The sequence below is a fragment of the Dromaius novaehollandiae genome, chromosome 4 (genome assembly GCF_036370855.1).
Source record: "Dromaius novaehollandiae isolate bDroNov1 chromosome 4, bDroNov1.hap1, whole genome shotgun sequence".
Lineage (NCBI taxonomy): Eukaryota > Metazoa > Chordata > Aves > Casuariiformes > Dromaiidae > Dromaius > Dromaius novaehollandiae.
Window position 1 is genome coordinate 84,766,700 of NC_088101.1, and position 54,215 is coordinate 84,820,914.

Sequence of the window (54,215 nt, forward strand, 5' to 3'; positions counted from 1 at the left end):
GAAACCCCTCGTTCAAACACCACCCAGCTGGCAGCATCCGATGCCCAAACCTCTCCGGAGGAACGGAGAGCGGCAGAGCGATCGGAAGCAGCACGTGGCTACCAAGGGGCTCCAAAAAGCCACTGCGGGCACCCAGCTGCTGCCCCTCCGCTCCTGTCCCCCTGGGCATGAGGAGTGCACCCCAGCAGGACGTCACCCTGGAAGGGGGGACCTGCATCGACATTTCGGTGCCGTTTCGGTGCTGGGAACCAAAACCATGCTGGTGAACCCAGGCTATGCCGCTTTTCCCCCTCCAGCCCGTCGTGCAAAGCCTAGCGAGGCATTAGGGACGGCGTAAATCCGTGCAGCTCCACGCTGACTCTATCGACCAGCTCAAGAATAACTATTTATTAATTGGGGCCAAACTGTCTCTTCCTTGTATATGAATAATAGAGGCTGCAGTGCAAACAGAGGAATCACATCACTGCTTTTATGCATTAGCACTGCCGTGTCCTAAAACTACCCCAGCAACTCACTCGAGCTAGCACATACAGATGTTTCCAGGCCGGGGAGAGCTTTGTGGGTCATAAAAGAGGGAGGACGTTTCTTCCAGGATGTGCCAAGGACAAATACTCCATGTGTGGCCAGCGACGTTCCTCTCCATCGGCCACAGCTCCGGGCTTCACCGAAGGCTGCCGAGGGCCGGCCGGCGTGGGAGGAACGGCAAAACCTGCTCTCCGAGCACGTTTGCCTCCCAAACGCAGCGTGTCAGCTCGCAGCGGTAGGTCCCTGCAGGGCCACGGGTTGACAGGCTCTCAGTCGACACAAGCCGTCCCAGCTTAAGGCCGCTCCAGCGTGTTCGGGCAAATCCCTCCCCTGCGAAGCGGGGATTCCCACAGTGGTAGAAAGGCTTCATTCAGTGAAAACATGCTCGCTGTCTCATAACTCAGGCATCCCGAGGTTAGGGCCAACAGCACCGTCCGGGATGCTGCGAGTCCTCCGGCTGCACCTTACCTCGGCTGCGCGAGCGGCATCCTGCACCGGCACCGCCGCCTTCCTCCGCTGCGGGGGGAACGAGGTTGCAGCTATCACTATTTTATGTTCTTATGGAGGAGAAGAGGAGGCAGCTGCTTAATCACCCTACTTACATGCAGCGTGCCTAGCTCGGGAGGCAAGGCCAAGAGATGGGAACAACTTAATGACAAGGAACAATGTTCCCAAGTTTCTAGCTCCAGGCTTGCAGCTAGTAACAGCTCTGCCTCCCAGCCCCGACTCGCCCGCCGTCAGATCTGGCTCACATCGCTCTGCTTCGCTCTCCCGCCTGGGGAAGGGGACGGAAGATAAGACTTTCCTTGCCCACTAATAATATCCTGCTGAAGAGCCTGAGTGCCTTGAGCCTCGCAGGGAGCTCTGATAAGGTTAAGATGAGTCACTGATGTACCTGAGATCCTGAGTGTAATAAATCACTGCTGCTCCTGCCACCTTTTAAGATCTGCAATATGCACATCGCAACCACGCAGGACATTATTCAGCTCCTGTCGTGTTCAGATTTGGCTGCGACAGGGCATTCATTGCGTATATATGAGCAGAGTTATGAAGCAAAACCAGCTCTGCTCAGTTTGGGCTCCTTGCAAGACCTCAGCATTTTCCAGAGAAGCCCTGGGAGAAATTGCCAGCTTGAGGGTGTGCGTGCCGCGCGGCGAGCAGCCCGGCCGAGCCGCTGAGTCAGGCGGGTGTCTCTGATACCCCTGCGAGGAGGCAGGACACAGTCGGGGAGGAACTGGACCTGACGTGCGAGCCTGAAAGCCAAGCAGGGCTGGAGTTTCAGGTTATGCAACAACCTCCTTGATCTCTCCCAGGAAAGGAAATTAATTTGTCCGGGAGATGAGATCACATAAATCTAGCTGGGGGAGGATCCAAGTTTCTCCAGCAGCCTGCAAGCCTGTTTGGGCGCTCGGATGCCAGGAGTCCCTTCTGCGTCCTACCAGCCGCTCGCATGCTGCCCCGACATAAAAGGCCTGGTGGGTTCAACTCCTTCTGCAACACATTCACCTCCAACCATGCCCCTTGTGCCAGCTCCTCCAGAGAGCCCGTATTTCTGAGCGTTAAACACAGCTGCCAAATTTCTTGCTTGTGTTTTCTCCTCCGGTCACCAGGGATTTTTTCATAAATCAAAGTTCAGACTCCTCGCCGTAACGCGTTACTTAGCAGCATTTAACACAGAAGGATCGAGAAACAAATCGCTGGCATGACCAATTTATTAAAGACCAAATACTTGTTTGATGGCTACAGAAGGACATTTCAGTTACCCTCTACATGTAAACCTCAGCCCACGTGACACCCTTGGGTTTAACCAGGATACGATCCAAACATCCCAGGCTCTCCAGGAAGGCAGATCTCCCCTCTCTGCCCAGTTAATCATTGAAGGAGGAAAGAGAAAAGAAGTTTTCCCAAGCCCTAAGAAACGTGTTGTCCTCAGGACAACGAGAGCATGTTGTGGAGTGATGTCATTTCTCTGGCAAGCAAAGTTGAGTCCATGGAGAACCAGGATTTCCTCTCCCATTGGGGTTCAGAGCAAAACTGTTGTTTAAAATCCGTGATTCCCTTCTAATGTTTGTGCACCGCTCCCTCTGGGCTCCCCACAATAGTTGCAAATAGTGGGAATGACTGGGGGGGGCCTATGTTATTTTTTGCAAAAAGAAAGGGCATCTGCAGTGTCCTTTGGGAATTATGCCCTCCTCGGCATGTGCTTTCTGCTTCCCAGCCGGGACGAGAGAGTCTATAACTGGGATGTGGAAGCAAACTGCATTTTTCATGTGCAAACGAGGCAGGCAATCCTACCTGCATCCTTGCAAACACCCAGCTGCTTTGAAAACCCTGCGTTTGAAGGAGGAAGTAACCAGCGGGTGTGAGGCTGGAGGCTGACTCCTCTCTGAAGAAGCCCAGGAATGTTTAAGCACCTTTCAGGAAAGTCTCCTGACAGATTTCTAGGAGGAGGCGGCGCGAGAGAAGGCAGGCAGAAAAACATGCTGAGCAGAACCATTGCGCCGGTCGCAGCCGAAGGAGCCATGCTTGCAAAGAAACTAGCTGAAACAGCATTTAAAGCTGGCAGTACCCTCCTAAAGAGGCTTCTGAATTCACTTAGAAGGAGTATCTTATAGAAAGTCCTCTTTGTTTGCAGGGCAGCAGACCGCTGTGGTGGGACAGAGCTGAGAAAAGGGTGTTAGCAGCAAAAATCATTCACAACCTTTCTTGGTAGAGATGAAGGGGAAGGCCAGGAGGGCCAGACCATGCCCTGACCCAGTGCACTTCAGCCTGACTGACCCCTTCCAAGCGCTTCGCCCCAGGGGTGAATGAACCTGGGCCATTGCTTTCTCCTCCTGGAAAAGCTGATTTAACCCCTGGGGATCCACGGTGGTGATCAGACCCACAGCAAAGTCATTTTGGAGCACCAAACTGCAAGGTAGCACTGGGTCCTGCCAACACCACTGCGTCACGGGCCCTGGGGACACTTTCCTCGTGTCCACACGCTCCCATGGAGGTAACAGGAGAGCCGTGGGCCTCTCTGACACCGTGAGATGACGGCAATGAACCAGGGCTCCCCGGTTCTCCAGCTGCTTTGGTCTTCCTCTCTAGAGGGGAGGTGTTGGTATAAAGGTGGGTACAAACTTGTCTTTTGCACCTTTTCCTGCCTCTGTGACCCCGTTACTTGCTTCTAAACTGGGACTAACCCCTCCTGCATAGCTGTGCAGATGTAGCAACAGGATTAACCCCTGAAATAAATCCTGCAGCCAAATATCAACGGTGTCGATGCGATACTGCTAAAGGAGCTGATCCAGAGCAAGGTTTGCTGCCCAGCCTGGATACCTCCCCGGGGTTTTCCATCCTGCAGGGACTCTCCCTGGCACCGTTAGAGATGCAGGCGGTGTCCTTGGGTGCCCTTCGCTTCCTGCGAAAGCCCGGGCTGCCAGCCCACGTCGCCTCACAGCAGGACGGGCCAAAGCAGCCGAAGGGCCAACCCGCGGGCAGGGGCTCAGAAAAGGAGGCAAAAGGTACCTAGACCTTGAGAAATGGAGAAATGCAGCTCACAGGTGAAGATGTCTAAACTTGGGTGTCTGCAGGAAGGTGTCCCTGTGCACACCAGACTTCATGGTACGTAAGGACTGAGGCAGCGATTCAGCTGGTCACCACCACTATTTCCTTCCTAGAGGGTATCCTCCTGCTTTCCACCTCCTTCCTTCCTCGTGCTCCCTCGGGAGTCCGGGCTGCACAGGTACCGACGGACTCGCTCCACTCTTTGCAGAGCGGGTGACAAATCTCTGAATCTAAGGGGACACGGGACAGTCACAAGCGAGGAACAGGGCCTGGAAAACGTGACCGTGATGCCACCAAGCATCTCAGTGCACATGATCGCCACGGCCCCGAGGACCGTGCCCCGAGCTGCCGCAGCGCAGCACACTGTCCTCCCCTGCCACCGCCTGTCCCCACGGCCACCCCCGTCCTTCTCTGCAGGCCCTGTCTGCTCCGGCAAGCCCTTTTCCCCCGTCCCTACTGCCTTGTCCCCACTGCCACCTCGTCACTATGTGCCCACTATATCGTCCCCCACCCCCATGGCCACCTCCTGTCCCCACTGCCACCCTCATCTGCATCCCCACTGCCATGCTGTCCCCATTGCCACCCTGTCCCCACAGCCATCTCCTGTCCCCACTGCCACCCTCATCTGCATCCTCACTGCCATGCTGTCCCCATTGCCACCCTGTCCCCACAGCCATCTCCTGTCCCCACGGCCACCCTGTCCCCCTGTCCCCACTACCATACTGTCCCCCTGTCCCCATTGCCACCCCGTCCCCATGGCCACCTCCTGTCCCCACGGCCACCCCATCCCCACTACACACTGTCCCCCTGCCCCCAGCGTCCCCTCACCCCACGGTCCCCCCTCCCCCGCCCCCCGCCGCTGTCGCCGTCCCCCCGCCCCCGCCCTGCAATGGCGGCTCGGCCCCCCCCCCCCAGCCCCGCGGGCTCGGCCGTGACGTCACCTCGCCACACCCCGCCCGGCGTGGGAGGGGGGAGCGCGCAGGCGCACTGCGGGCAGCGAAGCCGCGCCGCCCTGCCCGGAGCCGGGCGGGGGCGGGGCCTGGGGCGGGGCCTGGGGCGGGGCCTGGGGCGGGGCCGGCTCCATCCGGGTCCCTCCCCGCGGGCAGTGCGGGGTGGCGCGAGCCTCGGCGGGGACAGCGGCGGGTGAGTGTCGGGCCGGGGCCCGGGGGGGCCGGGGCCGGGAACCGCTCGGGGGCCTGTGGGGCGCGGACCCCCCTCCGGGCACCGCTGTGGGGCTGGGCCCCCCTTCCCCGTGCACTGCGCTATGGGGCAGCGACCTCCTGCAGGCACCGCTATGGGGCTGGGCCCCTGTCCCCGTGCAATCCCCGTGGGGCAGGGACCTCCTGCAGGCACCGCTGTGGGGTGGGCCCCCCGTCCCCGTGCAGTCCCCGTGGGGCAGGGACCTCCTGCAGGCACCGCTATGGGGCCGGGCCCCCTTCCCCTTGCAGTCCCCTATGGGGCTGGGCCCCCTTACCTGTGCAATCCCCTATGGGGCAGGGGCCCCCCTGCAGGCACTGCTGTGGGGCCGGGCCCCCCCTTCCCTATGCACTCCCCTATGGGGCAGGGACCCTGCTGTGGGCACCGCTATGGGGCTGGGCCCCACTTCCCCATGCAGTCTCTATGGGGTCAGGCCCCCTTCCCCATGCACTCCCCTGTGGGGCAGGCCCCCCCTCCCAGCCACCGCTATGGGGATGGCCCCCTTCCCTGTGCAGTCCCCTACGGGGCAGGGACCCCCCCGGCACCTTTATGGGGCCAGGCCCACTTCCGTGTGCATTACCCTCTAGGGCAGAGACTCCCTTGTGGGCACTGCTATGGGGCTGAACTCCCCTTCCCCTTGCAGTCCCCTGTGGGGCAGAGACCCTCCTGCACGCACCGCTATGGGGTGGGCCCCCGTCTCCGTGCAATCCCCATGGGGCAGGGACCCCCTCCAGGCACCCCTATGGGGCCAGGCCCCCATCCCCACGCAGTGCCCTGTGGGGCAGGTACCCCCCTGGGCCACGTCCTCTCGCTTTTCCGGGGCCAAAGCAAAACGCGGTGGGTTCCTCAAGCTTTAAAAAACCCCCAGAAATTAAAGCGCTGCTGGTGGGATTGGAGCTGCTCCGTGGCGCGGGCCGCTCTGGCCGCGCAGGCACGTACGGAGACAGCCTGGGCGTCCAAGAGTTTGCTGGTTTTGGCAGGGGATGCACGCAGATCCCGCAGGATTGAAAACTGGAGGATAAAAACACACCTCCTGGGTGGGTGGTGTTTTTTTTTTTTTTTGCTGTTTTCCCTCGACTTCCCCAGCCTCGCTTTGTTTCAGCACAGCGGAGCGTCGCCGGGAGCGTCCTATATTCCCGGCGAGAGCCCTTCGCAAGGGCAGGCGTTTTGCTGTAGTCGCTGCCTCTGGATTAGGGCTGCCCGGGTACCCAGGACCTGCGGGTCGAGCTGAGTCCTTGCAAACCATGCACACATAACAAAGCCCTGCCAAATCCTTCCTATGTGCATTCACAAACGTGTGTGTATATTGGATATATTTTTTTTTTCTCCTCCTACCTTTGGCAGGAGGTTTTGATTACGTATTGCTCTGGCACGCTCCTTTTCTTTGATCTCGAGTTTCCTGTCGCGTCTAACGTGTTCGGCAACACGCAGACCCGGCTCGGCGGCTCCTCTCGCGGGGCTGCCGGGCAGGGAGACGCAGGCGCGTGTCTCGTTGTCCTGGTTTTGCGCCGAGGGGAGAACCGCCCGGGTCCTCGGTTCCTGCTGAAATCGCGTCTCGCTGGCTCTTCTTTGTCTCGGTCTGCCGTGGCGCGGGCCCGTTTCCAGGAGGAAGGGCTCTAATTTGCAGTCTGCGGATGAAGACTCTAAGCAGAAGACAGACAGACCACGTTGCTGTGTTATTGTTCCAGCAGATCGTTCCTTTGTTTCTCGCTGTTTGCGAGCGCACCATCCTTGGCTGTTTTTTCCACGCGTATACCGAAACGGATAAACTGACCGCTTAAATCTCCTTTTTATTAGTTATCCTGGATCACATAGTTTGCAGGAAACGTATCCCAGCTGCAGACTGTGTCGGAGAGAGATAGCAGCTTCCTACAGAACAGATGAATTAGTCATAAGCGTAATTGGAGCATCTCTTGCGTGGTAGGTGTTGGCTGTCCTCTCGTGTTCGGGTGCTCAGGTGAGGAAACGCTTTGCAACGAAGAGATGGGAAAGGTGGAGAACTACTAAAGCACGGGGCGTCTGTGGATGGGGAGGGTACCGTACTCTTAGTTCAGGTTCGTAAAAACCAAATTTCAGGTGCATAAAAGCCCTTCAATATGTGCTTGCTAACAGGCAGAGAAGTTGTTCAACCAAAGCTAGCATGACCCACTCACGAGCTTTAAATGAAACAGGCCAGGGCCTGCTTTGTGCACTGAGACTTTGGTGGGAGGGAAAAAGGGTGAAGGTGAATGAAACCCAGGCCCTGGCTCGGATTATTGCCTTGATGGGTTTGATTTACTTTTTAAGGACAGCTCTGGTTTGAAAAGTGACCTTGCACCGCTGGCGCTTTGGAGGTCGGCTCTGCCGCCTGCTTTGCAGCTCCGATCTGCTCGCGTTAGTGGGAAGGAGACGGGGGAAGCAGTGGTACCTGCTCCTGGGCGAGCAGAAGCATGGTGAGAGTGAGCAGGGTCAGTCTTCATCAACAGAACTGGTAGCTCCTGCTCTCCATATGACTTCTGGCTTCTCTTACACCTTCCCTAAGGTCCTTCTCTGGTAGCTGTGCAGCAGCAAGAGGGAAGAATGGGGTGGCACCTACAACTGGAGGTAAAATAGCCTCAGCAAAATCTTCACTTTGGTGAAGAGTCGCCACTGCAGCTCTCCGAGCCTTGCCCAGAGGGCTGGGAGACGGGGAAAATACCTTTCCTGCAAACACCATACGCTTGGTGCGAAATCAGCCCCACCTTACCAGTCCTGCAGAGTCACTCCTCAGAGTCCGAGCTGTGCTAAAACCTTTCATATCCTGTTTTTTGGCTTCGTTACGTACTGTTTAAAACCACATCACCAGGGTAAAACTTGCTCCTTAAACCAGGTAGCTGGTGTGTCACCTCTCGCAGTGCCCATGTTTGTTGTTACATCAAGGACGTTATTGAAGTGAAGTGAAGCAGTTACTTACCTAGGCCCTTGCTGCTCGGCGTGAGAGATGCAACCTCGAAATGCTGCTGACCGGGCAGGCAGGGATTGCATCGTAGCTTAGTCGGTCCCGCTGAGCTCAAAAAATCGTCTCGATGACTGAAATGAGGCTTTCTCGAGGGTAGTTAATGTCTGGCTTGCAATAAAGCAAAATACAAGTTTTAGTAGTTCTTACTTTCCTGTTTGCTTAACTTCCCACGAACGTTCGGTTTATTAGTAAGCACGTGGCCTGAATTCGTATTAACGCTTTTGTTATGGTAGGTGTAAACAGAACTACCTTAAACATGTTGAACGAAAGAGCCCTGAGTAAATCAAGTTATTTGCTCTATTACTTCAGTCATAAAGGGTAGATACTCCAGTTGATGTATCTAGAGTGCTGTGCCATCTGTGGCAAAAATTAAATACAAATTTGGCCCAGAGCCCGGAAAAATAATAAGCCCTTGCCTCAGATAACTCAGGGTGGAATAACATAGCCCCTGACAGAAGAAATGCTTGAGGGTAGTATGGAAGAGACTCAAATGTACTAATTGATGTATTTAAAAAAATCTTAAAAATCCTTACAGTGTGTGCCAAAAGCAGCCGGGAGAGATGGCCTGATCCCGTTAGCAAGTCACGGGGCTGACCCCCGCGGGTGACAGTTCCAGTCCTGACGGCGCTCAGCCTGCGTCATGTCTGTCTTAGCCGCGTTGAGCAACTATCAAAGACACCAGGAGCTTTCAAACTCGAAACAAGGAAAATCCAACTCTTCCAGTTGCTTTTGGAAGGAGAAAGAAAACCCTCGTCCTCCTATAAATCCCTTGAGCTAATGGGAAACAGCGCCAATCGCGCTGCTGTCTCACAGAGCAAGCAAGCTCTTCTGCCTTCTCTCGCTGAAGGTGAGGATGATGAAGAGCTCCCTGGGCCTCATACTCTTGGGTGTTATTACACCCAGTCACAGCCAAAAAATCTCCTCTATAACCTCCGTAGGCTCCATCTTACAACTGGTTCAGGTGGGATTTTCTCATTTTGCTCGTTGTTTAGCTGAGGAAAAGTTTGTGCCAACGCTTCTCTGCTGGCTAGGACCCTCCTCCTCTCCGAAACCTGTTTTTGATCGTTTTAGAGCCGCGTGTTGGTTACTAGTGTTGTTCTTCAGTCTGGAGGCTGTTTGAGATTTGGGAAGGCAGGGGAGCTCTCGTGTGTGCAGCCCGGGCTCCGGTCTGCTCCGCTGGAGATACCTGCGGCAGGCCAGCGATGAAAGATGCATAGATGAAAATATTCCGGATATCAAGTGGCATCTGCGTGACTTTCCAATGACCGAGAGCGTATGTGCCGAATGGGGAGTGGGAAGATAACCGCTGCTCGCTGCCACCTTTTCTGGCAGGAGGGTGGTCCTGCCCGTGCCCCGGGGTGGTGGCATGAACCAGATTGGAGGCCGCGTTGCGAGAAAGCGGCAGGACTGTGTTTTGGGGATTTAGTCAAGCGGGATTGACGTTTCAAGCTGATCCTCCCAGATGCCTGAACGATGTACTAGACAGTACAGCAATACGCAACTTTTGCAGGGGGCTTTTGTGCTTGTGAGCCACGTTTCTGCACGTACGTCTTCAGCCGTCCCTCTTAACAACCGGTCCTTGTTGGCCGTATCAGCCGGAGAAGACATATTGCGAGTGATTAGCTCATAGTCATAAAACACCATCTGGATGATGAGAAGATGGAGCGAAACGTGGCTGGGTGCACTCGTCTCTCCCCGCTCCGATACGCCGCGATCCCTCTGCAGAGCTGCTTGGGGTCCCTTCGGCTGGGGCGGGAAGTGCAGATGCTGCTGAGGATAGAGCAAGCGCTTTGCAAAGTCTCTGGTCTGCAACGATCCCAAAGCGTTTTTGCAGGCTGCATTTACGTGGGGATGATTCATTTGCTGCTGGAGTGGGGAGCTGCTGTTTAAAGTGGCCTGTACGTGGGGGACAGGTTTGGGCCCTGTTTCACCGCTTTGTGGCACGTATAAAACCGTAGGTGTAAGAGCTGGGAGGGAGGTTTGTCTGGGGTTGGAGGTTTCCGCTAGTGTTCAAGTGTGTCCGTCTGTTATGGTTGGCGAGTAACTGAACTCCGCGGCGTCTCTGAACGGAGCTGGCTTTCTGTTTATTTTTATTTCCTACAATCATTCATAATAAACCCGGGTTTTGTTGACATAAGATAGCTTATATCTCGTATAGACTCCTTTCCCTCTATGCCTTTATAGCAACGTTGCCACGAAGGCTGTAGCTGACTCAGACTTTGTATTGGGAGCAGCTGTCCTGTGCGTGTCGCGGCCCTGGCTGCTTATTTACAGCGCTTTCAAACAACTTTAGAAATGATGCACGAGGTGCGGCAGCGTTCAGAGGTCTGGTGCGACGTGGGCTTGTCTGCGGGTGAGCTCCACCAGCACCTGACACGGCTTGGTGCCCCTTGGTTGTTTCAGTCCTCCCGAGAGTGAGAAATTCGGTGCTGGAGGTGACCTGTTCGGAAAAGCATGCATTTGTCATTCGAGGGAAGGAAATAAAACCACCGCGTACGTGGAAGTTGCTGGCTGTTTATCTGGTGGTATCAGCTGCTGAGCTGACAAATGCACTAGCTGATCTGATAGTCATCAGCAGAACTAATTTACTTTTAGCCTGAGAAAGATGAAGCCTCATCATCTTCTCAGGGCCACGACCGGTGGGCTAGGAAGGCCCTCGGTTCCCCCCCGTCCCCTTTGCCCCTCGGATGCACCCGAGATCTCGCCTGGGGTCAGAGCTGCGTCGTTCAGCCGCTCGCAGAATTGCACTTCCCTCCCCGACGTGTTGGCGAGGGAATGACACGGACGGTCAAACGTGTCACTTTTCTGCGCATATGGAACATTTCACGCCTGCAAACACATCAAGTGCCAACTGCGTGGACTCGCTTGTTCTTAAGCTCTTATTAATTAATTGATTTCTCCTAAGTGTGCTGCCAGAGATGCATCAACGGGAGGATATAACAGCCATCCCAGGCAACTCAAAAGCGTGCTCCGTGCCATGGAGGGTAACGAGGAAGGCGTTGGAAGAGTCAGGTAACGAGGTGGAAGCAGGGCCATGAAATTTGAGATGCCCGAGGTTGGTTTATTGAAGCAGGCGAGCCAGGGGCACATTTCAGAGGCTGTGAAGTACATCAGGCACTGGGGGAAGAAGATGGTCCCAGGGACCGTGTTTTGCACGGCCACGTTACGGGGCAGTGAGAGGAAGACTGCATGAGTTAAAGGCGGAGACAAGGAGGCCTGGGTGTGAATATTGCTTTTCCAGGTGAGCAAAAAGATGAGAATTTAAATGAGATGCGGAGGAAGGAGCGATGTGCTCGGCTCTTGCTGGAAGCCCGAGGAAGGTGTGGAGGCAACGCAGGTACGGGGTGAAGCAATGGGCAGGCGAGAGGATGTCAGAAACAGCATCCGTGTTAGGGTGGAACGGGTGTGACACCTCTAAGGTAGGGTTGAGTGGCAGTAGGACAGGAGCCGTGGGTGGAGGAGAAGACCTGATCAGAGGCAGGACCACCCAACACTTAGGGACCAGCTTTGGCAGGGCAGAGCAAGGTTCAGCGCCTCGCCGTGCCCCGAACCTCGTGATGAGTTTGGAGCAAGGAGGCCAAGTAAAGCAAAAAGCATTAAAGCCGACCTGCGCAACAGATCTCGGGCGCAAGCCTGTGAAGCGGGCGCTGGGTACAAGAGCCCGTGGACTAAATTAGCTGCAAGCAGCTGTGTTGACGTAGCCAAAGACTGTGAGGTCTCAGATTGCAAAAACGACGGGAGCCATCTGGGCTAAAACTGGATCAGCCTTTGGAAAAACCGGGAGAGATCCTGCTGAGGGGGAGGGGAGGGAAAAGCAGTCAAGATGAAAGCGTGGGACAGGCGTTGCGCTGAGGACTGGACCGCAGGCAGCCTGCAAAATTTTCCCCGCGGATGTTTGGTGGGAATGAGAGGATGTTTGGTGGGAATGAGAGGAAGCCGATGTGGAGGGCAGGCAGCTTTGGAGGCTTCTCCATTGCCGTTTATATCCCAGTAATCTGGTTTAAAGGTCACTGTTGGAGCATGAGGAGTTTGTTTTTTGGCAGCGGTCGGATTTATAAAATTCATGCAGTGAGCTTGCTTATTTTGTTATTGAGGCACTCGGGTGATGAGGGCTCAAGTGAGAGAGGAGATCTGAGCAGAGAACTCATTTATCTGCTTGCTCTTTCTACTCCAGCTCAAGGCCTGCGAACGTGCAAAGTAAATAAGAAGAACTCTTTCTGTTTTTTATTAACGTAGAGGATTAGCCTTGCAGGAATTAGGCTGCTAATACAGCTTTTAGCTTGCAAAGCGCCTTAGAGGAGACCACGCCAGGTTCCCAGAAAGGCTGTTAACGAGAGAGAAACTGAAAGTACTGAGCTGGGAGAGTAGTAACAGTCTTATTTTAGCAATCTTTGAGCTTGTGGCCGTTTCACTACCGCTGCCTGGAAATAGCAGGGCGCTTCCCAGGTTTCCTGGCTTGGGAGAGTGTTTGAAACAAAACTTGGTGGGACCTGCAGAGGCTTGGCACCGTGGCCTGTCCAGCCGTCCTGCCCCTGGAGATGCTCCACGATTCGTGGGGTGGTTGAGAACCTGGTTTTTGAGTCCATCTCAGGATCTGTGGGACGTGGGCTTGGAGATGGGAGGTTTGGGCTCTTAAATCTCTTTTAAGCAGTGTAGATCCCTGCAGGTAAGAGGCCTGGGAAGCCAAATTACCCCAAAAAATGAGGTGGGAAGATGCACTCTCTGCCACCTGCCTCTGCTTCCCTGTGCTCAGCCCCGCAGCCTGACTGCTGCACACTAAAAAAAGGGATTTAAGAGTCTTTCTTCATCCCCAGCCGCGCTCTTCTTGCTTGCAGCCTGCGCAAAATTAAACTACTAAGAGAATGTCAGGATCAAATTAACCTCCTCCGCACGCAGAGCTTTTCAGCGAGCCCATAAATAGTTCCAGGGTCGCTTTAAAGACTCTCGTTTTTCCATCGCGCTTTGTACCAGGGACAAAACCGCTGCGTCGGGCCTGGCTCGCCGCTCGGGCAGTTTCCTCTCCGATTGGTCACGAACGCAGTCGTGCATTTTTCTTTTGTGAGCGTCTCGGCCGCGGGGGTATATATAGCGCTGGATTTAGAGAGGGGGAACAAGCAAACCGGCGTCCGTTGCTGTCGGGAGCCCATCCGCCGCCTTGCTGGTTTTCAGCCGAACCCGGTGCGTTTGGTCTGGGACCGTTCCCTCGGCAGCGGGTTTTGCACGGTGCAGCTGGATTTGGACCCGCTTTGGGGCTTCGTTTTCGTGTCGGCTCCCGGGAGGGGAGAAATCGGTCCGTGCGGCCGTGGCGAAGCACCGGGATGCATCGCGGCCGGGCGAGCGAAACGGGCCTGGGGACGGGCCCGGCCTCGGATGCCGTATTCCCGTCCAGAGGAGGCTCTGCGGGAGCTGAGGAATTGGTCCGACCTCGGACGCTAAAACCGGGAGCATCAGCATTGCGGGATTTGGGAGATTGAGCTCTGCTGGGATGGCGAGCGTTTTTCCAAAAAGCCAAAAAAATCCTATTCTGTGCACAAGAAGAAAGCTTTCTGTTACCTCCCCATTGAGGACTTCAATTCGCAAAGGAGTGCTTTTAAGAGGACTCCTGATGCGGTTGAATTCAGTCTTAAATTGCGGATGAAACCATTTAGATTTTCTTTTTAAGGGAATTAGAAGAAGGAAGAAGCAAGCGCCGACAAAAGTTTGCTTTTGGCTCGACAAAGGATCCCTTTAATCCTTCTTATCTGTTATCGAAGCCTGCTTCATATTTCGTGTCCGTAGTTTCTCTTAGGAGCCAGCACGTATAACTTAGAAGCAACTTTTCCCAAGGAGGCGGCTGCGGTTTGTATCAAAAAAGGTTGCGCGTTGTCTGCTCCATCTCTGAAATCAAAGGAGTTATTTTTAGGGTGATCTGTGGTCTTTGCAAACATCGCAGCTGGGCTGCTTGCACAGGTAGGTGCTGTATCTTTGCACCTTAGTGCAGGTCCTTGCTGCAAAGCTGTGCTGTTAGAGGTTGCCCATGGAGCAGCGTAAAACGGGAGTTGTTGGGAGAACTACCGAATCTGCTGCTCGGAAGCTCGGTTTCTCATCTCTTACTATTGAAACGATGCGGGTTTGCTGCACCCCGTGCAGAACAAGTCTGGTTTTTTTCAGCTGGAGCATCGTTCTCATAAAAACGTTACGTTTTAGACTACTGAAGCTTCAGGCTGCGGATTCACAGCCGATCCGAATCCATGCTCCCGTCTTTCCCCCCGGCTGCACATTCCTACTTTTTCTTACGGTCATTTTCAGCCTGATCCGCTCCCAGCTCAGATTCGTGCGGTTTTGCCGGCAAAAGGAAAGGGGAGGGGAGGCCGTGACCTCTCAGCACAGGCTTAAACCAGCAGCAAAACCTCCCCAAAAATCTGCCTAGCCCACATCAACCCCATCACACCGCTCTCCAAGAAATCCTCCCGGCGGGATGCTCCCGCGGCTTCACCCGGGACGGGAACTCGCCTCGGCCGCGAGCTCACCTTTCATGTGGGCGCAGACGGCCAGCGTTACGCTGGGCATCGGCGCTGCTGCATCCCGGACAGCCGTGGTCGGGATTTGGAGGAAAATCCCCCTTTTTTCGTCCCCGCGATGAAGGGCAGGTGAGGCGCTCTCGGCGACGGCGTGCTGCGCGGCGGCAGGCTCTGCGCTGCGCTCTGCTTTTGTTTACATCTGCTTCGAAACGTCTTAAATTTACTGGCGAGAGAGTAATGCTAATCCTGTTCAATGAGATCAACGGATTAGTGTCTGAGATGCTTATAAAATTGCAGGGATTAGCCGAGCCTTTATTTCCCCCCTTTCTTTCTTCTTATGCAGCGTAACCTCATCGCTGCGCATGAGTTGTGAAAAGGAGTCTATTTGCTGTTGCTGATAGAGATGGGGGATTTTTAATTTCAAGAGCCAAAACAATTTATAGAATTATCTGCAAATCAAAGAGGTTAAGATAATATCTTAATCCTCTCCCTCATTCCCTGTGGCTTTTGGTGCGATATTAATTTTTTGGGGGGCCCTTGGCACCCAACTGTATTAGTCATTCAGCAGATAACGTTGGATTTGCACAGCTGGATCACTCGCAGCTGCCGTTCAGGTAAATAAGGAGCCAACCTTAAAGTTTTGCTCGAACGAGATTTTGCAAAATCGCATCTGGAGGGATCTCGGTGAGCGATGGGAGAAGGACGAAGCTCCCCAACACACTCCCCAGGCTCCTGTGTGCTCTTAATGGTAACCCGCGCTTTAATTAGCGACGTGGTCAGCAACCTGCTCTTCGCTAGGCTGCACGGAAAAACACGGGTCATGAAGCTAACGCAAAGGCTTAGCCAAAACCCCACTGTTCAGCACCTTTTTGCTTTCCCTACAGATTTAAAAATAAAACTTTTTCTCCCCCTCCAGCTTGATTTCTCCGTGGGCTGCCCGGTGTTTGCTCGACCCGGGTAAGCGAGGCGACGCTGACTGTCAAATCGCAGGAGCTACAAGCCAGGAATTTCTGGCCGCGGCCCAGCGCGCTTTCGGAGGCGAGTTTTTTAATGCGTACAAAGGCAAGCTCATAATTTCCACTCCACTAATGAGGCCGTGGCACTCTCAGCGAGAAGTGCCAGGAGCCGCCGCGGTGGTATTTCAGCAGCCTCGCTCTGCGCGTCCGGACGTGATTTACCGCGGCAGCCCCCGCGGAGCAGAGGAAACCCGGCTTCTCCGGCGGCGTTTCCATAACCCCGCGTTGCAGGGACCTCCTTGGGCTGGCAGGACCCTTCTCCCGTGTCCCCTCCGCATGGGTTTTCCCATCCAATCCACCACGAGCATCTCCTAAAGACGGGGAATGGTGGAAAGTGGGTTGGAAGAGCAGGACGACGGGGAGGAAGAGCCTTGGTTTCCCTTCCTCAGCTTGCCAGATACTCAAAGGCTGCTGGCCAATTTGGGGCTCCGATTTGATAAACGAGCTCTCCTGAAGCATCTCTAACTTGTAGTAAAAGCTTATATAACTACTCCCAGGCATCACGTGCTCTCTTGACCTTTAAAGAGATGCTCGATGCAGTCTGCGGGCTGGTTGCTACGCCAAGTCGCTAGTGCCAGTAATATATTTTGCCTCCTAGTAGACGATTCAGCGTCCAGGAATTTGTAAAGATCCGGCAGCAAACGATTGCACACCGTGAGCTCTTGCCTGCGCTTTGAGCTTCGCTGCCCCGGGAAGCCCCGGCAGCCTTGAAGCGGTCGCAGCGTCTTTATCAGGCCTTGCTCAGTCCCCTGCAAAAAAGAAAGCCAAGTTTTAGGTAACCTTCTAATAAGCTTTATTTTTTTCTTATTATTTTTGCAAGTCCTGCCTGAACAGAACAGACTTAATTTGTGATTTTTACTTATTTAGGGTTAGATTTAGGAGAAAGACAGGAAGCAAAGTCCTTGGGACTCGCATGGGGAGCTTGGGCAGGTGACACTCAAAACTCACGTGTGCCTGCCTTAATTTTAAGGTCCCTTGACTTTCTCTTTTTTAAACCGTCTGCAAATGTCAAACAGCTTGCCTGACCTCATCCCTGCTATATCAGAAGTAGTGTTTTCTTTTTTGTATTTTATTTTTATTACCAGTAACAGAGCTGATTCACATCTTCCCGTGAGCCTAAAAATTTACCTTTTGGAGAAGGAGAGAGTGGAAAGAAAACATTGGCCGTCGGCTCCTCACCCAAGTCAGGAAAACATGGATAATTTATCAAATTGAGTGTCCTCAGTCTTCGAGATCAAGCCTCCTTTCTCCTCTTTGGTTCTCAGGGCCTAAAGGACTCGGGCTGTATCACTCCTCATCATTTTTTACGTTGAGACCCAGCAGCGGTAACTCTCGGTCTGCTCTGCCCAGCCTAAAGGGCTGCCCGTGCCCGTTTCCCAGGCTTTTCCAGGCATGTGGGAAAATATTTCTGCTTTCACAGAGGTGGCAATCCTGGCCGTGACTTTTGCTCTGCGTCTCCGAGGGTGGCGTGGCTGCGCGCGCGAGAGAAGGAACTGGGTATATTATTGCTTTTATTTTTTTTCCGTCAGGCACCCAGCTTGGTCATGCAAATCCAGGAGCTGGAGGGTGTGTTTTTCTGTTTCCTGCTAAATCTCGGGGGTTTTTGCAAACGGGCTCAATGTTGCAAAACCTCCCTGGCCTCCGTTAGCTGCCCAGAATGAACGGCGAAAAAAAAAATTCCAGAAAACTGGTGCTTTTGTGCAAACCAGAGGAAGGGCAGGCCAGCTGCTTAGCTCATTTTTATGCCGGTGTTAGGAAAAATATCAAGTGGCTGTGACGTGGCTGTGGTGTAAATTCCCATCAGGCCGGGGTTCGGGTTTGGGTTTGTTTGGGTTTTCCTGATGGCTTTTTAATCCTGTCAGCATCTGCAAATACAAACCTTGCAGAAGCAGTGCGTGCTTTTTTGCAATGCTTCTTCCTAAAGCAAACAGGATTTTTGATAGCCGGCCACCGGCTTTTCCATCTCCTGCTTCACGCTACCTGTTCTCTTTATTTATGACCACAATTACGAGCTGAGCGAGTAAAAGGCTCTGCCTGGGCCATCCTCGAGGTCTGAAATTCGGGGTCGGGGCTTGCACGGAGCAGACAGCAGCGGCATAAAGGGGAATTCTTCCCTTCCCGGCCTCATGCTGCTTTTCCCCTGCAAGGCTTTGCAGCCATCTGGATCCCCTTTCGGATTATGCCCCCCCCAAAATCCATAACCTAGCAACCTCGTTTGGTTTAAACGAGAGCATTAATCCTTCCTGCCTCGCATCCCCAGCGGCGCTTGGCTCATCCCGCTGCCTTCACGGGATGGCTGCCGTTCCCGTACGGGCTGCCCACCTCTAAAAGTGCTTTGTACAGATTATCGGTGCCCGTGTGTTGCACTGATTTTTGCCTTACAGGAGCTTAGATAAAAGGATTTCGGGAGGTCATTCAGTCCATCCAGCTGCCAGGAGGAAAGATGGGAGAAGACCGGTTGCTTTTCCACTTTGCAGCAAGGTTTTTGGGTTTGTTTTAGCGCGATCGTCGTGGCTTGAGCAGGACTTAGGATTGAAAAGCGCTATTGACTTTTTCTTTTTCTTCTCCCTGGAGCTTGCAAGGCGAGCCCTGCGCAAATCACTGCCTTGCCTTGCCGACAGCGTTCGATGAAAGCGCTCGACTTCAAACTTAGCGATGGGAACTGCAGGTGACCTATTTTCCGCCTGTTCCTCTGCCAACGGTAGCACAAATGTTTGCGCGTTGAAGGTACACTTCAGCATCGAGGTCACAGCATCGGTTTTCTGTTAAAACTGACTGACAAGCCTCAAAAGCCCTTGCCAGAAAGCTGCAGCAGAGCCCGCTGCGCTGCCAGGCCTTCCGACGTGCCGGTTTCATTATAAAGACCTTTTTTTTTCCTCTTTTTTTCTTTTCCCCAGTTGCATATTGCTTCCTCAAACCTCGCGTTTTTATATTGGACTTTTATCCTTCTACGTCACCCGGCCCGAAGGCTCGTGTCACGCCGCCAGCGGTCGCGAGGGTTAAATTCCTGCGCTCGCCGTCGCGCAGCCGGGGAGCAAAGCCAGGGAATTTGGTTCTGATCCCAGCTGGAAAAGCGTCTGATTAACCCTCGGGCAGCCGGGCCGCGGAGGGTCGGACCGGCTCTTGCTCCAGCTTCGGTTTGATTTCGTGGCCGGGCAGACGGGCGGCAAAGATTCCTCCCAAATCCCCACATGGTTTGGTGAAACTGGTGAAAGTGAGTATTTTTTGCTGCCAGTTTTTAAGCATCTGCAAAAATCTCTTTTTCCGATGTTATTGCATTAGGCATCCGCATTTAATAACATTTCTTTAAGGGTTCGCGACAAGTAGGAAGCAAAGTGGAGGTGTTTCGGAACGAGCTGGTTCCTGGTCAGAGTTGCTCCCGGTTTAACTTTCGACCGAGTTAATAACCGTTTAGCTAAACCTGCGCAAAACTCTTTGCGTAATTCCTTCGAAACCAGAATTCCTTCAGCTGGCTAAAAATAAATAAAAAAGCAGCTCCGTTTAATGGGTTAAAACCAGAGCAACTAGCACGCGATTCAAACGTGGGGCAAAGCACCGGGAGATAAAAACTTGCAGCGCTGCGTTGTGCTGGTTCCCCGGTGGGGAAAGCACCGTGCGAGGACCGGAGCCGAGCTCCGGTTTCAGCGGCGGCCGTGAGCATCTCGCCTTGCTCTTTGCCTCAGTTTCCCTGTTTGCAGGAAGATAATTGCCTCCTTCGTTAATCCCTTTGAGATCTCCTGATGAAAGCTCTATGTAGGAGGTTGGCCTTGCTTATTAAGAGCATTAAGTGCTTGCTATTATTATAATAGGGATTCATTTGGCTACGTTGCTTATTTAGGTTGCCTTTAAGAGCCCGGCTTGTAATCAAAGCAGCGTGCAAGCGAAGCTGGTGAGTTAACGCCGCTGGGGGACCTGCAGCCCTTGCTGTTACATTAGCCGTACCTCGTAGTTTAATTAAAGCTGGCTCCTGCAGCCGCCCAAGCGATAGCCGCGTGCCGCGGAGCCGGACCCGGCGTGCCCGACCCTTTCCAGCGTGTAACGGGAGAGGGGAGCCGGCGCCAGCCGCGAACGCGCCGTTCCCTGCGCTTCGGTCCCCGGCGCTAATCCGGCCCAGCTGCTGGGGACGTGCGGAGCGATGGCCCTCGCGGGGAGGAGGGGGTTTGATTTCCCTATGGGGACGGAAAATCTTGTCGTCTGTCCTTTTGCTTTCGTCTGAGCGGGTTTGGTTTGCAAGGCGAGACTGCAGCAGCAACGGCCTTGGGGCAAGCGCTTGCCCAAATCTCCAACGTGGGACGAGTTGCCGTCGTTGCCTCCCCGTGACCACGAGCGTTCTCGCGCGCCGGAGATGGGGTTGTCTCCTCCGGCACCGCGGTGAACCGGCGGAGGAAATCCTGCCCTCCGTGGGGTTTCATCCATGCAGGTGCCAACGTGAAACCTCCCACTTTAAAGCTGACTTGGCGGCGGACACAAGCCGGCTGCCTCTCGCCAGCCTTCCTGGTGCATCCCTTCGGATGCAGCCGGAGCGTGTGGGACCACCTTGGAGCTCACCTCCTGCTCCATCCTGCGCCTCCCGCGTTCATCCTTCCTGTGCTGGAGGAGAAAACTCTTCTGTGCTCTCCATCCCGGGTTATCCACCCGCTTTTCACCGAGAATCTTCCCCCCACCAGCACGAGGCCGCGGGAGCTGGCGGTGGGGGCAGCCAGCGATGACTTCCACCTCGGCTGGGAAGAGAGCCCCGGGAACGCTCTCACTCCGCCTCGGAAGGTTTTCATCCTTCTTTACGTCTCCTTCTTTTTATTTCTTTTGGCTGCGTTCTCGTAAATCTGAAACAGATTAAAATGCAGTTCCTCCCTTCCCCCTCCAGAACCCCCCAACGCTTGGCTCCTTCAAAATCATCAGGTTTCCGTGAAGTCTTCTAAAGTTAACGGTTTCCTGGCTCTCCTGCGGGCTGCCTTCAAGCTAACCTTTATTTTTATTTTTTCCCCCCCACCTCTGTTTTTTTTTCGCTGTAACATTTCTCAGCCGTTACAGAAGAAGGGAGGGAGGACCAAACTTGTCAGGGTAGCCCCGATGCGGAGAAGGTTATTGCATGTGGTTGTGGTTGGATGAATCTGGAGCGGTGAAGACTCCTGGAGGGGCACCTTAGGAGGCTGAAGGATTGCACCCGGCAGACCGAGCCGCTGCGGTATGGCCAGCAGGTAGGTCACGGCCCTGGCAGCAGACGACCGTTTGAGGAAAATGTTGAGTGGATGGTACCATTAGGAGAAGAAGGTAGGAAGATGTAGATGGAAGGGAGCTCAGCTTCTAGGGTTTTTTTTTTTATTATCTTGGGCTTTTGGCCAGCTGTGATGGTATTAGGTTTATCACCGCAGTTGTGGTTGCAGAGGTTGGTAAAACAGCTGTACGACTCCAGTTGGATGCAATAAGGAGGTTCTGGCTGGATTACGTTGTCTGGCTTAAATCCCATAGAGTGTTTCCTCATCCCCCCCAAGAACTAGAGCATCTCTGCGTTCCTTCTCAGTCCACCGTGGGCTCAGCTGGTCAGAGAACGGGACAGAAACCCCAGGCACGGCTCGGTTAAAGAAGAGCTTCCCAGTCTAAAAGAGTTAAAAAGGGGAGAGCCCAACTTGATCCGGTGCTGCTTGGATGGGTTTGGTGTCCTTTCTCCAAGAAAGCTTGGTTCATTGCCTTGGGTATTTAGGCGTAACCTAAGCTTGGTTCATGGCGTTGGGTATTTAGGCGTAACCTAAGCTTGGTTCATGGCGTTGGGTATTTAGGTGCAACCTCAATGCGAAGACGCTTTGCATAGGTATTAAATAGGTAACGTGAGGTTTTGCTCTGGTGAATAGCAGAAGGCAACTTTTGCAGTCGCGTAGTCCAAAATACCAGGGTAGTGCTCACCACCTGGTAGAGAGGGCAGCTAGGAGCCGGTGGGCTTCAAAGCAGCAGCCAGAGGGTGAAGAATTGCTCCTGATGTGCTTGGTCTTCTGTTGTTAGGTTTTTTTTGTTTAACCCTCCCTCCTGCTTTGTAAAAACGACCTGAAACGTTTCTAGATGGCAGACTGCGGTCAGCAGCGTTTGGTTGTCTCTGTGGAGAGCCTTGGGTAGCTGGGGAGGACAGAGAAGGCAGCACATACCAGTCCTGTTCCACCGAGAGCTGGGTGGGGACGTGGATAAACGTGAAGTCTCCAAGTTGCCAAATTTGTGTCCCACGGTCCTGCTGAAAGCAGCACAGCCTGGACAGCGAGGTCGAGGGGGCAGTAGCCCCTCTTTCCTCCTCCTCCTCCTCCTTCGCTTTGCAGCGTGGTGGGATGTCCAAGGCTTCAGACCTCACGGTGCCACCCGAGCCGCTGCGTCCTTTGCCAGCATTATCATCCCGGGGAGGGAGAATCAAGTCGTTCATCCAAACCGTGTGTACTTTAGCAAAGCCAAAGCCGGGCAATTATCAAGAAGAGTCTGTTGATAAGAGGGAAACGGGGAAGAAAGCGGAAACGTGCTGTTTGACTAGCGATAAGGCACGTGGCTACGGGTGGCTCTTGATGCCCGGAGCTCCGGTCCCACCAGCTCTTCGTGCACCCACTCGAGGGGCAGCAGGGCCTCGTTGGGAAGGGAGCCGGGGGCGATCCTGCCCGGGGCACAGCTCTGTGCCGCGACACGTGGCCAGAGGCCTCCACCGTTGCATGAACGTGACCAAAGGGAGAAGCCCTGAAGCGTCTTAGATCCCTTTGACCGAGCAAACTCCCGGGGCACAGTTCCGGAGTGGAGATAAGAAAACAAAACCCCAGCCTGGCACGGTGACGCTAAGCTGCGTATTAACTGTGCCGTAGTTAGGAACAAAGGTTTGGGGTTGGTTGGTTGTTTTTTCTACTCGAAACACCTCGGTTGGGTTCAGCAGCCCTTTGTGGAAGAGCGCGAGCTCCCGGGAGGCTGTCGCGTTGTCATGTCCCCACCAGCGCTTGCAAGGCTTCCAGCCTCGGCATTACTGTAGCGTTTCCACTTTGGCTCGGCGGCTTTCTTAACATGTGTTCTGGTCTCTGGAGACTTTAATCAAGTTCAGACTTTACCAGAAATTACCTCACAACTTGCAGCGGGCAGAGGAAACTGAAAGCAGCAGCGGAGAGGAGGCTCTCCCGTGCTGCGAGACCGACAGCGAAGCTGCCTTCGGCGGGGGGAGAGGGCAGATTGCAGGAGAAATGTTAGCGCCGATCAAGCAGCCAGGCTGAAAGGTGAGTTTTCTCCAAAAAAAAGCAGCCGTGCAGGGGCCATTGCTGAGGTTCAGGCAAAAATCCTCAGGACCATCAGGCTGAAAGGTCAGCGTTGGCAATGCAAGGGCGAGGAGCGGTTTGCTGCGAGTGCGTTTTGGGTAAGTGTTTGGGGCTTTTCTTCTTATTTTTTTTCTCCCTCCGCCTTGCCACAGCTACTGAGTTTATGCGTGTTTGTGCAGACAGCCGCCGTCTTGCCGCTATATATAGCGAGGCGTGGGTTAACGCTGCCTTCAAAATAGGTAGCAGGGCCTGAACCTCGCCCTGGGAGCTTGCGACGTATGTTGTGTACAGTGGTAAAGGGCTCCCGGGGCTGTCAGCAAGCCGCTGCGCTCTGCCCCTGCTCTGTGCTGAGGCAGGAGGGAAAACAGGGCTCTGCACCTACTCCTAGAGCTTCCCAGGGTGAAGCTCGGCTGATCTTCAGGGCTGCTGCTGGCCAGGGATTGCAGTGCTGTCACCACCCTTTTGGGATGCTCTGAATTCACGTCTTGCCTGATAGCCCAGAAAGCAGTGGCTTTGCAGTTAAGATTTGGCATTTATCATTATTCATTATTTTCCAATATGCGCAAGTCCCGTGTTTTCACCCGGTCTTCTCTTCCTGCATAGAGATTTGGAGCTGTGCAATTAAGATCCCTTTGGAAGCTTCCCGATTCTTTGGGATTTTGCTGTCCCTCGGTAATTTTATTTGTGAAACGGGGTTAAGACTTCAGGTAGTTTCTCTGTTGGTTGTGCAACTTGATTGCAAACGGCGTTCAGCCCTTTCCGTGGGCAGCAATTCTAATGAAAGGAAAATTAGATATATTTTTAACTTCCTTTTCTGAGCTGGGGGTGGGTGAACTTAATGCCTGGCTGGAGATGTTTGTGATCATTCAAGGATGAATGGATCAGTATTTGAGACATCCTGAAATAGAAAGGTATCGTGTGAAGCAATAACAAATATGTACTTTTCAGTTAAGGATTTGAAGCATTAATATGATGTTACAGCAGACTTATTTAGGAGGTTGATATACCAATGCAAAGACATCCGCCTGCTTGTTTTACCTGACTCCGCAGCGTAACGAATCCACTCAAAAGACTTTCTTATGGTTATCGTAAAATATCAGTGTCCCGTGTGATGAATCATGGGAGAGATCATATGTTAAAGTCGTTATTCCAAGCAGCTGCTCATATGATTTAATTTGGTCTCCTTTGGTGGGGGAGGTTAGTTTTGGTCACACATTTGAAACTCGGTATGGTGACAGCCAAAGTCACTGCTTCTTCCTCTTGGTCTCTGCATCCTGCCCACTCGCAGATAATTTTGGGTTTTCTCTGGCCCATTCAGAGGCTGGGGGGAAACCATGTGGGCTTGCAGAGAGAAATAAAGCTGAAACCTGCAAAAACACCCTTTAAACCACTCAGCCCAGGTCTTGTATGAAGCTTAAACAAGGCTCTTTTATGGCACCTATAACTTTTCGGTGGCTCTGCCGTAGGCTATGGAAGCGGCGTTGCGCTCTCCTCTTCCTCTCGCAGGGGTTTAGCGCTGGCGCAGAAAGCCGTGCCTCGAGTCGGGGGGAATTGCCCTCGTAGAGCAGGGAGGCTGTTTCTGCCTGCGCCGAGATGCGCTGGGTTTTGGAGAGAAGTCAGTGCTCTGCATGCTTGAAGGTTGTGGAGGGGAATTTCTACTGCATGAGGAATTGGTCTCAGAAACCGCAGGAGGGGAAGGGAAGAAAAACCTTCCCTATTATGAAGCCTTCTGGCTGCTTTGAACGTTTCGGACTAATTAATTAGGGTTTCGGGTACGGAGGGGCCTTGGCCGTAGCCTGGGCTACTTGGATGCAAATCTGCGCCGTCTGCCTGATGCGACGTTAAACTTAAAGGACTGCGTGCATGTGAAAGAGGAGAAATAGCTGGATGAGAAGATCACAGCGGGAGAAGAAAAATCCCAGCTACACTTGGGTCTGCCCTGCTTTGTTTTCAGGGTTGCTGAACTAGGCACGGGGTTTCTGGTAAGGAGCCGCCTTGCCGGAGACGGAAGACGTTGCTGCGGTCGTTGCAGGATGCCTTTGCCCTGGGGACAAGGAGCAAGAAGACAGTCAGTGCCCCCGGGCATATCGGTGCCCCCCTGCTTCCCCTTCGGCTGCATTTCAAGGGGTTGTTTCTTTCCTCCGAGATGAACGCTGGGCCATCGCCCTTCTGAAGGAGCCTCACGTCCTTGTGTTTTCTCCCTTTCTTTGCAGCCTACCCATGAGCTCAGATTTCCAGCATTACAGTTTCAGGATGCCGAACATCGGGTTCCAGAACCTGCCTCTCAACATATATATCGTGGTTTTTGGCACAGCCATCTTCGTCTTCATCCTCAGTTTACTCTTCTGTTGCTACTTGATCAGGTAAGCGAACTGCCTTGCTGTTTTTGGAAGGTATCCTGGCTCGGACTGGGACCAGTCCCACGAGGGGCTCAGCATCTCCTGCTCTTCCTCAGCATCTCCTGCTCCCACTAACCCAATATTGGGTTGTTCTGGCTTAGAGAAGGACACGTGTCCTGTGCTTCTCTCTGGGTGCAAAAGAGTATTGGCAATAGTCACCCAGCTCGGGTTAAATGAATGTTGTCAGTTTGGCTGCCACAGAGTAATAGATGAGCATCACGTTGTCTTTCCGCAAGGAGTTTCATGCACTTATACCTTGACGTGTGTCCCGTGAAATATTTTAACATTCATCCCTAACAGAGTAAATAGACCCAGAGCATGCACAGGGAGTACCCAACACGGTGTTCCCACCACGTCTTGGAGTTAACGATTCCAGGAGGCAGTTGTGTTATTCCCTTTAAAAACAGGGCATATATTTACATGTATGCTTAAACATGCATGAAAGCATGGTTGCTTATGTGGTCTTCTCAAAAAAACCTTGAAATAGATCTTTTTTTTTTTTATGGTTCCTGCTCTCTGCTTAACGTCTCAACACATTTCCCTCTTTAATGAATAACTTGTGTGCTGTGTGCTGAAGAAATGTTTAATACCTGCTCCGTTTGTTGTTGTACACAAATTGCTCATTCAACAGCACAGTTGAGAGATTAATGATGCAGAGTTGATTTGTTAATCTGAAAGGTAGAGGAGTGGGGGATTAAAGGTTATTCCAGTTGGAGAGGGTTGCTTTAATTATTTTATGGGCCAGAGGGGAGACAGTTTGACTATTAATCGAGGTGAGACTCTTCTTCCTAGAAGGAAAAATGAGAGGCAGGTGGGGAAAAGGACCGTATCCGGGAATAGGAGGAGGATGGAAGCAGGCAGCTGTGCTGATAACTCGGCCTGCGGCTTTCGGCACACTTCGGGGCTGGCCGTGCCTCTCCCTCCGGCCGGGAACGAAGGGTGTCGTTGTGCGAGTGCCGGCCGCTGGCAGCCTTGCACCTTGCGCTGCTGCCGTACCTCCCCGCGTCCTGCCAAATCGCCTTTCCCTCCCTTCCTTTCTATCCCCTCTTGCTTTTTGGATGGCCCCGGCTCCGTGCTAGCCGTATGTCCATCCGATCCCCTCCCTCCGTCCCCCTGAGACGCGCGTGGTCTCTTCTTGCTCCGTTCCTCTTTGCCGTAGACCAGAGAAACACGATTTCACTGCTGCCTTCGAGGACTTGAGAGTTGGCCTGTATTTTCGGCTCTTGAACCGCTCACCACAGCAAAGCCCTGTAAAACTTGCAGGTGAGCCCAGAGCCGGACCGCGGGGTGATCTGGGCTGCCTGATACTGAGATCTTCACATTTGTCTGCAGTATTCCCAAGGGAAACGTGTAGGAACGCGGAGGGCATCTGTCCACCTCCGGCAGCGAAGGCGGAAACAGCTCGGGGGGTCATCCCCAACGGACGATTTTTATCTTGGTACTTGATGTTAACAAGCTCTGCACTGGGACGTTGCATCTGCTTCCAGTGTTTGTGTTTTAACTGCAATGCCGATGGGAGGGGACGCAAAAAAAGGCAAGTGGTGCTCAAAAGGGTGAGGGACACGCTTTCCCCAGGTTGAGCTGAATCTATGTGGCTTGCTTGCAAAATGAAAAGGTGCTTGGTTTTTCGGAGCGAGTATTTTCCTGGGCACTGGGTCTAACTGGGTGTGTTCTGCCCCAAAGAAGAAATAACAAGTAGTAATGTCTGGAAGATCAAGCCAGAAAATCTTTAAATTTAGAAGTTGGAGGCGTGTTTTAAGAGAGAGGGTGAGTAACTGTTGAAACAAGCCAACAAGGGAAGTGGTGAGTTGTCTGTCTCTTGATGTCTTTAATCAAGACGCAGTGGCTTTCTGGAAGAGATGTTTGGCTCCCATTCCCAGGAGTAACAAAGTGCTATTTAACAACCTGTGATAGAGGAGAGCTTGGAGTAGATCACCTAATGATCCCTTTATAGCCCTGAACTCTATTGAGACTATGAATTTCTCTGAAAGCCACCACCAACTGCTCGGTTATGTGCAAAATGATGCCAAACAGGAATTGTCCTTATGTGAAGCAGTGAAGTTTTGGAGGGTTTCTCCGTGCCACGCTTCCTAGCTGTGCAGATTTGCCCCTGGAGCATCCATCTCCTTTGAGTTTGCTACATAACGATGCTGCCAAATCTCAGCTTGAGTGGGGTATAAAAGCTCCAGCTCTTGCACGTGCTCGGAGAGCCTCGCTGGTGGCCAGCGGGATGAGGACCCACGTGGCTGTAGGCAGAGGAGCATCCCGGATGATTGCTCTGGGAAGGGTTTGCCTTGTTGCTTCCACGCAACGCTGCTTCACTCAGAAGCACAGCCAGTGCCTGGCCGAGCTGGTTTGCAGCAAGCGAGGAGGATTTGATATACTTGGGGCAAAGTAAGATGAGTTAAATCCCTTCACCCCCAGCAAGCCAGGTGCAGAAGCCTCCTGGACCAGCCCATCCTTTCCTGACCCCTTCTGAAATTAGATGCATGGCTTTAACACAGATTTACATCTGGGGGTTGTCAGAGAGAAGCGTTAGTTTAATAATTAGGCAGATGCAACCTAGATTAGATGGTGTTGTCGTAGAGACTAGATCAAGCCAGAGCAGAGGGGAGCGGTGAGCAGGACTGAGCTTGCAGTGACTGCATCCCACGAGGGGCTCCGGGTTTCCTCTTGCACCCAGTGGGATTATCTGCACGTGGCAGGAGCTCCTGGCTTTTTCCAGGGCTTTGCTCAGGTGCAGAAGTTATCCAGCCCCTCGTGCAGCTCTCCCTCTTCTTTCGTGACTAGCACATCTGCAAATACTTGGCAGATAACGAGCGGAGCTTGTGACACAGTCTCATCATCCGCTCCTTGTCAGAGCATCCTCCTCCGCACCCCGCAACGCGTGAGACGGGCCAGCTGGGGAGGGATTCATCGCATGGGAGAGCCAATACCTGGCATATTTACCCCTCATCCGAGAGCTGACAGCATTAAATAAAGGATTTGCCTTGGGAAAATGTCAAGTGGGCTGTGTTTGGCAACTGTGTCAATGCACCCGAGCGTACTCTCGCCTCCGAAGACTGCGCGGGAGGAAGAAGAATCGAACTTCTTAGTAAAGTTGGCTCCAAATGGACATGAATTTTAGCCAAAAGAAAGCAAGATAAGATAACCTTCTGTGCACGGTCCAGTCAAATCTAAAGCTCTTCTCATCTTAAATACTGCTGTAAGGCAAAACACTAGTCCCACCCTTGAAACACGCTCAGCTGTTAGCAGTCGTGTGGGCATCTGCTACCGCTGTTTAAAAAAAGAAAGAGGAAAAAAAGGAAATGAAATTTTGCAGGCAGCCCTTTGTGTCTGATCCCTGCTGCAGCTTTCAGGGGAGTTAATGAAAGTGATAACCTTATATCGCCTTCGGTCCCCTAAAACCCAGTTTGAGAGGATCCCGAAACTAGTGATACTCTGCTTTCTAGGCATTTGAAACACGTGTGTGCTCCTGCTAGGTAAATGCTGCTGCGTCCTCCATGCCGGTGCTTTGCTGCAGCGGTACGACGCTCGGGTCTGATGCTGCCCTCTCTTGCTACAGCATTTCGAGCCATTCCGGAGGCGCGGGGTGTTTCTTCCCTAAAAAGGCTCACATGTCCTCAGGTTTTGCTTTTTAACCTGGAGTCCTTCGGGCAAGGAAATCTCTTCTTGTTCTTCCTCGTCAGCCAGCTCTCACCAAGCGCAGGAGCAGCCTTAGAGACCAGGAAGGTGCTAGATGTGGTTCGTGGCCTACAGAACTGCATTTAAGTCTAAAATTTAAGTAGCCCTTGGATCCCTCTGGCCAGTTCTCTAACGAATCCTCCTTGACTGTGAGAGCGTCTCTGCCCTGCTCCATCGCCGTCAAGCGATAGCCGGCACTAAGGCAGGGATGGGCGATGCTCTTCGGAAAGGACGGGCTCGTGCTGGGAGGGACGGGGGAAAGATCGCAAAACGCGACGGAAAGAGTTACTGAATTCAGAGTTGGGTGACCACGTGCGCACGGTTCCTTGCCACGCGCTGCCTTTAAAGACGCTGTGTGGTCTCTTATCTAAATATGCCATCTGCCAGAACCCTTAACTCTGCAGGGGAATAGCGTTTGCCGGGATTGGGGGCACGTTACGGCAGCTGTGCTGGGCCGCACCAAGGGCCCATCTGGCCCCGGGATCCTGTCTCCGGCCACGGCCAAAACGATATGGAAGAGTATAAGACCAGAAGGAGCACGAGGGATGCTTCCCTCCAGGCAGCTCGAGCACTTCGGGGCCAGATGTGCTTGTTTCGGGAGGTTTTGTGCTCAGTCTCCCCATGCAGATGTGTACAAACCCACACAGAGGTTTTAGCAGCCGCGCTCCTCCTGCGGCACGGCGCTGCCTGGACAAGCTGCCCGTCGGTCTTCCCCTGTCCCCTTCGGTGGCCTGGAGACCTTCTGCTCCATGCTTGCAAATAGCTTGTTGCAAGCAGAGCGAGGGCAGGAGCCAAGTTTTCGGGCACTTGGAGGGTGCCGTGCACCTTTGCTCCGACAGCTTTGGCTTGTCCCGGGCCTGGCCGTCCTCCTGCGGAGGCTTTTCCCCATGCTGGGAGAGCTTTTTCCCCTCGTATGTGGTCTCCAGTGGAGAATCTTGCTTTTCCCCATCTGGGTTTCATAACTGGTTTCCCAACCTCGGGGATCTCTGCGGATTGGGCCAGTTTTATCCTGTTTTCTCTATTGTTCCTGCAGCTTCTGCTTGCATCTCCTCGGGGTCATTTGCAGGGAGCTGCTTCTCCACACATGCGAGAGACCCTGGGCTTGCAATTCCTGCCCAGGGCGATTTTATCCTTGATTTTTCAGATACATTCCTGCTACGGAGGATCTTGAGGGAAGGGAGGATTTCTGCCCTCTAATTCAGGCTCTCCAGAGCCAACTTACTGCAACCCTGCTTCCTCAGAGCTCGCTCTGCTGCATGGAGGTTCATTTTTACCCATTCCTCTAACTTTTAATGCTCCCTCACTGTTTATTTGGGGGATGTTTTGAAGCAAAACAGTCAGGAATGTATTTTTACCTCTCATTTTTTCCAGCCCGTCAGCCTGGTTCGTGCTGTGTCACCCTTAGGGACCAGAAAGCCCCCGAGAGCTCGGTGTGAAACAGCTGAGATTTGAGACTGCCCCTAGAATATTTTTGGAGAAGTGAAATCGCAGGCAAGGGGTTTCCCCATCTACAACCACGCTCGAGGCTGCAGGCTGGCGGGGAAGAAATATTTCTGCGACTGTCCAAGCCCTGCAGACGCATGCTGACATCTTGTAAAAAGCCCTTGGCCAACTCTTGAGCCTCAATAACTTCCCTTCTGAGTTTCTGGGGCACTTTGCTAAATACCGTGTCTTCTAATGAGAAGCAATATGGGATTTTTTTTTTAAGGTTTTTTTTTTTTGCATGTTTATTTTAGAAGCACAATCGGCTGCTTTGGGCAGCCGATGCCTGCAACGCGCTCCGCGCTGTTGAGCAAGCAGTGGAAAATGGGCTGCTGCTCGTTCTGCCTCGGAGAGAGGTTTTGTTAATAAAAGGTTTAAATTAAAACTTGTGACAGTAACGCGGCCGAGCTGGCTGGTGGCACCCGGCTCCGTCTCGCCAGCATTGTATTCGTATGGAAACCTTGACAGAGCGGTAGCTGTCCCCGTGCAGCAGTAACGCTGGCACAGCCCTTCCCCAGCTCGGGCTTTTTTGTCTTGCATTCAGGGCTTTGCAAGACCCAGCGTCCAGCCTGTTCAGCAGGGCAGCTGCTAAATGCATTCGATATAAGCAGCTTGATTTTTTTATTTTTTGTTGGCGTCATTAACTGTGTTGCTGTAATAAATTCTCCCGTTGCTCCTAGGTGGAAGGACGCGATATGTTTGTGTTCGCCCTGTCCCCAGCGGCTGCACGGGGACGAGCGCTTGCAGCCGCGCCGCTCGCTCGGGGAGGAGGGAGCTGCACGAGGGAGGAGATGGGACGGGACCGGCCCTTTGGTGCCCTTCGCAAATTCCTGCCGTCGCTGCTTGGGCTTCCCGGCTGGGCAGGCGTTTCTAAACCAGATCCATCCGCTCGCTCTGTCTCTTGATTTACTCCAGAAATGGATGCTTTTATCCAGAGCAGGGACCACCCTCTCACTTCGGATGATGTCCCAGGCTTATTGCTCCGTGCTTTAACATAGCACATGGACATCTGGTCTTCTGCTAAGTAAATTCCCAAGATATATTTTCATTTTCCTGCAGTTTTTGGCAACTCGTTATCTCCCTGCTTATTAAATTACCCCCCGCTCTGCAATGCGAAACAAAAGATACAAGAGGTCACGTTGCTTCTCTTCCCAAGCTTCCCGGCTCTGTTTCCTACAGCGAAATAGCTGTCCCGTGCTTTCTCGGCCAGATGAATGACTTGTCCTTGAAGCTTCTTCGTGAGACCGCGGACGTCTCATGACTGCTCGGTTGATGTTACAGTTGAAGATAACGCAGCGTTCAAGCATTACAAAATGCCAAAGCGTCAGACGTCAGTAGGGAACCTTGTAACGGGGAGATTTCCTTCCTCTCGTCTTGGCTAAAGCGGGAGCAGAGCTTTCTCCTTGGTTTTCCCGGGGTTTGAACAGTCGTCGCTTAGGAAAAGGTGCAGCGTCCAGGCTAGAAATACTGGCAGCAGAAGTGGTTGGGAAACCTGGGTGTTTCTGTTAGCTGCTGATTTGCTCAACAGCTTAGGTTGGTCTTAATGCGCGTGCAGAAAATTACGTAGTTCAAAAAAGGAAAATTGTGGGAGGTTCTGGTGCCCCTGGACGGAGACGTTGTATTTCTAGTTACATGAAAAGCCCCAGCCCTGACTCCCTGGCAAGCGCTTAAACACATCATTTCATGTGGCTGTTCTAATTTTTGAAATGAAAAACAAAAAAAAAGACAACCACGATTAAGTCTAGGAGGGAGGGAAGCGAAATGTGGTGTTTGGGGTATTATGGTAATCCTAATGTTTTGGCCTGTCTTCACGTTTCTCCCTATCTTGATTCCAGGCTCAGACATCAAGCCCACAAAGAGCTTTACGCCTACAAACAGGTGAGGTGCTAAACTGAGTTGCCTTTTTCTCCCCTTTTGCTTGGAGCCAAACGCGCGTAAAGGCCACGGGTTTGCTGGAGTAATCGCTTTTCTTCGTTTTCCATCGTGCTGCTCTTCCCTTGGGAGATGTCGGGTCTTTGCAAAAGCGGTGTTAACGCTCTGGCAAAGCTGCGTCCCCGCTGATTTAGTTCCTTTCTGCCGGCCGGGCGCCCAGAGAGCATCTCCCTGTCAATTTTAGGAGTATCATTGAAAAGGAAAGAAAAAAAACTAAAATATTTGGAAAGAAGGAGAAACTTTTTCCCCCTGAGGGCATTCAAGCCATGGACCAGGGGCCCAGAGAGGTGGGAGCATCTCCACCCTTGGAGCAGCTCCGACTGCCGCTGGACACGGAGCGACTGGAGCTGAGCTGGTCCTGCTTCGCCGGTGGGGCTGGAGACCTCCAGCAGGTCCCATCCAAAACCTCAGTGATTTTCCACTTGCGAGCAGCAATAACATCTCTTCTCCAGCAACACGCGGTTGTTTCTGGGTTATGGTTGTTTCTGGGTTATTAAAAACGAGCTGGAAGATGCCCATGCGGGTGCTAGAGAGCGGGGGCAGCCGGCAGCTCCGAATCCGAGTAGAGACCCGCTGGATTTTGTCCTTGTGTTGGTAGTTGTCACCTGCGCGGTGCTGCCTTCCTCCTGCTCTTGCAAGAGCACGAAAACTTGAGCCGTTCGCTGCGTGTACGTGGTGCAGTGAGGGTTTCCATCTCCACTGGGATGTCGAAGACGGGGTTTTTACGAGAAAAAAGGAAGGCTTCATGCAAAGCTCCACAAAAGCAGAGGGAAAATCAGCTCCTCGAGCACCTCCGTGACTCCCGTTTCATGATGATACTGATCTGTGGGCGCTTGGCCGGTGTAACTCAGGAGCAGGGAACGGGGCGCTTGCAAGCATTGCAGCACAGGCACATTCACACTTGCATATTTTATATATTTCAACTGTTGCTAATAATATACAGGACTAGTCAATTTTTAATAGTTTGGGAATTCAAGTTTCCCTTTAAACCGCTGGTTCTGCATTAGCTGTTCCCTGCAAAACATCACAACTTCTCATATATATTAACCTCCGCTCGCTTAGTGCTGGCGGGAGCTGGCGTTCCCCTCGGTGGGCTGCCGGGAGGCCGGCGGTCACGGGGGAGGGAGTTTCTAGGAGCCGTTTCTCAAGCCGTGCATCGCATTTACCCCCGCCGGCAGATAAAAATTGCAAATGGAAAATCCGATTGAGGGAGGCGCGTTGCAAGATGCCGAAGCCCGAGCTGCTGCGGCAGTTGTCCAGGTCTTATGGCTGCAGTAAAAGCTCTGTCCTGACCCCATCTCTCTGCCTTGCAGGTTATCCTGAAGGAGAAGGTGAAGGAGCTGAACCTACACGAGGTGAGTGTGCCGGCGGAGCGCTCGCCCGGCTCGTCTTCCAGACCGGGAAGAAAGGGCTGTTTTGGGGGGCGGAGGTGCCCCCCAAAACGCCCTGCAGCCCCCTGACTCCCTCCTCCCCGTTCCTCGCTCCCGTTGCAGATCTGCGCCGTTTGCTTGGAGGAGTTCAAGCCCAAAGACGAGCTGGGGATCTGCCCGTGCAAGCATGCCTTCCACCGAAAGTAAGCGCGGCCGCTGGCGCGGGGACACCCACGAGCTCTGCCGGGCTCCCCAAAGCCCTCGCGAGCACGGGGGGCTTGCCCTCACCCCCTTTTTTTAATCCCCCTCTTGCAGGTGCCTCATCAAGTGGCTGGAGGTGCGGAAAGTGTGTCCACTCTGCAACATGCCGGTGCTGCAGCTGGCGCAGCTGCACGGCAAGCAGGACCCCGGCCCGCCGCAGGGCCCGCTGCCCGGCGCCGAGAACATCGTATAGCCGCCCGCCGGCCCCCGCCGCCCCCGGACTCGCGAACAACCAAAGCACCGCGGCGCCGGCGCGAGGCCGGAGCTGCCGGCTGAGAGCACTTTAGCACGGGGCCCTCCCGTCCCCTCCGCCCCCGGGCCCTAAGGAGAGGGGAGGTTGGGTTTTTATCCCCCTCCTGAAATAGGGAATGCGTCGAGGCTTTCTGGCAGCACCCTCCTCGCGCGGATGAACGGCCGGAGCCCGGGAAGAGCCCTGCGATGGGAGCAGCATTGGAGGAACCGGTGCCTGGAGCTGGTGCCCCTCTTCCCAGCGTACAAAATCCGATGGGAAGCCCCCTCAGGGCACGGGAACCACTTTGGAAAGCCGAAAGGTCCCTCGGCTCTTCCCAGCCTTGCTGCCCGGTGCCCGCGTTGCTGCCTAAAGGGCTCCTCCAGGACCTGGGGGCTCCTGTCTCCCCCCCACCCCTGGGGGCAGCGCAAGGCTGTAGTTTTGTTGGTCCCGACATATTAATTTCCCGGCCCGCTCCGGGGAATTCCCTGGCTTTCCTGCGGCCTTGGCAAGCACGGGCGCCCCGGGGCTCGGCCCTGCCCAGCGCGCTCCTGTGCAAACCTGCTGCCTCCTCCTCGAAAGCAGGACAGGGGTTTGGGGGCAGATGGGAAAAAAAAAAAAAAACAAAAACAAAAAAAAAAAACCCAAAACCCAACTGCTCTCGGTGCTTGGGGGCTTGCAGCCGGCCCCGGGGACACAGAGCCTTCTCCTGGGGCGCTCCCCTTTCCTATTGCCAAAAAAATAATAACAATAAATCTACCCTGCGCCCAGTCGGGTACCACTGCTCCCGAGCAGCACCCAACCCTTCCCCTTAGCAGCTCCCTTCTCCCGGGGTGTTTAAAAAAAAAGGGTTATTCAGTATTACATTGTACAGGCTTTCCTAGCGGCGGCGGAGCCTCTTCTTCCTCATCCTCGGCCAGCCGGGGGCAAGTTTCCCGGAGGCGGGTGCCGGGGGCCCCGACGGCGCTGGGTGCCCCCCTCCTGTAAATACCATGCGCCTCCCGAGACTGTTTATGGAGCGTGGAGCCTCATAGACGTGTTTGTACACTAAGAATTCTGCAGCAGAATATTTTTTAAGAAACATTCGCTGTTTTTTTTTTTTTGTAAGCTATATTTTTGTATATTTAATTGCTATTTTAAAAAATTCTAATGCGTCTTTTTTGCTAATCACACTATTCTTAAGGAAAACGGATGACAAAAGGAAAAAAAAGTTTGCATGTGATTCGACTTGAAATGTAAATAAAAAGAAAAAGCAGGTTTTGGAAGCGGTGACGTGTTCCTCCCTCCCTCCTTGGAAAACAGTTTCTTCTCCAAAATAGTGGTCCCAGGCCAAAAACTAGCTCAGGGCATGGCTGGCGCAAAGGTTAAGGGGCAGGACAAAAGCAAAGCCTGGCCTAGGGCTGCTGTCCCCTGCCTGGCGCGGAGGGCTGCTGCCCTCTAGTGCTGGCTGCCATCCCGCCTGATATAAACCAAATTTTGCCACTTCTTCCACTTCTTTGAGCACTCTTTTCCTGTTTTAAAGAAATGGTCTTCTTCCACCTCTAAATGCATCTGCATCTGCCATACATTCATGGCCAAAGGGCCTCCAAGACACAGACCACCACGTACCACCAAAGTCGTCTTTTATCAGGCCTGAATGCTGCAATTTGCCCAGCAATCCTTAGAAAGAAATCCCTCAATAGCCTTAATGATGCCGGGAGGCTGCTTCTGTTTACAAAGGCATTAAATATCCCTCGACAAGTCCTAAAGAAGTGCAAAATAATGTGACAGTTGAACCAAGCTGCAACAAAATCAAGCCCAGATGCAGCACCCGTCCCGGGCACGAACACACCTGCGTGCGGTGCAGTGCACCAGTGCTCACATGCGTCACTGATTTAGTCAAACTTGCTTCAGAAGCCTATTTTTGCTGCCCTGTTTTTGGGAAGAGAGGTACCTGCTTAAAACCTGCTAGGAGAGAGAGCACAGATTTTGTAGCAAACCGCTCTCTTTCTCTGCCTTGCCTTTAACCTCGGTGCCTTTAACCTCGCCTCCGGCAGCAACGTTAATCATCCGGGGGAACCGAGCACCCGGAGGGGATGCTCGCCCCAGGCAATGGGCAAATGCTGCGCTTTGTCCTTCATCAACGTGCTCCGAAATGCAGCTAACTGCCCGAGACCAGAACATGTACAGCTAGTGAGAAGTAACTGAGGATTGTAGAAACTTACTAAAAGTAACTCTCAAATATCAACCAAAAGCTGAAGGATTCGTTATACCTGCTCACCTACTCCACCTTCATGCTCTGGATGCTTATTCAGGTCACTGTTCATCCATTTGCTCTTTAGCTAGCAAGCAAAGAAGAGAAGAGTTTCAAGTATATAAAAATAACCGTAACATTTTATTCCAAGAAGAAAAAAGTTTTACAAAAAAAAAATGCATACAAGACATAAGGGAATTTGGTGTTAGACGCAACAGCCTCGTAGCTGCAGGAGCTAGTAAAAATCCACAGAAAAAGGGGGTTACAGAATGAATGCTAAGAAAATCTGGACGCTGCTCCCAGGTACGCAAGCTTGGCACCCGCTCAAGCGCATCACAGCAGGACCCTGTTTTAGCCCGGACTGCAGGATTTCTGTAGACATCTCCCATCCCAGCACAGCCTCTGTCTGTGTAGCAAAACCATTTCCAGGTATTTTCACATAGGTTCTTCCTTCCACCAGTTTTCGGCTCGCAAAGGCCGCTGCTATTAAAAATTAGCCCCTCTTCTGTATCTGACAGGGATTCAAATCCCACAGCGGCTCAGTGCATCACCTGCGTGTCACACCAAGGGGCTAAGCAGGCCCCGGGCACAAGGAAATTGCACAGAGCCAAAACATATTCCTGTTTCTTTCCCACGAGTTAAAGCAGGGCCCAAGCCTCAGCTGTGAAGGCAGAAGTCCCCCGAAGTGATTAAACTAGGGCTGTGCTGTGCGTGACAGAGAAAGAGTTAAGCCGAGTCGACAAAGCCTATAATCTGCAATTTAAAAGTGCAGGTGTTCCGCGTGTACCTATTTGTGGTACCTTTCATGTGATTTCCCAAGAAATTAAGAGCGAGAGAGATCTCAGACGCAATGTATTATCCTGCTCGAAGTGTGCATCTCGCAATGGAAGACGTTAAATTTGAATGCAGAGCAGGACAGCACTGAAGTCTGCATTATACCGGCAGGAAAAACATAAAAACGCTCCTTTTCTGCAAACAGCACAGCAAAGACTACTTTTCATGTGAACACCAAATACTGCGTTTTCTTTTTTCTTTCGCAGAATTACTAGATGCGTTCAGGAAGTTCCAGGCCGACGATTAACTACGGTTTTGAAAGCACATTCCTTTACGCCGCATCTGCAGTCCGCAGCACGTACCCCGCAGAGCTGACACAACGGGCCTTAGAGAAATACCGCGCGGGACCTAACACGGGGAGAAAGCCTATCCTCTTAACTCACACCGACTTTCCATCTCGGGCCCGAGAGAGAGGCAGGTGCCGCGCTGCAAAGCCAGCTGAGGATGCAGGTTTCGGGCTGCCGCGAGGGACAGACAGACAGACGCAATCTGCTGCTGCGACGCCTCCACCGAGCAGTACCGCAGCCAGGCAAACTCCCCGGCCCTAACCCACCGCGTTGGCACGTTCAGCGCCGCGGCTGTTCGGTACAACGTCGACCGAGCTCACAGAGGGGACGATCTACGTTTATCTGAAATGAAGCTGTGACCTGAAATAATTTGCCCAATTCGGGATGGAGGGATAAACCCCAGCAAGGGCGAACGGCAGCCAAGTGAGCAGGGATCTGCACCTGTATTTCACAGAAGATTGCCTTTGCCCAGCTCGGGGAGGACGGCTTTCTGCACCAGCCGAGTCACTCGGCTGAGAAGCAGCATATCACAGAGAACTCGTGGAAGTAACATCTCCCTTCAACTTGCATCATCAAGGGAAGATGCAGATGGCTCTTCAAAAAAGCAGCTTTTTTTCACATTTCTTGACTGAAGTTATACTGAAATAACTCACGCTAGTGGCACAGGAAACATTTATACCCTTCTCACTGACGAGGTTGTTCATTTTTATAACCAAAGATCCAAGCCTAGGAAGAATTCCTAAAAAGAACACGGGAAGGGAGAGAGGCAAGGAAGGAAGACCAATTTACAAGCCACACGCGTGCTCCAACTTTTTTTTTTTTATATACTACTGTCCCATTATCAGCATCTCTTGTTTGGAGAGAGCATTTTTTCAGTAGGCAGGAAACTATTTTCCAATTCGCAGCTTGAGAGTGCAGTACCTTTAGGAGTTCCAGACTGCAGCAACCCAGTTCACAGGCTGCATACAGGACCGCGTGCACAAAGGGAACAGAGAAAAGTACAACGTGTATATGGGAAGAATAGGCTTCTCCCAGAAATTAGATTAGTTTTGCAATTAAAAAAAAAAATCTGTAAAATGGAATATTACGGAGAAGATCCCAAGTGTACGACTGAAAGGAAGAGAAATCTCTTTGGTATAGTTATAGACAACCAGTTGTTACAACAGAGAGAAAAAAAAAAAAACCAACTATGCTATCTTCCAATTTGCTTTTAGCGGATTTCAAGGTCGCAGGTGGATACACGCTCCTAACACCATGCCGGCATTACAACATATCCTAAAGGGATTGTGGAGAGCATAAAAGGGTTATAGGCTGAAAACAAAATCAACCTAAGCAGATTTAGAGTAAGCAAGTCACAGGATTTATGCCTTACCTGTTATCTCTAATAATCTGTATACATAGATAAGAAACAGCGCTAACAGAAAACAAGCCTTACTGATAGCACGACGGTGTTTGACAGGCCACTGTACGGTTCAGAAGAGACACGAGTGGTCCTTATCATCTTTACATGCCAGGGCCGCGCTGATGCTCTTGCCCCTTTACGGATGATTTATGGCATAATGAAAATGTGATGTCTTTCAATCCCAGAACATAAAACACTGCCGCTGAATTCTATAAAATATGAACCAGGTAGACATTCAGCACTCAAAGGAGTCTGGATGGTCGGAAATAGTGCAAGGCTCCTATTAAGTTACCACCATTAAACACATGGAGAAGACTACGTAAAAAGGGCTGTTTGATAAAAGTAACTAAACGCCCTACAGATGTTCCAAACACAACCACCACATTCAGTCAACATATTTGCATATATACTCCCTCTGAACAAACCTACGCTGCAACTGAAGATCAGTTTCAGCTGTTTACAAAAAGAAGCACAATAGTCCTTTCCTTTTCTGTCCTGATTAGGTCACGCACAATTTGTTCAACAGTCACTGAACGGATGCTTTAAACAAAGCTATATAAACGTGGGTGTTGTGACCCAGGAAGTGCCCCTGCTTTGCGGGTCCGACATACAGAATCCATACGGAGTCAGGCTGAATCCAGGAGTTCCAGAAGAGCACCAACTGCGCCAAAATAACCCTGAAAAGCAAAGAGACAGGAAAACCTATTAACCGTGCAAATGTGGGGACGCACCTGATGCAAGAACAAGAGTATCACACAGGCAGCATAATTTTTAAAACTGTTATTAATAGATAGTGGCAAGAAACAGTTATTTCTAGGTACATTACAAAAAAAAAGATTCTAATTATAGTGGCCGCATAGGAAAGCAGAGTTATACAGAATCATCTATACTCTCGATAACGCAGATAACAGTCTTCAAAAACACAGTTCACAAGCAAGCATGAGCTTGCTAGTAAATTCCTGTATTACTTACTGCAACAATATATATCATTTTGGTGACCCTACACCAAACATCGTAATAATTGGCTATGACAAAACCTTTCGAGCCTGCTGCACAATGTATATCATCAACAGCCAAAAAAAAAAACACCACTGCTATGTTCAGAGCATTTGAAGTATTTCAATTTTGACAGAGGAAAATAAATAGTTACTTCACCTCATGTTCCAAGAAAAGTGCTTTTAACTGTCCCTTTGACCAGTAGTCTAAAGCATACGCCAGAAGCCTCATTGAGATTGTATTGATCCGAAGGAAATTGCCAACAAAAACCACTCGGTTAATGTTCTGTAATTAAGGAAAAAAAAATCGAAATATTAAGGTTGAGGTTCCACTTTCTGCTAACAACTAAGAAAACGCCACCCTGGAGTAAGGGGAAAAAACCTGTATTTATAGTGCCTTTTGAAAATGCCATATGCAGCTTTTCAAATACATCTTCCAGTGAGACTTGATAAAAAGAGCAACCAGCTGAAAGCAGAGTCAAATCACCGCTCTACATTTAAGCAGTTATATCCAGAGAAACTTTACATCGCTCCAAATACCTGTTCCTGACAGCTAGGAGCGTGACTGTCTTAATGAGGGGGGTGGGAGCAGCAGAGAGAAGAGTTATGATGCATTTGCAGCTTTCTGAATTTATAATTTTAAAACTGTACTCAAAAGAGCTAGTCTGCAAGCAAGAGATGACACCGAATCAACCTGGGGTCTTGCAGCAGCAAGAGACATTTGAAGAGAGCACGGCAAGATCAGAAAAGGCCACGCTGAGATGCTCAGAAAGGGCACTGGGAAGGGCCAGAGACTAAGCTGAAAGAGGAAAAAAAGTGACTGCACTGAAAAGACTCAAGCAGGATCTGCAGAACATGATCATCATCTACAATACTGTTAAAAGGCAGTACCAGCCAAGTAGTTTTAAGACAGGTTATTTTTCAGACTCTTTTATGCTATGCAGAAAACCACTGTTGTAAATACAAATACAGCTTTTCTAGCTTAGGAGAGTAACGGAGCTGTCGGTGTCTTTGGCATCAGGTCCTCTAACTGGCTGGGAACGTTGCTCGTGAAGTGCCACCTTCTGTCTCTCCCCCCAGCTCTGACCTTTGACTTGTCATAAAAGAGCTGAACAGATCTTCACTACTAACCTGAAAAAAACATCCGGAAACCCATATCCAGCACAACTCTGACAGAAAAGGAAAGACCACCCAGGCAGTTGTATTTGCAATTTAAACCAGATTCTTAGCCAGATTTTTTGCTTACAAAATAGGAGTTCTCCTGAGCCAAATATGAACTCAGAAGCTTTCTCATTCTCCAGCCTGGAAATAATTTCTAGTTTCTCCTCTTATTGAGGTATCAGTACCAAGTACTAACTGCTCCTTCGCTCACATTCTGCTGGGGATTTTTCTTCCATCCCCCAATTCATTAACATTTCAGCCAACTATTCAGCATCATCTTTGCACTAAACTATGCATTGATCGCATGAGGAACCAGTAGATCGTGGGAAGGACTATTTACAGCACGTCTTGTATGGTTTTAACAATAAATGAAAGCAAATATTAAGTGCTTGCCAACAACAGCAAGAGTTAGGAGCACGCTTCGCCCTGTTAGCTCATTCTATAGGAACAGGCTCAAAACAACGTGAAGAACATGCCTCTGTGCTTTCATAGCCCTGTACAATGCTGCTTGACATGAATGCAACAAGGCAGCACTGTAAAGAAGCTGAAAGCACAAAGATACAGCAAAGCCCTCGGAAGTGGTGGTGCTTGACCAGGAAAACAAGAGCAACTACTACAACCCACACAGGAAAGGTATCTGGCCTCTGCTTCCCGCTGTATCCCACCTTCACTTCTCGGCACTAAAGCATTCAGACCAAGCACATCACTTAGAAGATACCGCAATATTGTGGTGGACAAAGGACTGGATATGGCTTTCCACCTTCTCCCAGTGGTCCCAAGACCTTCAGTTCATCGCACACCTACAGCTCCTCAAACTGCCTCAGAGAAGCTGCTGAACTTCTGGCAAGTAAGAGGACCTCATGAGACCCACGGCCACCCCCTAATTTAGAATTTATTTGCAGTTCCTCTTCAGTTTGCAGCATAACGATCTGGCTCAAACTGCACAGACAAGTAAGGACAAAATTCACCGAATAATTCAAAACTGAATATGCAAAGAGACGAGTATGGACACACATCTACAGAAGTGTACACCAGGGAAAAAAGACACTGCGTAGCGGCAGCACAAGCAAAAGGGATGCTTCAGACAGGAAGTAATGAAATGGGTTCTTGGGTTCTCCATTAATACCTCGTTAAGTGCACACATCCGTGCTATGGAGCCAATGTTATTGGTGATGGTTACTAAAGTAGCCCTTGCCAGGTCCTCTTTGCTGACGGATTCCCGCTTCTCCTTGCTCATCATGTTTCCAAAACTGTAAAGAAAATTTTAGGGTTAAAGGTCCATTCACATCAGTATTCCAGAGGAGAATGGGAATTACTAATTTAAACATTTTGAAGTATTTATTTCTAACTTTAAAAAACAGTGCTATCAGTAACTTCCATCCGGTAAAATAGAATAGTAGAAGGCATGGCAGCTCTCCTAAGACATGTAAATCCAGTTTTTCATCCTTGCAAAATATATCTCCTATGAAGAAACCCCAGTAAAGTCATTACCTGGATGCTACAGCCCAGCCTGGCAATCCAAACCGCTCATAATCTCCTCCATAGATGTCCCGCACTAGTTTATCCACTTTAGTGCTATCTCCATGGGATGCCATTTCTAGGGCTTCTTCAAAGGTGGAGCAACCAGTGAGAAGACAGCAGAGACCAAAAAACGTTCCCCCTCCAAGACTGCAACATAAAGCAAAATGAAAGTCATCTACCTTGCTTCTGAAAGGACAGAGAAAAAAATGGCTTCTTGCTCCACTGAAAGCTAAGATTACTAGCTATGCTTGCTTGAGTTGGGTCAGTTTGTCCCCTTCCTTCAGCCTGTTCTCTTTTCAGTGATAACAATCTTGAAAGAACAGCAGTTTTCTTTAAATCTATTACTTTCAGGTAACCTACAGCCTGTAAGGAATCTCATACCTTTACAGCCATCTACAGAGGGCATGTTTCTAAATGAGAAATTGATTTCCTTATTTTACAATATTCACCACCTTCAGAGCACTGAACAGAGAAGTTGGTCTTAAAATATATACTAGTTCTGAGTGGTCACTGGAGTACTAGAGCACAGCTGTTCAAGACTTAGGAAAAATGATGCCCTGTTCACTTCGCTGTGCACACATGCCCTTAATGATATATGATCAGAGTAAAATCTGTATTGTGCATCCATCTTTGTGATTTTTATTATAATTACTATTATTAACTTCAAGAAATTCAGGAAAGCTTAATTCCATATAGCTCTTTGGCTTTGCTGGACAACAAGTGTCACATCTTCAACTGATGTATGGTAAAAGCAGCAGTCCAGTAACCATCCAGGGACTAACTGCTCTTTGAGCATCCCATCCTCTATAACAAGGTGCTTTTCAGAAGCCAAGATTCAAATCTTTACTGCTAGGATTGAAGATAATAGTACTTAACGTGATCAATATGAGCTTATTTGGGTTAATCTCAAAACATGGGTTATTTGATGGTAAATAGTTGAATTCTTGCAGTGTGTTAACTAAAAGAAATTTAAAAAGTTTCCAAAGAGACTAGTTGCAGTAAGGAGACCAGAGCACGAAATTCAGATCCCCCCTTCCAGAAGTTATCTTTGTTGGCAGAGACACTGCAGGAAAAGCAGGAGTTCGGTCATTCAACCCACCACTTTTAGTGCAGCTTGTCCCTCATAAGGTCAGGCACAACTCACCTGCAGAAACACATTCCAAGCTCTGAAACAAAACTCCAAGTGAATTTACCCCCTTACAGTGCTTACCTGGTGCCCGTTACCCGCTTATAGTTTTCTTTTGAATACACAGCCAAAATGCTGACCCCTGAGCCAATGTTCACCAAAAGCAGAGGATATGGATTCTCCAAGTTGAACGGGAGCTTCTGACATCTTTCAGCATCAGTTGGGTTTTCAAAATAGTAGCACTCTGAATGTCCATTGAACCCAACTGAATCAATGTACAAAACTCCTTTAATAAGGCAGTCGAGTTCATCTAGCTTGCAAAGCTCAAGGTCACCCACCTAGAGGAAAAAGAAAAAAAAATAGAAAAAAAATCAAGAAGTAGATAGAGATCCAAAGTGCTCATGCTCAGGACTAGAAAAATGCACTGGCTGCCAGCTAAATTCAGCTATCTCCATTATTCCCCATGGTGGGAGAGAAAGGAGCACAGATCACAGGAGGGCTCCATCTTTCTCCACAGACACAAACTGCTAACTATCCCGGCCTTAAAGTGTGCACGCTTCAAACAGGGAAAAAAGCAACTTGACCCACAGATGGAAGCCAAGGGAATCCCACCAACTTCCAAGGGCCTGATTCAGGTTCACACTGGGAGGCACTAACAAGAAAAGCAAAGAAAAAGGAGAAGGGGGGAAAAAAGAAAAAAAGGAAACACTTTTTCAGCAGAAACCAGGAGGAAGTTATATGATTATTTTCCCCTCATATCACTGCCTGGAGCGCACAGAAGGCCTCCTTAGCGTGTATTTAGTACATTTTTCAAGCCCTGGTTAAAAAAAATATTTATTAAATATGTATTTCACCTCTAAACATGAATCTGACTTATAATGAAGCCAGATGTCACATGCCAACCGTTATCCTCCTTAGAGTTAATTCACCACCTAATTTGGCTGAACCTCAATCAACTCACTACCACGCATGCTAGAAATGAACCCTCATGAACAAAGGAGCAACACAGCAAATATTAATGTGTGAACAGAGAGCGATGAGGAAAAAACACAATGCAGATCAGCACAGCTGGAGATTAATATACAGAGCAAGTCTGGCAAGAGCACAGGCCATGCAAGTTAGAGTGAATAATTTCAGAGTTACAGGAATGTTACATGCACTTTTAGGAAAGCGAGTATCTTAATTTACAAAGATGTGAACTCGGCTCCACATGCTGTTTCCTGCACTAAGTCTGAGTTAAAATAGGTACGCTTTTCCCTAGCTGAGATTTAGAGAAGCTTAGAGTCTGCAGGGAAAGGCTGGAAGTATTTCTAGTTTTAAGCTTATACAAAGGTTCACTACCAGATCCTAATTGTATATAAGCCAAAAATGCATACTGTGCGAAAGTCCTGCTCAAATTTGTATGCTCCACCTCCCGTGGCACATAAGGTAGTATGGAGGCTTGAGAAGTGTTTTTCGCTGCCCATTTGAATAAAAGCAGGCATGTCATGAGTAGGAAAGCGTATAAAGTGCAGATTGCCTTTACGTCCACACAGGGTAAGGTCCTTTAGTTCAAGGTGCACATCCCGAATGCCTGTAGATCCATAGGCTACATTTGATGTCAGGTATTTTCGGATGCTTTTGAGATTTTCCACTTCTTCCTCCTCCTCTTCAGCAGTGATGTCCTTTGGTTCAAAATAAACAAGCTTGACCAAGGTCCCTCCAATATCCAAGCCAAACCAAGGAAAGACTATAGAGAGAGGGGAAAAAAAAGAAAGAAAAAGAAATAGGATATGATATTGTCATACCATCAGCAAGATAGTTCCCCATAGTTTACCCATGCAGTCCTCTGGGGACTCAAAGACACAGGCCCATTTGATCCATACATATCTAAAACGCAAAACTAGGAAAAAATTTACCAGTTTAGTCTTTCTTTCAGTAACGACACCTGAGTTTGTCACAGTCCTCTCGACACTGAAGTACCATAGCTCTGCATAAATGAGCATAACTCCGATTTCTAGAGATACCTCATGTTCAGGAGCTCCAAACATGATATGCAATGCTCAAAAATACTTACAGCAAGAAGAGAAAGTACCCTTCAATATATACGTAGCACAGACCTTACAATATCTGTCCACTAGCTAGCTACTGCTGCAATTTTAATCCCTAGCTATTCCTTTTATAAAGTTCTGATCCAGAGCCAGAGCCAAAGATAATACCGGTGCTTTCACATCAAAGTGATGTACAAACGTTAACTAATTACAACACATAACACTGAGGTAGACCAGTAATCTAAGATGCCCCAGGGAGACAAAAACAAATGTCTAATTGGATTATTTTATTAGTCAAATTCCCCCATGGTACAAAAATATGCATTAGTGTCAGGCCCAGCAACATTTACAGCTGTATTAGGTAATGAGCTTCTTGGAAAAGATCAAGAGAAAAACCTGATCAGATGGAAGCTGCGATTAGAGCTGCGAACTGGAACAGATTAATATTACTATTAATGAGCTGAAGGATAGGCTGGAGCTAACAAGGTACCACGGGCTCCGGAGCAGAGGGAAAATGGAAAAGCCACAAATCCAGCTTGTAAACACACATTGGAAGATAAATGTGTTCTCTCCTCAGTGGGTTAGCTTGGTTGCTGTATACAGCACAGGTAACGCAGGCCTGTTAGAGCATCACAGCTCTCCCGGAGCTGCTCGAACCATCAGTTACCTCAGTTATTTTTTAACACTACCGAGTTATTTTTATATATTTACACAGAGACCATCCCCAACCGTCACCAAAAAGCAAGAGAAGATGCAAACTCTATTTTAGGAAGCACGTTCCAATTCTAATCATCCTCCATTTCTAATGTGTTCAATTCAAGCAAGAATAGACATAAAAATAACAGCTCACACCGAATGAGGGAGATCTGAATCATCATCCAAGGGAGAGAAAAAGCAAGTGCAATTCCAGGACTTTTTGCATGACCTCTGATTTTGCACTCCTCAGATGAATTTCAGGATCGACGCAGCTTGACAAGGATGTTTCATTTGCGCTCGGTGATCAAAAGGAGAACAAAAATCTTGCAGCGATCACCAGTTTGGGGAGCCTGCTCCACCATACTTTACTCACAGCTTGAAAACTCCACCGCTACGTCAGGATGAAACGCCTCGCAAGCGCTTTACTTACGGAAGAGTTCAGCATATGTATCTTATTTCAATATCCCCCCTTACGAAGCCCTTTTTGTAGGGCACATACATCCATAAAGCACCTGTAAGCTGCACAAGCATTACCATCACCACGTTAACGGCAGAGCAAGGAACCTCACCCCCACCCCGCGCACGAGTACTTTACCTCCGTGCAGAGATGCAACGCAGCAGGAGCTGGAACGAAAGCCCCAGATGTATCAACTACCTACCGCAAAAACACGCTTTGAATAGGCGCTGTGCTCTGCTATTGAGAGAAAAGGCAATAAAAATACAAAACCAAAAATTGATGCTTGACACAACCAGCAAGTTGCCACTTGTCTAACTGAACGCTTTCTTCCATTTGCTCCCAATCCATGCAGCGACTGGAACTGGTAAATACTGCTCTATTTAAATGCTCAATCCACGTATACGGACACTAAAACCCATTTCTTTATATGCATTTTGCTTTTCAATGCTGCTATATTCACTGCTGAAAAACTAGCAAGTTGCACACAGCAGAAGGAAGGGGAAGAGACTCACCGCGCTCCTTGGCCAGGTCTTCTCCCACCTATCGCGGTCACTCCCGTCCGGGAATCGCTTTGCACAGATTTCATCTATACCGGGGGAAGGTCACCTGGGACGACTTCCAGCAGATTGCCTTTTAAGTTAACTAATTTAAACCAAACAATTCTTAATTATGGCTCTCTCTTATTATACATTACAGTCCGAGGTAAAGATCCCATGGAAGAAGGGTTTTAGTTCAAAATTAAGTATTTCTTCACTGTATTGTAAAGGATTTTTTTCTTAAGAGAGATTACAGTGCAACTTGGACCGAGCACTCAAGTAATTTGGTGCAGCACAGACAAAACTTCCTCTATGTACTCGTTTTTCTGGGAATAAAAAATACTGAACAAGGGTGCGGCACCAGACGAGAGGAGACACAGATACTATTATTTCAACAGCATGGAGAATCAGTCTTTTTTGGACACTTACAGGAAGCCAGGCAATATGAGCACGCATGGCAGTAACAGCTCTCCCATATCCGAGAACTAGAAAAATCCATGTCTTCAAAGGGAGGAAGGAGGAAGCTCTCTTGGACGAACGCCACCGCCATCTGCTACCAAGTTTGCTCTTAAAATACGGACTTTTCCAGCATTTACTGTGCGCTTGAAAGCTTTCCAAAGATCTTTCGCTTGCAAGCCACCAAAGCGATTTCCAAGGGAGCTGCTGCAGAACGCTGCAGGTCCAGAGGAGCATGCGAGCTGGTGGCACCCCGAAGCCCACGGGCAACAGCGAGGGGGATTTTTTTTTCCCCAGTTAGGAGGCACTGCCAAAATAACCAGCGCAAGAACAGGCCGGCTTTAATGGCCAAGACGGAAGATTCAAACACAGCCTCTCTCCAGCACAGCCCAGAGATCCCCTCGCTATAGCTTTGGGTCATCGGTGCTGGGAGAAAGAGCCATGCCCTTCTTTTTTCCAAGCACTTACCAGCCGGAGGGCGGTGGGAAAGACGAAGAAAGTCTTATACGGAGCACAGCAACCGGATCACGGGAAGAATCTCCTCTTCCCCAGCACCTTGGGGAAGTGGTTGGCCTCTCGGTTGGGTATTGGGACTTTCAGAAAGAAAGGCAGGAAATCCTCTTCTCAAAGGGAGAGCCAGTCTCCATTCAAAAACACTGCAGTCTTTTCCTTAAAGAAACTCCATCAATTGCTTTGTTTCCAGCACAACGATAATCGCTGCCACCACTCTTCAAACACGGAGACCGAAGAAAATAAATATACAGTGCAATGCACCGTGGCAAGGAGCGGGGTACAAACAAGGCAACATGAGATAGCGGCAAGCTCATGTCGTCACCCAGCAAGTCAGGGACACAGCAACGAGCTTTCCATTTTCATTTGGCTTCCTTAACGCAATAAACTGCGACAGCAGTTGTAAAGATTTCTCAAAGCCATTTTCTTTAAGAGAAAACTTCTTCAACTTCTGGCCTGACAAAGTATGATTCTCCCTTAGCGCAGATGCCTTTGAAAAGCAGCTCTACACATGTGGTTTCACGTACACAGCTTAAGTGCAGCTCTCAGTCTTGAAAAGCAAACTTTCTTCTAACAGACAGAGCTATGGATACGCAACAACAAACAGACCACCAGGCTGCAGTTATGGATACTACAGCTATCGCTAAATAACCTCACGTACAGAAAAGCTCAAGGACACTATGAGTTCCCACAGCAAGGGCGGCCACCCTCCCTCTTTGCATCGTCAAATCCCTTTTAGAGTCAGAACGTAAGCTCCCCGGGGCAAGAAAAATATAATGCCTTTATTTGTTACGGGCACTATATAAATAAAAAACCCCAACAAGCTATTATTTCATTCAGCTTGGTTCAAATTTTGAAAGCTACAGAAGTGTCAAGATGAAAGAGGTGATATAATTAAAGCTCTCCGTGGTGGATTTTCTTCATATGACATGCAGCTCCAGCCGTATCTCAGACTGATCCTGAAGTTATGAGCCAATTATATGAGAAGCTAAAAAGATTAGCCTGCAGAGCAACGAAGACTGATGATTTAGTTTGAGTGCATGATAGCATCTCCATGCTTACTGTAAAATATTCAACATGTTTTAATAATGTTATACTACTCTGGAAGTTTTAGAGCTGAAAAAAATTATTCATCATCATTTAATAAAAAGTGACATTAAGTCCACATATCCTCACATCTCTAAAAATAGGCCCTAGGAATTCACGTTTTGCACACAATTCCAAAACAGGAAAAGGTATTTAAGTCACAGCTTAAATTCTGCACTGCAAAAAAGCTGCCGGGACAATATTTTATTTGTACCTGATATAAGATACTAAAACTTCAGTAACTTTAAAAAAAAAACAGTTGGAAAGACCACATAATGGATGAGGATGGATTTTTTTTGTTTTTTAAGATACAGGCTTTGTTTTGGAACTTACAAATACCCTATGTGCTTTATGCAACTTCCCCTCCGCTGTTGTCAAATAGTAAAATATTATGGATGGTGCAAGGCAAAACCATCAAGGCAAGCTCCTTTTTCAGAGAAGTAAGTCTACAGAAAGGAGAAGTATAGTTTGTAATTTGGGGAAACAACCTAAAGTCAGGGAAAAGGAGGTTTTCAGGAAGAAGGAGAACCGTGGTGCAGCAGCATGGAAGAACCGGAGAGACAGGGAAAGGGAGGAAGGAAGGGGAGGAGGGCGGAAAGCTGATGAACTGGAAAATAAACGCCAAGATGGAGCCTACTCGCTGACCTACTTCTTTTTATCAGAGAGCGGATTCATTACCAGAAATATTCCACAACTCATTGCGCTCTGATCATCTTCCGTTTCAGGTCCCGCGCTTGGGAGGCACGCAGCCCTTCCCACCGCAAGCCACTTGGTAGAGTTGTCCCAGAGCCCTGCTAAATGTGGAGGGGAAAACCCTCGTTACTCATCTGGGGCATTTCCAGTCCAGTTTGCAGGTGTAGAATATTTCATTAAGGGCACCAGTAATTCATTACCAGAAAGGATTTCTTCCATATTGCCTCTGGAGCTGATAAATCTTCTTCTACACCAGCATTTCTGCACGAACCAGTAATACTACCAAGCTCCTCTTCACACTCTAGCAATGCAATAAGCCAGCGCAGACAGGACCTTCAACAAAACTGCTTCACAACTTTTCCAAGGAGAACAAGAGGGGGGACAACACTGTCCTTGACTTCTCCTTTCATCTGGGGCAAACAGCAAATCACAGCCTCGGCCATACAGATTTGCAATTTCAGCGCACTGCGAGACATTTCATAGCCTGGGAGGTGCAAAGGCATCGTTCGCACTGCTCTAATCCAGATTATCCGCGATGCCTCCGAACAAACTCCCCTCAGTGCCAGACTGTCCACGGTTCCTCCGCAGCAAAACCATCCTGGTCCGTATAGACTGGTAAAGCACAGCTACAAGGGAGGAAGAAAGATCACGAGCTTGAGCTACAGCCTGCTGAAATCCTCTCGTTCCTGGGGAAGTCGGGCTCATCTGCCAAGGCATCTGCCAGTACACGCAGGCAAGACGAGCCTCAAGGTCATAAAGCTCGTTTGCCACATACTGGCAGCAGGCAAGCGGGAGCTAAAGGAGGACATTTTTGATCACATGCCCATTAAGCGGTTTGCTTTCATTTAGACTGGCTCGTAACCTTCCTTAAGGTGGGATCGAGCATTTTAACTTCACGACATAATTTACCTTTACATCAGACGTCTTCCCCCTCTTAAGGGATGCGTTTCGCTTACACTGATTGCAAGAATTGTTTAGGGAAGACAGGTTTATCTTGTAATCCAAAATCATACCGTACTGACCTTCCAAACAGGATCCAAATCTTGTCATGAAAACTGCCTGGATGCCTATTTTTTCTAAAAGTGTCCTACTCCAGTCTCTGCATTACATTTATTTTTTCTAAAAGTGTCCTACTCCAGTCTCTGCATTACATTTAACCTTCCTGCAACAAACCAGGATCTCGATTTTTATAAGAAATTAAAGTCACAGAAACCACTCATGAGCAAAGCAGGAAAATACATTCACCTAAAGTATAGCTTCATCTAAGTCCACCCTAATTTTCACACCAGAGATCTTCATTTTCCTAGAGCTGACTGCAGTCTATTAACCAGCATTTCTCAAATTTACAATCCCACGGCTCCCATTCCTGCCTTTTGCTGCTATTTCCCCAGAATGACAGCCGCACGAGGGGCTTTTCACATACCAAGATGGTTTCTCCACATCTAAATAACAATGATCGCCACTGCTACTGTCATTACACCCCTCTCCTGATTTTCTCCTTCATCCCTATTAATTCTGCAGCAAACAGAAAGCCCTGTGATTATCTTAGTTATTTAACTCCACAAGCCGTGTCCTTGCACAGGACCACCGCTGCAATAACCAGCGGTTATTACAACCTGGAAAGGAAGACAGGGGCCGAGGGAACAGCTTACAACAGCCACGCTGACACTATGTTAGCGTTACTGAGCTGCGCTTGCTAGTAATCACTAACGCAAGCAGCATCCCTTCTGATATATAATTCTTATTTTGCACACAATGGCAAATAAGAAAGATTCCCCCCAAAAGCCCTGTAGCATTAAAGGGAGAGAATACGTCTTAAAAATGCGCATTAATAGCGTAACAATATCTCAGCATTGCCACCAACACACTGATCCTTGCTGCGAGATGCTGGACTGAGGCTCATTTGCTGAAGTCTTTTAACGTGCAGGTAGCAGCGAGCGATGCTGATGCTGTTTCACTTTCACGGCATAGCGGTTTCTTTCCAGGAGGAGCAACTCCAGCGCACATAAACAGATAATCACCTGGTTCCACCTCAAAACATGGCTGAAGTCAGCCACCAGTCACAGCCACCTGAACGGCAGCTCTGTGCTGCCACCAAAATGAAGGCTGCCATCCATTTTGCGCCTACCTCATTCCATGGACCACTTCCAACACAGCATTTCAAAACATGGCTCGGGGATATATATATATTTTCTTTTCTTTATGCAGCCTTGTTTGGTCTGTGCCCAGTCCCTGCCAAACCCGCACGGCTCTCCCCTCCCCAAAACGTAACCTGTTCTCTCCTCTCCATTGCTTTTTTCTCCTCCATCCACTACCACGTCAACCAGCCTTCTCCACCACCTGGCCCTACTGCTACATTTTGGTCCTCCATCTCATGCATCTCCTCGTCCTCGGTGCCCTTAGCAGTGACCTTCTGCCCTTCCCCACCCGGCCGAGGGTCCCCACCCAAGCACCCTGCACCCGCCCCAGCTCCCACCTCCGCATCCTGCCCAGCAAACCAGGTGCCATCTCGCCCCAAACCTCCCTGAGCTCAGCCCGTCCCGTCCTTGCCCCCACCCCATCTTGGTGGACCTGTGTCGCTGCCCCACTGTGTCCCCACTGTGCTGTTCCCCCCCCCCGCCCTGTGTCACCCTGTCACCACATCCCACCCCACCACCTGGTCTCCTCCCCCATGGCCCCACACAGAACCCCCTTCCCTCTGCCCCCCCCTTTGCCACCCCCCACAACCACCCCCTGCTCACCCCCCATTGGCTCCACCCACCACCACAGCCCTGCCCACCTGGCTCCACCCACTGCAGCCCCACCCCTGCCTTGGCTCCACCCACCACCCTAAGCCCCGCCCCTCAATACCACCCCCACCCCATCGCCACCCCCTACCCCTTAAGCCCCGCCCCTGCCCCATGGCCACGCCCCCAGCCCCACCCCACCCCAGCCACTTCAAGACCTGCCCCTTCAGCCCCGCCCCTCCCCGTGGCCACGCCCCTATCCACGCCCCTTCCCTCGACCCCACTCCTACAGCCCCGCCCCCTCTCCATTGCCACGCCCCCGGGGCCCAGCCCTCCCCCGGCCCCGCCCCTGCCTCCCAAGCCCCGCCCCTTCCCCGGCCCCCCGGCCCCGCCCCCGGCGCCAGGCTGCCCCCCGCCCCTCACTCACGCGGGCGGTTCTTGCGCACCGAGTCCCGGCGCTGGCGGCTGACGGAGCCGCCCCGCTCGCGGGGCTGCGGCGCCGCCGCGCTGTCAGCGCCGCTGCTCCGCCGCCGCCGCGGCAGCCCCGCGTCCGCGCCCCGCCGCCACGGCCTCTCCTCCGCGCCACCGCCATTGCGCAGCGGCTCCATCCGCAGCGCGGCCCGGCCCCATGGGCCGCCCGCCCCGCCGCTCCGCGCCGCGCCCCGCCGCGCTCCTCACGGCCGCCGCCGCGCCACCGCCGCAGCCAGCGCCACCGCCGCAGCCAGCGCCTCCACCGCGCCTGCGCCGAACGGCCCCGCGCGCGCGCGCGCGCCCGCCCCCTCCCCCTAGCCCGCGGGGGCGGGCCGGCCCGCCAGGTGGCTCCCAATCGGCGCGCTCCGCCGGCGGAGTGACAAGCGGCTCCGCCAATGAGAGCCAAGGACTGGACTTCAGCGGGGCGCCAGGCCCTCCCCTCACGCTCGGCCGCGGATATTGACAAGCGCGTCTGCCCAATAGCATGCGCGAGCTTGGTACGGGGCGGGGACTAAAGCGCCCGAGGGGCGGGACACTGTGCCACGGCTTCGGCCTATCGCTTCTCTTTGGGAAGAGAATGACACGCCGTCTATCCAATGACTTGATGGG

At 51.0% G+C, this 54,215-nt stretch overlaps 2 protein-coding genes across 7 annotated transcripts; one reads left to right on the forward strand and one right to left on the reverse strand.

Moving 5' to 3' along the window:
* Positions 1–5,153: 5,153 nt before the first annotated feature.
* RNF24 (ring finger protein 24) lies at positions 5,154–35,651 on the forward strand. Of its 5 annotated transcripts, none has more exons than XM_064511627.1 (7): positions 5,157–5,217; positions 20,787–20,962; positions 25,243–25,392; positions 32,430–32,472; positions 33,840–33,881; positions 34,020–34,099; positions 34,212–35,651. In XM_064511627.1, exons 2-7 carry the CDS (start codon positions 20,952–20,954, stop codon positions 34,348–34,350), a joined length of 465 nt encoding a protein of 154 aa, XP_064367697.1. In that variant the 5' UTR covers positions 5,157–5,217; positions 20,787–20,951; the 3' UTR covers positions 34,351–35,651. The 5 variants fall into 5 exon arrangements, with proteins under 5 accessions (XP_064367698.1, XP_064367697.1, XP_064367700.1 ...); XM_064511630.1 differs by lacking the exon at positions 20,787–20,962 and adding an exon at positions 7,069–7,191 and having other exon boundaries at positions 5,170–5,217; XM_064511628.1 differs by lacking the exon at positions 20,787–20,962 and having other exon boundaries at positions 5,154–5,217.
* Positions 35,652–36,741: 1,090 nt separating this feature from the next.
* Positions 36,742–53,899, reverse strand: PANK2 (pantothenate kinase 2). 2 transcript variants are annotated; one of them, XM_064511626.1, is made up of 7 exons: positions 53,563–53,899; positions 45,322–45,674; positions 44,030–44,283; positions 42,790–42,966; positions 42,425–42,548; positions 40,298–40,423; positions 36,742–39,819 (listed from the first exon to the last, which is right to left on the reverse strand). In XM_064511626.1, exons 1-7 carry the CDS (start codon positions 53,741–53,743, stop codon positions 39,769–39,771), a joined length of 1,266 nt encoding a protein of 421 aa, XP_064367696.1. In that variant the 5' UTR covers positions 53,744–53,899; the 3' UTR covers positions 36,742–39,768. The 2 variants fall into 2 exon arrangements, with proteins under 2 accessions (XP_064367696.1, XP_025977605.2); XM_026121820.2 differs by lacking the exon at positions 53,563–53,899 and adding an exon at positions 46,826–47,259.
* Between the last annotated feature and the right edge of the window lie 316 nt (positions 53,900–54,215).

Bases quoted from the DNA above. Each gene is read 5' to 3' on its own strand.
- RNF24 (XM_064511627.1), top strand. The intron at 32,473-33,839 runs GTGAGGTGCTAA...TCTGCCTTGCAG, and splicing joins AGCTTTACGCCTACAAACAG to GTTATCCTGAAGGAGAAGGT. The intron at 33,882-34,019 runs GTGAGTGTGCCG...CTCCCGTTGCAG, and splicing joins AGGAGCTGAACCTACACGAG to ATCTGCGCCGTTTGCTTGGA.
- PANK2 (XM_064511626.1), bottom strand. From the start codon at position 53,743: ATGGAGCCGCTGCGCAATGGCGGTGGCGCGGAGGAGAGGCCGTGGCGG. The intron at 42,967-44,029 runs GTAAGCACTGTA...TTTATGTTGCAG, and splicing joins AAGCGGGTAACGGGCACCAG to TCTTGGAGGGGGAACGTTTT. The intron at 42,549-42,789 runs GTAATGACTTTA...TTTTCTTTACAG, and splicing joins GGCTGGGCTGTAGCATCCAG to TTTTGGAAACATGATGAGCA.